At 32.3% G+C, this 71,391-nt stretch overlaps 7 protein-coding genes across 8 annotated transcripts; 5 read left to right on the top strand and 2 right to left on the bottom strand.

The window, feature by feature from the left end:
- Positions 1-9,202: 9,202 nt before the first annotated feature.
- Positions 9,203-11,317, bottom strand: LOC130935524 (uncharacterized). Its single transcript, XM_057865312.1, has one exon. The coding sequence runs from the start codon at positions 11,315-11,317 to the stop codon at positions 9,203-9,205; it is 2,115 nt and encodes a 704-aa protein (XP_057721295.1).
- An 11,651-nt stretch (positions 11,318-22,968) lies between these two features.
- Positions 22,969-28,787, top strand: LOC130937804 (WRKY transcription factor 72A-like). Its single transcript, XM_057867106.1, has 5 exons — positions 22,969-23,263; positions 24,942-25,040; positions 25,298-25,882; positions 26,264-26,377; positions 27,437-28,787. The coding sequence occupies exons 1-5, from the start codon at positions 23,108-23,110 to the stop codon at positions 28,505-28,507; spliced, it is 2,025 nt and encodes a 674-aa protein (XP_057723089.1). The 5' UTR covers positions 22,969-23,107; the 3' UTR covers positions 28,508-28,787.
- A 4,940-nt stretch (positions 28,788-33,727) lies between these two features.
- LOC130937772 (ubiquitin-conjugating enzyme E2 2) lies at positions 33,728-35,914 on the top strand. Its single transcript, XM_057867104.1, has 4 exons — positions 33,728-33,959; positions 34,562-34,695; positions 34,833-34,858; positions 35,334-35,914. Exons 2-4 carry the CDS (start codon positions 34,571-34,573, stop codon positions 35,639-35,641), a joined length of 459 nt encoding a protein of 152 aa, XP_057723087.1. The 5' UTR covers positions 33,728-33,959; positions 34,562-34,570; the 3' UTR covers positions 35,642-35,914.
- Positions 35,915-36,870: 956 nt separating this feature from the next.
- Positions 36,871-39,474, bottom strand: LOC130951140 (uncharacterized). 2 transcript variants are annotated; one of them, XM_057879872.1, is made up of 6 exons: positions 39,267-39,474; positions 39,046-39,172; positions 38,099-38,450; positions 37,469-37,937; positions 37,304-37,350; positions 36,871-37,220 (listed from the first exon to the last, which is right to left on the bottom strand). In XM_057879872.1, the coding sequence occupies exons 1-6, from the start codon at positions 39,295-39,297 to the stop codon at positions 37,173-37,175; spliced, it is 1,074 nt and encodes a 357-aa protein (XP_057735855.1). In that variant the 5' UTR covers positions 39,298-39,474; the 3' UTR covers positions 36,871-37,172. The 2 variants fall into 2 exon arrangements, with proteins under 2 accessions (XP_057735855.1, XP_057735787.1); XM_057879804.1 differs by having other exon boundaries at positions 36,872-37,220; positions 39,255-39,472.
- A 2,260-nt stretch (positions 39,475-41,734) lies between these two features.
- LOC130937756 (protein IQ-DOMAIN 31) lies at positions 41,735-47,100 on the top strand. Its single transcript, XM_057867103.1, is given in 8 exon segments — positions 41,735-41,756; positions 43,051-43,148; positions 43,376-43,633; positions 44,073-44,276; positions 44,868-44,942; positions 45,469-46,384; positions 46,387-46,554; positions 46,787-47,100. Coding segments are annotated over 7 exon segments (1,737 nt in total). The 5' UTR covers positions 41,735-41,756; positions 43,051-43,064; the 3' UTR covers positions 46,819-47,100.
- A 6,382-nt stretch (positions 47,101-53,482) lies between these two features.
- LOC130938896 (ABC transporter A family member 7-like) lies at positions 53,483-55,696 on the top strand. The gene is made up of 5 exons (XM_057867189.1): positions 53,483-53,609; positions 53,686-54,058; positions 54,913-54,992; positions 55,076-55,226; positions 55,393-55,696. Exons 1-5 carry the CDS (start codon positions 53,544-53,546, stop codon positions 55,536-55,538), a joined length of 816 nt encoding a protein of 271 aa, XP_057723172.1. The 5' UTR covers positions 53,483-53,543; the 3' UTR covers positions 55,539-55,696.
- Positions 55,459-60,987, top strand: LOC130938880 (ABC transporter A family member 7-like). Its single transcript, XM_057867188.1, has 13 exons — positions 55,459-55,717; positions 56,078-56,242; positions 56,561-56,723; positions 56,811-56,936; positions 57,052-57,135; positions 57,973-58,334; positions 58,549-58,749; positions 58,897-59,006; positions 59,107-59,191; positions 59,627-59,755; positions 60,006-60,111; positions 60,208-60,296; positions 60,581-60,987. The coding sequence occupies exons 1-13, from the start codon at positions 55,688-55,690 to the stop codon at positions 60,878-60,880; spliced, it is 1,950 nt and encodes a 649-aa protein (XP_057723171.1). The 5' UTR covers positions 55,459-55,687; the 3' UTR covers positions 60,881-60,987.
- The last annotated feature ends 10,404 nt before the right edge of the window (positions 60,988-71,391 follow it).

The following is a 71,391-nucleotide window of genomic DNA, read 5'->3' as shown; positions in this document are numbered from 1 at the left end:
CACCGTATTCCTTATGTTTTGAATAAATCAATTTTCACAAAAGAGACTACTTTGGCAGCATAATATTCAATCAATTTATTCCAAAACCAAATATTTATAAAATAGATGGATATACTGATCCAAATTGTTACTAGGTTCTTTATGTAACAATTAAATATTATCATTCAAATATTATTCGCATAAGATACATATAAATAATAATCCTTATATCCTAAAAGGATAATTAATTAATTTTACACCAAATTAATGGCACACATAATTAAATCTGAAACAATCATAGTAATACTTTATACTAATATTTCAGAACAAATCAATTATTATATCAAATAAAAAAAAATTAGATACAGTAAAATATATATACGCGCGGCCAATAATATGTATATACACCCAATAATATTTAAAGGCATACTAACGCCATAATAAAGTCATACATATATATCTACGGTAGCACACCCATAATACACGAATGTGTATAAAGAATTGCAATCGAGTGCATTGGCATTAAAATAAATTAATCCTTGTGCTCGTACTATATATGACACGCACATATACATATATATCAATCGAAAGAATAAAAAAAATTGATATTTTGATGACTAAATTATGGATGGCTCTGATACCACTTGTTGGAATAATTAATTTTCAATAACCCAGATCATCTCTATTGAATCACCAAAAATAACATAATGCGGAAGCGTACCTGAATTCATAAATATGAATCATACGATCGGAAGAGTTTGGATCTTATGGTTCTTTCGATCTTTCTCAACCAAAGCCTTATGTATTCCTAGGGGGCTGAATTGTAACTCTTTTGATGGGGAAAGAGCAACAAATGCGGCTTTGGTATATGGGGACCGAAACCCTGAAGGTCTATTTATATTTGAGCATGGCACCCATTAAACCCTTAAGCCCAAATAAAATGGTATCTAAAGCCTAAAAGATAATATATCTAAAATTCAAAAGGATAATTATCTAAGGAACAAAAGATAATATCCGGTTTTATTCTCATTTAATTCCAAATCAAAAGTAACAATGACTTATTCAATTAGCATTTATAACAATAAATGAGATCATCATTATATAAGTCATTTAATTTGAAATAGCATCATTTGTGATTATAATTGATATATGTATTGCCCACAAATAATTTCCTAACATGCTCTTCCCATTACTGGATACCGTGTTGCACTTCGCGCCATTTATTCCGATGCTTGCTCTTTCCATCGCTGGTGGCTAGGCCGTTTTTTTTGGCTCTTTTAGAGATATGCAACTTTCTCACTAAACTCCGCCAATTCTTTTTCCTTGTCTTTAAGGATGGATTCTGCCACTAGCACTTGTTCTGTAGGCTCGACAGCATCTTCGAAGCCTCATATGTCTTTGACACTTTCGACGACTACGACAAACTCGATGTACTTTAACACACTATGCTAAAAAAATCCAAAAAATTTTTCTTTGTCGGAAGTCTTGGGATTTTACTATAAGATATTTACTGTAAGATAAGGTCTAATGGATTAAGCATAATATATATAAGATGTTTGATAGAATGTCTCATAAAAAAATTTACTATAAAAGAAGTTGACAGAAAAATTAACGAGAGAGATGATGAAAGAATTAACGTGATCAGATCTATTATTTTTTGAGGATAAATTTGATTAATTTATTTTTTGGAGATCTAAAATAAAGATCAAGATATCTTTTAGTATCATTTTAACTATTAATTTTTATATAATAATAATCGAAACGTTAAATCGCAAATAAAATAAAGCAAAATTGTTTTCTTGATTTTGACAGCATTGATCCATAAATGCCTCATCGTTGATTCGTTTCTATTATTATATATCTAGAACGAAGACAACTTTTAATTTGATATACGTCAACGGAGTTGATCCCTAGATTGTCTATTTGCTATTAAACAAAAGAATGGAGAAAAAGCTGTATACATACAAAGCATAAACCTTGAGTGCCATTTGGTACATATAATTGTACATGAATATTAAATTAATGTATTATATATAACTAATATGAATTGGTTAAGTGATTAATTTATTTGTCTGTTTAAATAAATAAATAATTTTAAAATTTATTTTTTATATATAGTAATACGTATTTTGAATATTTATGATATAAAAAAGTTAAATATTATTTAAAAATTATTAATTTATTTTAATATATTTTTTATTTTTTTAATTTAATAAGAGATTATAAATACTTCTTTAATATTGTAGTCATAATATTGAATGATCAAAGATGTTAATGTACTTTTTCTGGTTTCATAAGAAAATCATGATGTAAATAAGTGAAGTTGAGTGAGTTATTCTCTTGTTGCACAGGAAATTGAGTACAAGGTTGATGAATTTCTTTAATTCAATTCTCAAACTATGATGTAGACAAGTTAGGTTGAGGGGTCCCTTTTTTATTGCAACAAGTAATTAGATAAAAAATAGAGTGTTTCTCTTTGTGTTTAATTTCAAACTATTTTTTTGTTTTTATTTCAATTTTAATTTATCTCTTATATTCAATTTCAATTTATGTCATGTTTATCCTTTTTTTTTATCATTTGGTATCAGAACTCAAGTATTAGGTTAATCCTTATTAATCTATGTCTGTTCTTTTTGTATTTTAAAAAATCAAATATCTCTCACGTCCTTCTTTATGTTCTTGTCTTTTTGTTTGTATTTCATTATTATCTTGTCGTTGATTTTATATTTAAAAAAAACATACGGTATTAAAAAAAGAAAAAATACAAAAAAATTATCTTTTTTATAGTTGTCTTTTTTCATATATTATTTTTTCAGCTATAATATTCGAGGATGAATCTTTTTTGAAGAGGAGGGGAATGATACATGCTTCAAATGTTCATGATATGAAAAGATCAAATATTACTTAAAAATTATTAGTTTTTTTATATATTTTAATTTTTATTTATTTAGTTACTAAATTGGACTTTATGTTGGTTTCAGGTTTCTTTTTTTTTAACTTAATAAGAGGTTATAAATATCTCCTTAGCAATTGTGGTGATAGTATTGAGTGATTAGAGGTGGCAAAGCACTTTTTTTAGTTTCGTGATGAAATTATGGTGTGGACAAGTGAAGTTGAGTGAGATTCTCTTTCTTGTTACACAGGGAATTGAGTAGAAGATTGAGGAGTTCTTTCGATTCTGTTCTGCCCTGTTGACACCGGAATATAGCTCGTTCTCCGAAAAAGGTCGACAAACTCCTTATGATTGAAACACGAAACACGGCAGTTGGAACCGAGGTGGTGGGTACCTGCAAATGTCCTCCGACGCTCAAGTCAATAAGAGAATTTATGAGTATAAGCTTTTATTTGGAAAAGATGGAATACCTCTTTGGCCTCTGCTCTCCGCCTTATATCTGGTTGGTCGTAAGTGACCGTTTTTTAGGTAACGTTCGAGCATTAATCCATATATCCGACGTTATAAGAAGAACATGAATGCTGATTTAATTATAATAGTCGGTTATAATTGTAAATGGTACGTTGCCGAGCTATAACTCGTAACCGACTTTTACCTGTTCATATCACAGCCCCCAAGCTTGACCTGATATGAGGAGAACAGGTTGAGCTTATTATTGATTAGCGAGTTATAGTTCGGTATACTCAGCCCCCAGGTCAACATGGCGTATCAGACTTCTACCTTGGCATATGAGAAATTTTTTTTTTGAAATAAATTCGTGGCACTTTGCTTTATTGGTCATTGTGTTAATTTAATATTTTGTCTGGTTCAACTTCCAACGTTAATCTTGGACCGTTGAAGTGACTTTAGTATATGTGGATGGGATTTAATTTTGGAACTGAAAAGTTAATTAAATTGGTACTTGAGTTTGAAGCTTTCATAAACACGGCGTTTAAGTTTGGGGGCAGAAGCTTTTAAGTGAGAATGAGTAGAAGAGGTTAGTGCAGTTTCTTCATCTACTTCTATTCTTGGTAATTTGTTTTGTCATATTTGTTAAAAATGAGTGAAAAGAAGAAAAATGTATTACCCCCAATTGAAAATGCTGAGAAATATGATTGGGTTGACAATGATGTTCATATACGCGCTTCATTATTTTCTGATGTTGAGAGTGTGAAGCGGATAAATATGGGTAGGGTAATGAGGACTGGGTTTCATATAGAGCTGCTGCCATGCAGCCGGTCGGATCGTGTTTTCCATAGACAAGATGGCTTCGAATATTTTTATGTTTATAGTTGCATGATCGAGGAATTAAGAGTTAAACTTCCATTTTCTGTTTTTGAGTGTAGTGTGATGAAACAATTGAATTGTGCTCCATCCCAAATCCATCCGAATGGGTGGGCTTTTATCAGATGTTTTGAAGCTTTGATGGATTTTCTTGAAATTAAACTAGATTTAGAGTTGTTCTTTTCTCTGTTCCAAGCTAAAGGGGTATGGAAGGGTTTATGGATTAACTTAAACAGTACCCCTGGATTTTCTATTTTCAAACTTTATAAATCGTCGTTCAAGAATTTCAAAGAAATGTTTTTGAAAGTTAAATCAGTAAATGAAGAGTTTCCGTTTTACCTTGACGAAAATTTGGGAGAAAAATTTCCGCTTTACTGGTGTTGCCATCCGCAGCATATTCTGGGTTCCGACCTTATCAATAGTCGCAATGAATGTATAATCTCATTTTTGATTGAGATGGTTGACAAAGGGGGACTGATATCTGTGTCTGACCTGCTACCGTGGGAGGAAAATAAAGCCGTAGTATTAGAGTATTTTGGTGAGAGAATTTGGAGGTTACCTTTCCTCAAAATTATTTTTAACTGTTTAGGTTTTACTGACTTCTTTCCTTATGAATGTTGCAGCTGGTAACTTCCCTGGAGTGACTGCTTCTAGTTTGAGATCCCGATTCAAAAGCAAAAATTTTGAGGGATCTTCATCAAATGCCGAGAAGGCGGATGGTGGGCCTGAGGTAGATCAGCTCCCACCGAAAAAGAAGGGTATCGTTTTCAAAAAAAGAAAGTCAGATGCAGTCGTTGAAAATGAGGGACGAGTTGAAGAGGAAAAATTGCAACTTGATGACTTGCCGAATTTTATTTTAAGGCAAGAGAAATTACATTCGTTTGAGGAGGAGGAAGAAAATTCCTCGGTATGGAGCAAGAAATTTCCCTTTAGTGTTGTTGCGGATGAAATTGTGCAGTCTGAGGTAGATAGAAGTCCGGTGGAAGCGGTCGGGGATCTGGGCGTTGATCAGTACCTACAGGTAGTGTGTTTTTTGAAATTCATGATGGTTCGTGTGTTTCTTTGTGCTGTTTCCTCTATCATGATGGTGGTTTTATGCTTTCAGGTCTTAGGATTTCGATTGGCCAGTATTGGCCGTAGTCAAGAGAAGAAACACAAGAAGGGATTATCTGAGGCTTCGAAGATTGCTAAGTTAAAGGAAGAGTTGGTGCTGAGTGATGCTAGTGCTAAGGATTCGAAGAAGAAGTTATCTGAGACTGAGACCGAACTTAAAGTTGAAAAGGAGTGTCATGAAAGAATTTCTGCATTATTGAAAGAAAAGGAAAATGATCTGTCGAGCATAAATGATCGACTCACCGAGTTATCTGCCAAGATGAAAAAAATTGAAGAAAATAAGCAAGGTGATATTTTAGATGCCTTTGCGGAAGGCTTCGAGTAAGCTGTTAATCAAGCGAAGTTCCTTGTTCCCGGCGGAGATTTCGGCGCCATGGATCCTGCTAAAGTAATTCAAGGTGGTAAGCTCGTGGACGACGAGGAAGTTGTTGAGGAAGGAGATGATAACCTTGCCGACTAATTTGTTTAGGAGTTTATTTTTTGGAAAGTTTCTGTGTATTTTGCTGGATGTATTTCCATGTTTTGATTTGTGAAGTTCAGTATTTCGGTTATAAACTGGTAGATTAGGTTTTGTTGTTGCCTAATCAATTTTTTGATGTGGCCGTTTTGAGGCTCGACGACTGTAATATTTGCGCATTCGTATGATAATGCGACTTACTGTTTTATTAGTTATTCCCTTTTATAGGAATATTACATTTGGAGAGTGGCATAAAAAATATATAATAGAAAATTAATGTTATTAAAAATGATACCTGTACAAGTTTGTTTCAGGTGAACCAGCCTCATTAAAACCCCCTATGAGGAAAAAACCCTTTTTGGGAAAAAATTCTCAAGGTGGGAAAAAGAGTACTGGTATACTGTTTATTGTTAACTGTAATATTGCTTCAAAGAATTGATGTTCCATGTGTTGGGAATTTGCGTGCCATCTAGTTGTTCCAACTTATATGCTCCTCGGCCCAGTACCTCAGAAACTCGATACGGGCCGTCCCAAGCTGCGGCGAGCTTCCCATGAGAAGGAGGTCGGCGAGCTTGTTCAGTCTTCCGAAGTACTAGGTCTCCGCTGTTGAATGCTCTTGGAACTACTTTTCGAGCATATCGTCGGCCCACCTGTTGTTGCAGGGCTCTGTGCCGAATTGCTGCTGTTTCCCTAATTTCTTCAATTAGGTCAAGCTCTGCTTGCCGAGCTTTGTCATGATCTTCGGCTAATGTACGTATAGAGCCTTGGGACACCTCCATTGGAATCATTGCTTCGGATCCGTAGACCAACCTGAACGGAGTTTCCTTGGTCGTTGAGTTGATTGTTGTGTTGTATGCCCATAAAACTTCAGGGATAAGCTCGGCCCATAAGCCTTTTGCGTTGTCGAGCTTTTTCTTTAATGCTTGCAGGATGACCTTATTTGCTGCCTCTGCCAGGCCGTTGGATTGCGGGTGTTCCACAGAAGAGAAGTGTTGCTTTATCTTTAAATTCTGTAAAAATTCCTTGAAAGTGCTGTTAGTAAACTGCCGACCATTATCAGTGACGATATGGCCTGGTATACCAAATCTACAAATTATATATTTCCACACGAAACTTATCATTTGTGATGAGGTGATTTTTGCAAGTGGCTGAGCCTCAATCCATTTAGAAAAATAATCTACTGCAACTACAAAAAATTTTACCTGTCTCGGAGCAGTGGGGAAGGGGCCAAGTATATCTATTCCCCACCTATTGAACGGCCAACTTACCACTGAGTGATGGAGTTGTTTGGCAGGCGTGTTAATGATCGGTGAGTGTTTCTGACAGTTGTCGCAGCTTCTGACTTTATGCCTACTGTCCTCCCATATTGTCGGCCAATAAAATCCTGCTCGGAGAGCTTTCTGTGCCAAGCTTCGAACTCCACAGTGTATGTCGCAGATTCCTTCATGAGCTTCAGCTAAGAGAAGATCGGCTTCTGCCCTATCTAAGCATTTCAACAATGGTCGAGAATAACCTCGCCTATACAGAGTGTTATTTATCAAGGTGAAAAAAGAAGCTTGTCTTCTGAATTTACCTTTGTTTTCAATTTCCTCCGGAACAGAGCCGTTACGGAGGTATTGAATGTAAGGTTGCTGCCAACTGTCTTTACTCAAGGTGTTTAAAATTTTCGCCGATTCAATGCTCGGTTTGTCTAAGGTTGACTGTAAAAGTGTAGCAGTGTGTCCTTGCATTGTTGCTAGTTTTGATAGAACATCTGCCCTATGGTTTTGTTCTCTAGGTATGTGGGCAATTTCTATTTTAGAAAACTTGTTTAATAAGGTCTGAACAATATTTAAATACTTCAAAAGAGTTGGATCTTTTGTTTGGAAACTTTGATTTGCTTGTTGCACGACTAGTAATGAATCACAGCAAACCTTTAAATCACGAATATCTAAATCAATGGCTAACCTGAGCCCGGCTATGAGGGCTTCGTATTCGGCTTGGTTATTGCTGGCTTTAAATGAAAACCTGAGAGCGTGTTCGACGATTATACCATCCGAGCTTTCTAGTAGTACTCCAGCTCCTGCCCCTTGAGGGTTTGAGGCTCCATCGACAAATAGTGTCCAGAGCCGACTTCTTTCATCGGATGAAGTGTTGGTAAATTCCGCCACAAAATCAGCCAGACATTGTGACTTAATGGATCCCCTTGGTTGGAATTGTATATCGAACTCAGAAAGTTCAATTGACCACTTAGTCAGTCGCCCTGCTAACTCAGGCTTAGAAAGTATTTGTCGTAGTGGATGTTCTGTTCGGACGATGACTGTATGACTTTGAAAATAAGGTCGGAGTCGTCTTACCGAGAATATGAGTGCCAGGACGAGCTTTTCAAGTTTTGGATATCTAAGCTCCGCGTTTTGTAGTGTCTTGCTTACAAAATATATTGGCTGCTGGTCTTTGCTGTTTTCTGTAACAAGAACCGAACTAATAGTCGTCTCGGTGACGGACAAGTATCGGTATAACGGGTCGCCGAGCTTTGGTTTCTGCAAAACAGGTGGCTTGGATAGGAAATGTTTCAAGCTAAAAAATGCTTCTTCACATTTCTCATCCCAGGAAAAGCTCTTTGCACTTTTCTTTAGACATTGGAAAAGTTGAAAGATTTGAAGGCCAAGCATGGTAGGAATCTTGACAATGCCGCTAACCTTCCTGTTAACCTTTGCACATCCTTTGCTGTCTTTGGACTGCGCATATCAAGTATTGCTTGACACTTCTCTGGGTTTGCTTCGATTCCCCGACTTGTCAGAATAAATCCGAGGAACTTTCCCCCTTTTACCCCGAAGGCACACTTCTCCGGATTTAGTGTCATGTTATACCGTCTGATTTGAGCAAATATTTCTTCAAGATCTTGAATGTGGGATTGGCCGATCTTGGTCTTGGCGACCATGTCGTCGACGTATACCTCAATATTTCTGCCTATTTGTTGCTCAAAAATCCTGTTCATCAGTCTTTGGTATGTTGCCCCTGCATTCTTTAAATCGAAAGGCATAACATTATAGCAGTAGTTTCCATATTCAGTTATGAAAGCTGTTTTTTTTTTGTCTGATGGATGCATAAGGATCTGATTATAACCCGAATATGCATCCATAAAACTTAAAGTGTCATACCCACAGGAGTTATCTACTAAGGTGTCTATGCAAGGTAAAGGATAAGCATCTTTTGGACATGCTTTATTTAAATCAGTAAAGTCGACGCACATGCGCCATTTACCGTTATTCTTTTTTACCATAACGACGTTGGCCAACCATGTGGTGAATCTGATTTCGCGGATGAATTTTGCTTCAAGGAGCTTGTTGACTTTTGCCATGGAGGCTGATCGCTTCTCGGCGCCGAGGTTTCTCTTTTTTTGGGAGATTGGTCGGGCCGCCGGACTAACAGCTAACTTATGTGTGATTACTGACGGACTAATCCCCCGGCATGTCTCCTGAAGTCCATGCGAAGAGGTCGGCGTTTGCATGTAAGAAATTAGTCACCTTTATCCTAGCCTCGTCGTCCATTGATGTTCCGATGAATGTGAACTTTGATGGATCGTCGGTTAAGGCGACCTTTTGAAGATCTTCATTAGGCATGGGACGTTCCTGAAAGTCGGCCCTTGGGTCTAATTCTGCCAAGATTGGTTGCTCGGATTGTATTGAGTTGATCCGAGTTTCGGTGTTTCTCTTGATAGGTTTCAGACTTATGTTGTAGCATTGCCGAGCTTCTTGGAGGTCGCCATGTATGGTTGCAACCCTATTATCCTGCACAGGAAACTTGACACAGAGGTGATATGTAGAAACAATAGCAGCAAATTTGTTTAAAAAAGGTCTCCCTAAGATAACATTATAAGGGTTGAAACAGTCTACGATGAGGTACTGAATGTCCTGTGTTCTAGATAATGGCTGTTCGCCTAGTGTAGTCTGCAACCATGCAGACCCTAGGACGGGGACTCGCTCTCCTGAGAATCCGACCAGGTCTCCTGAATATGGCTGCAAAATGTTAGTACTCAATTTCATTTTTTGAAATGTTGCAAAAAAAAGTACATCAGCACTACTCCCTGGATCAAGCAATGCTTTCCGAACAATAAGGTCTCCTAGTTGGATAGAGACGACTACAGGGTCGTCGTAGTTTGTGTGTCTGGAATTGAAGTCGGTAGGACGAAATGTCAGCTCGGGAATGTCTGGGATTGGTTCCGAGCTTTGGTCAACGTCTCCGACCGTTAACATAGCTCGGTACGTTCGTTTTCTGGCTGAGCTGGTACTTCCCCCACCGGCATAGCCTCCTGAAATACAATTGATTACTCCCCGTGGTTGAGCTGGGGCCTTATCCTTTTCTTTTGATGACTGGCCTGTTGAGGGTTGTTCTGAGTTGGATACCGTTCTTTTCTGCATATGACCTGCGATGAATTTATCGAGATGGCCTTGTCGAGCCAAGCGTTCCAGGAGGTCCTTAGCAATCACACACTCATCAGTTGTGTGACCATGCTTCTGGTGAAAGGTGCAATATTTTGATTTGTCAATGTTTTTGGGCTCGGGGTAATTTTCCGCCTTGCGGGGAGGTTTAATCAATTTTGAATTCAGAATTTCCTTAATGATATCATCCCTCTTGGTATTAAACTGGGTATATGATTCGTAACGGGGGACCGGTTTGAAACCCTTCTTGGTATCCCGAGCTCTTTCGTCATCTTTAGGGACGGACTTCTCTGACTTCCGTGCCTGGCGAAGCTCTTCGATATCTATCTGTCCCTTGGCTTTTTCGCAGAACTCGGCTAGAGTTTTTGGCTTAGCTACCGCGATAGTTTCCTGGAATTTTCCTGGACGAAGGCCACTTTTAATGGCGTGAAGATGCACTTCAGGATGGAGGTCCGGAATACTCATGGCGACCTTAGTGAACCGAGTTATATAATCCTTTAGACTTTCCTGTGGACCCTGCTTGATGGTCGTTAGGTAGTCAGAGTCGTGGAGATATATCGCCGAGGCTGCAAAATGATCCTCAAACTGTTTGGCTAGCTCCTGGAAACGTGAGATGGAATCTGCAGGCAAAGAACAAAACCAGTCAAGTGCAGGACCATCTAAAAAAGAAGGAAAACATCGGCATAAAATAGCATTAGAGGCACCGTTGACAATCATGATTGATCGGAATTTTTTAACATGTTGTTTAGGATCTCCCAGCCCGTCATATGGGGTTAATGTGGTCGGTAAAGTGAACTGTCTGGGTAGCTGGAAGTTCATTATCTCGGCTGTGAACGGTCTTACAGAGTTGTCGGGGTTTTCTCCCTCATCTTCAGGTTGGGTCTCTTCATTCTGTTGCTCTTCGTCATTCCTATACTGTGGTGTGTCAGAGACGTGAGTTGGCAGCGACTGCCGTTCATCGTTCCCGTGCTGTTCGCGGTTGTTGTTATTATGCTCCAGACGAGCATGTTCTAGTTGCGCGATTTGATTTTGCATGCACTGATTGTCCTCCGCCATCCGTTGGTTTGCTTGTTGAAGCTCGGTCACCATCCTCAGAAGCTCGGACGGGGTAGGGGGAGGAACATCTGCCATAAAGAATTTGGTGTTTACGCCGAATGATATCTCAAATCGGCCCTCTTTCTAGCGCCAAATGTTCTGCCCTGTTGACACCGGAATATAGCTCGTTCTCCGGAAAAGGTCGGCAAACTCCTTATGATCGAAACACGAAACACGGCAGTTGGAACCGAGGTGGTGGGTACCTGCAAAGGTCCTCCGACGCTCAAGTCAATAAGAGAATTTATGAGTACAAGCTTTTATTTGGAAAAGATGGAATACCTCTTTGGCCTCTGCTCTCCGCCTTATATCTGGTTGGTCGTAAGTGACTGTTTTTTAGGTAACGTTCGAGCATTAATCCATATATCCGACGTTATAAGAAGAACATGAATGCTGATTTAATTATAATAGTTGGTTATAATTGTAAATGGTACGTTGCCGAGTTAATTATAAATGGTACGTTGCCGAGCTATAACTCGTAACCGACTTTTACCTATTCATATCAGATTCAATTTTTAAACTATGATATGAACAAGTTAGGTTGAGAAATCCTTTTCTTGTTGCATCAAAAAATTGGATAAAAAATAAATTAATTTTTTTTGTATTCAATTTTAACTTATTTTTTATTTCTGTTTTAATTTTAATTTATTCAATTTCAATTCTTGTTTTTTTATTTTTTTATCATGTAGTAATTTACTGATTGATATTAAATTTTCAAATAAAATTTAGATTTATGCTGAGTTAATCTTTATCATGCTAAAAATATTATGATAAAAAAAATTAATGTATGACGTTATGCATACATATAGAAAGTAAATGGTCATGAGGGCTCCATATTATATATCAGGTGTATCGAGAACACTGGTGTTCTAGTTGTTTTAACCGTTGATCTGAATTAAAAAAATATATATAATATATATTAATTAAAATCAACGGTTAAAATAACTAGAACACCGATATTCCTGGTACACCTGATAATTTTCCTATACAATATCATGTATCATTTGCCAACCTTAGCTTCTTTCTTTCCTCGTTTTATATATGTAATATGTCTGATTATTTACGACATATACGATAGTATTATATTAACAAATTGTCATATTTAAACGTGATGCATGACACAAATCAGTATTAAATATTGTGGAGTTTGGTTGACTAAGATTATACTCTTTTAGGTCGTTTGTGTAGACTGTATCATATGCGTGTACGGTAGATCCGTATTAAGTTGGTTTTATTTTTTCGCTATAAGTCAGACAAAAATTAAAATATACGGACAAGAAGTATAGATAACATTTACATTTTCTTTTTTGTTTTACTTATAGTTACCAAACATATACTCATATCCATAGCAGACGATATCTCTGTCTTATCCGGAGGAAAAAAAAAAAAAAAAAGAGGGGGAGGGGTTAATATTGTATTATGTGTGTCATTTTTTCGAATTTCTTATATTAACTCGTTGTCCCTTTAGTATATCATTTAATAGATAGGTAGTGAATTTTCAATTTTGTCACTTTCAAAAACATAATATATCACTTCAAATTGAGATAAAATACTCTTGTATATTTATAACGAAAATTTAATTAAATTAAAGTAGTATTATCAATTTTCGAAGAAAAATATTATAAAGACAATAGTATAAAATTATCTTGTTTGATTTAATATCTATACTTTTATATATGTAAAATTTATAATTATATATTTATTACATTTAAAATTATCTATTTATTTCAACAATAATTAAAGAATATAAAATAAGAAAATAATTACATTACAAAAATAAATAAATAAATTATGATTCTCTATGATTCTAAAGTTATGACTCCCAAATATTTTTGTTTCGAATAACATTATCCTCTTCTTATTTAATATTTTTAAGTTTATAATCTTTGTGCTCGATTCCATTAATATAAACCTTTTACGTTTTAATTTATATCCTTTTATAAACTAAAAGGTTTAAAATATAGCATTATTTGTTATCAACGATTATAAGATACAAACTTTATTCAAATTCAACTCTTACAAGTCTCGCATTTTAAGAAGGATCTCGTTAGGGAGACAATGAACTATTTGTGGCTATTGAGTTATGAAATGAACATCTCCTATACTATTTAGAATAATCATCCGAGTACAAGGATAATAAACATCTTCTCGAAAAATTAAATCTTGACCTTTCGGATCTAGCACTTTAATACCATGTCATGATACCACTCATCTCAAAAGCTTCAGCTGATGGAAAAATGTAACACTAATAATTATATCTCTAATACTCTATAAACCTCCATTGTACACATTATATAAATATCTCATTGGCTCCTCATACTTTCCTTTTTAAAAATACGGCTATTAAGTAATTTATAAGCGTGAGACGTTTTTTATTTTCTTGAGCTAGTTTTTTATATTAAGTTAGGTCTATTTAATTTTGATTATAATATAGCATTAAAATTTATCTAATCTAATATTAATGAGTCACCTATTCAGTACAAAAACTTGTTGATTAATGTCGGAATTATTATCAAAATTGATATAAAAATCTGATGATAATTCTATTACCTTTGGACCAAAATTGATGCAAAAACCTTGCCAGTACATAGTTATTCTCAGAATTTCCAAATTCAATGTTAATTACCGCAAATTATTTTTTATATTGGGGTGGAAATTGTGTTTTTTAGGATCATAGATTATAAGGATGTTATTTTTAAATTTGTATTTTTTTATTTAAAATGTGAAAATCAGACCCTTCAATTTTTTGGGAATAAAAATTGGATCATCCGATTTGTTAGGAACGAAAATTGGACTCTCTAATTTATGAATTTTTTTTTAAAAAAAATCACAATAAATAAATCGGACCCTCTAATTTGATATTAAAAATATTTAAAAGATTAACTTACAAAGTAATTGAACCTACCAATTACTAATTTTTATACCAAAATGAAAACATATGGACCACCAATACAATTGAATTGCACATATTTCTCTTTTATAATAAAAATTTTTAGCCTTTAATTACCATAAAAAAAATCCGATGATAAGCATAGGGAATGAATATTGAAAATTATTACTACCAAAAGAAATTTAATAATAACCTTGACACCAGTTTGATTTTTCTAATTATTATTTTAAAATTAAATTTAAATTGTTACCCAAATTTTTTTTCTTAGTAATTCCAATAGTAATAAACAACAAATTTTTTTTGAAATGCATATATTCAATCTCCTTATTATAACTTGCTATTAGATTCAATGATTTGACAATTTATATTTATATTAGAATTAATAAAAACTAAATATTATTTTTTATTAAAACAATAAACAAAAATGTGAGATAACAAATGTAAAAAATAAATATTGTCAAACAAATAAACCTTTATACAAAGTTTGCGGACTAACCCGTTTAACCCGTTATTTTTTTGGGTTAATCGGTTCAATTCGTTTAGCCCAAAATTTAAACGGGCCTAATTTTAGAAGTAAAGCCCGTCCATTTAAATGGGTAAATGGGCTGTCCCGATAGGTTTAGTCCATTTTAATGGCCCTATAAATTAAAGTAAATTGCAAACTAAGTTTACCCTAGTTTAAAAGATTTAAGACTTTTTTTAGATTCTTCTTCTCCTTTTTCGTCCTCTTTTTCATATTTAACTAGGAATGTTTATGAGTTGAGTTAGTTCATATTAAAAGAAATAAGAACTAAATCGATTAAAATTCGAGTTAATTCGGATTTGTAATTTTTAGTGAGTGGACCTAAATCAATCCAAATCGATTAAACTCGGATTGAATCGGTTCAAAAAATTGGATATCCGATTGAAAATAAAATTAAAAAAAAACTTAGAAAAATTTAAAAAAAAAAAAAAAATAATAATAATAATAATAATAATAATACATGATCTATTCAAACTTAAATAACTATTATAATTTAAAAGATTTTAGAGTTAAAAAATAAATTTGTATATATTGTATTAGATTTTATTTATTTTTAATTAATATTAAACTAATCAGTTGGTTCTGGTTCCACGATCGTAGAATCCATATCCGAACTAATTAAGATTGAGTTTATTTAGATCTAATCTAATTATACCTGATTACCCATGTCCATAATTAATATAATCGGATCGAATCAATTTTGGACAAGTGATCGAATTATCTGTATCCATAAACACCTCTGGATATAACTTCTTCGTCATCAAATTTCTCTTATTCTTCTTCGTTTCCCTTTCATCCATTTTTCTTTTTCGTCCTCCTTTTCTAAAGGTAACATATCATCTTCTATTCGAAAGTCAATGATTTTGTCATCTAGAAAAAGTGAATTAATGGTAATTAGAACACCAATTTCAACCACTATCTTTAAAAAATTTAGGTCATCACTCAATAAAATTTTTAATTTTTTAGCCCATTACACTTTATATGACTTCTTAACTTAATCTTAATCATAATTATCTAACAAAATCTACAACTTCTCAATTATCAAAAATAGTATTATTGTCGTATATTTTAAAATAAAATAAAAAGGTCATAATATTTATATTTCTTACTACTATTTATTTTAGTGATGTTGTAATCCTTACATGGTGAACAAAAAAAAAGGGCCACAATATATATACTTCTTGCTATTTAAAGATTCTGCATGGGGTTTCTACACGAAATTTGAGAAATAGGAAGCAATTTTGCTACCACTAGACTAAACTGATTCTTGCTATATGTTATGCTTTTCTTTTTCAAATATATTATATAACCACGTATTATATTTTCTAATTAATATATATAATCTAAAACATTCAATTAAATATATATTATTTTTATATTTATTTAATTTTTTTAACTCTTTCTTAAATTAACTATTTTTATTATACAATATTAAAATAAACATTAAATTTTATTAAACATCTATCAATTAAAAAAATAATTATTTAATATGTAATTTAATATTATAAAAATATTATCGTTTAATTTTTTTATAGATAATATTGAGCGCATTTTTGGTAGTACATGTATAATTATTTAAGCTACGTTTATTTATAAAGACATGACACTAAAATAAAGAGACACAAAATTATATTTGGTAGATAAGACATAGATAAAGATATTATGTCTAGAAACACTATATAAATTAATGTATTTTGTGTCAATCCTAATAAAAAGAACACTGAGACACTAACGAGAGATACAATTTACTTTTTATTATTTTTATTAATTTTTTATAATTATATTTTTTATTATTATATTTTTCTTTCTAAATTTTTGAACAAAAACAAATGAAAATAAATAAAACTCTTATAATTTATACTAATTTATCACCAAACAAAATATAAAAATATTAATTTTTATATCTCTGTTTTTTGTGTTTTATTCTCAATATTGTCTTGTCTTGAACCAAATGCAGCTTTAGCGAATTTTTTTTTTCCAAAACATGTTTTTGATGTGGCATTTTTTGCCGATGTTGTTATTGTTTAATTTTTCCGCAAACAAATAATATAAAACCATAAGAAATTTACATAAAAATTAAATATGAAATGAGAAAATAGGGAAATGATGTAATTATGAAGTGGAAAAATAATGTTTGGAGAAGGCTAATATCACCCCTTTTTGGTCGTGTATCTCTATCCTCTGCCTCCATATGGTTGAGACAGCAATAAATAATTTCTATATATACAATTTAATTATTTTCATTAACAAATTCCAATTATTAAATTCAATTTGCAAACTAATAATAAGAAGATATCTTTTTTTTTTTCCTTTTTTTTTTTAAAAAAAGAGCTAACAATAACTATAAATTGACTCGATAAACGTAGACTTCTCCATCCCTAATAGAATTCTCTATTTAATTAATCTACTTCCATTAACTCCAATGTAATATCAACTTAAAAAATTTAACAATAACAATACTATATATATATATACTATATATACGAATGTCAAATTTTGACTGAAACCAAATAATAGAATTGGAATAGCATATTGCAATCTTGACATACAATCGATAGGTCTTCATCAAGACAAATATAATGCAGATTCAGTCTTAGAGTATACATGATATATGATATGTTATGATATTACATTTTTATTTCCATTATATTCTTGGGGAAAAAAAGACGACTATTCTTTCGATGTACCACTTATTTTCATCTTCAACTTTTCCAACTTTAGGGGCAACATGATATTAAATGAATTTTTAAAACGGTAATGCTTGGAAGTCAAAAAAAATTTATTTTATTTAATATTTATTAATTATTATAATATTTAATAAATATTAAATAAGATAAATTATAATTATTTTTTATTAATATTTTTTTATTATTAAATATTTCCGTTTAAGTTAAGCTCCTATACTAACGCGCCTCAGTAAAAAAATTTTAAAAAGAAAATCATGCTCACATGATCTTATCTTAATTGAATGTATGTATTGAATTTTCCTTTTTGTTTTTTTTTTTAAAAAAAGTCAAATCTCTTCCAAAATATTTAAATTCATTAGTTGCTTATTAGATTCATCTATGTTAAATAATCATTCATAATGATCCAAGAGTTGGCGACTACAATAATTTAAATAAATTTATGGTTCTCTGCTTGAAGAGATTAAACATATATGTAAGTCATATTTTATGAATGTTGAATTTTATGAACCTTATGCATTTTATTACGCGATGTGTAAGGTACGGAATTTTCAATTATCTTTTTTCTTAGAAAAATTAGACGCAACCAGTCGTAACTAGTTTCTTAGAAAAAAAAACGGAATAATATGCAAATGTAGCTCGCCCAAAGCTGCTTAATTAACTCACTTCCATTAGCAGAATCTCCTTTAATTTGAGTCTCCTTAATTAATGTAGTGTTAGACTCATTTAAGAATATATATATTAAAATATATTTAGAATATTAGAAAATAATATAAAGTTAAATCCCACTTTAGTTTCTGAGATTGGCGAGTAGCACTGATTTGATCCCTACTAATTTTTCAATTACTACAATTTGATCCCTCAGATTAAAAAAAATGTATCAATATAGTCCCTCTTCAACGCAATTAGTTTGATAGCTCAAATCTTGCACGTTGAACATATTAAAACGACGTTATCCACATTTTGACACTAAAAAAATATTAAACGATGTCATTTTAAGGTTTGAAGAATACTAAAAGGGAGGAGTATAACGTTTTAGTATTGTTCAAACCTTCAAACGACGTTATTTAGTGCCTTCTTTAGTGCCAAAACGCATACGACGTTGTTTTAATATGTCTAGCGTGACAAGACTTGAGCTACGTCACTAACAGTGTTGAGTTTCGGCGACGGAAGATACACAAGGGACTATATTATTGGTATACTTTTTTAAATATGGGTGATCAAATTATAACAATTAAAAAGTCAGAGACAAAATCAGTATAACTCGTCATTCTCAAAAACTAAAATAGAACTTAACTCAAATGATATATTCTAACATCCTATTTGTATTCAAATATCATCCTTTATGATGATCTATTACTTTTAATTTAAAAAAAATTAAAGTTTAGATTCAAATAAGAGATATTTAGGTTAATTACTATCAATCTTCAAAGTTGTTACTAAAAACTAGGGTCATTCTTAATTTTTTTAAAAAAACACCCTTAATTAACAATAAAATTAATTTTAAAATGATCATTTTTTTTAAAATTTTTTTGACATAATTTTTTTTATTTCATAATTTTTTGTCTTTTACTTTTTCAACATGCATGTTCACACCCTCATTTTAAAATAAATATAATTAGCAGGTGAAGAAAAAAGATCAGAAGAAAATAAAAAAAAAAACTAAAAAACATGAGCGCTAAATAAAAAATTTATTACCAATCAAAAAGCAAAAAGAAAGAGAAAGCGAGACGAAGAAAGAAAAAAATAAGAGAATGACGGAGAGATAAATTTAAACAAAAATAAAAAAAATCAACCAGAGCACAAAGAAAAAGAATAATATGAACATATAAATTACTAAATTAAAGAATAATTTAAAATTAAATTATATCATTTTTATTAAATTTATATAGTCTATTTGATATATCAGATATTTTAGAACACTTTTAGTACTGCTGTCATACTCATCATTTGATATTAGAGGCACAAACTCTTGATATCATTTGTTATTCAAGAACACATAATTGTCACCTTTTAAAACTTATGGTGAACATAAAGTACTTTCTAAATAAATGCAACCAATATTTAGTTTGATTCAAAAAAGTATATAATTCGAGCACGAATATTTTTTTAAGAAGAGGAATATGATATAAGTATGGGAGTATCGAATTAAAGAATAATTTGTGTTATTTTGATTAAATTTGTATAAACTATTTGGTGGATATTTTAGAACATTTCTCTATTCCACTACAATACTTGCTCATCAAGGAATTGAAGGAGACAGTGCGTGAAGTTGATAGAAGCACTACTGAATACTGATGTCGTTGCTTTTCTTTTTCATATCTACTTTGTTACTTTTTTTTCTTTCCCTCTTATTAGTACTATAAGAAAAATGTTAAATATTATTAAATTTATTAGCGAAATAACAAAAATAATCTGTCAATAATATATGTACTGGCAGATCTTTTATTAAAACGAATTTGACAGTATAATTTTTGTTAGTAATTAATTATCATCAAATTTTTCAATCGGCAGGTAACTAGGATTAAATTCTACAACGAATTCTTTACCTAAAAACTATTTTATTACTGACAAAAAATTTTTACCAGTAATTTTAGCGCTCTACTATTTTCTTACCATGCACCACCTGCTCTTTTTTGTTGTCGTTGTATCCACCATCGTCTGTCAAATTCTCTGTTGCTTCCACTAGGACTACTCGATAATGATAAGGGTTAACTCTGCAGATAGAATCGTTGATACTTGAGGGCTCTGCATATGACAAACCACACCGCCCAAAATTGATGTAAAGCTCATAGGACTCATGGCACCTCCAGCATAACGAAAAAGTCAAACCCAGAGAATTCAATATTTTGAAGGTAATTTGATGATCCATTCGAATTAGCAACAGTAAATTCTCTAATTTTTAGTGTTTACAGACCAATTTGGGGAGGCCATAGCAATACAAAACCAAAAACCCTAATTTCATAACTAACAATAACAAAGGGCAATTTTATCTGAAAATTAGCAAATGATCATTTTAAAGATAATTTAGTATTGATTAAGGAAGATTTAAAAAAAATTAAAAACGATTTTGATTTTTATCAACAACTTTAAAAATCATATCAATACTTAACTCAATATTTTATTATATATTGAAATTTATGTATTAAAATTAATAAAAAAATTTAAAAATAAAAATATCAATTAACGGTTGAAAAAACTGTATGCATAATATAGCTTACTTATTCATATCTAATTTTACTCATAATATCCACAAAATATGATCGAAAATTTATTTGTTAATTAATTGTGTCGCAAATTGTACTTGTGAAATAAGTATTATGCAAAATTAACATATAATACATAAAAGGTGAAAACTCAGGTGAAGTCGACTTCATGTGGAGTTAATACTTGAGAGTTGTTGGACGAATATTTAGTCAAATAAATCAAATCATTTAAGCGGCTCTCAGGTATCAACTTCATGTGAAGTCGACCACATAAAATCATAAATTTTCTATTTTCACACAAATTAAAAATTAATGGCATTTTATTCAAATAAAAAGTCCTAAATTATATTGTGACAATAAAGAAATTTTTTTGCAGAAAACGGTGCTACATGGGCAACTTGCATAGCTCATAAGCTACCCGATCTTCTGACGTCAGTGTAGCTCAGGTAAAATACAAAAAAGAAACGATCATTTCAATGGTTTGAAAAACCGAAATAAGTAGTTAAAGGGTTAATAGATATTATTGAGAGAGAAGACATCATCAATCAACGTTAACCAATGAGGAAACTTTATTCTCAGTTTCTCACAGCCCTACTTTGACCCTCTCCAGTCCCCATTCGTAATTTTCTTTGTTTATCTAGATGCGTGTAGTGGTTATTTACTGCTTTCAAAAATAATATAAATTTATTTTATATGTACGAAGATTTAAATATAAGTTGATTATATAATTCAAAATGAAAAAGTAATAAACTAAAAATTAATGACATCCCCACTCTGTTACAACTTGGTTTATCTGATCTTTTAGTTATATATTATATATATTCCCTATTCTTAGATCATTTTCGCACCTAACTAATTAACACAATTTTTAACCTCTTCATTTCTTTCGGTATTATTATTCAATTGTTATAAGAAATTAAAAAAAAAAAAGTAATATCAGCGACGAAAAATAATTTAAAGTAAAGTATAGAGAGAAAACTGTAAAAACATGTAAAACTTTTAAAATAGAATAGTGCAAATTAGCAAATCAATTGTGTTAGGAACCAAATTTTTTTAACCAATATATAATACAGTCAGTAAAAAAGTAATAAAGATGGTTAAAAAAAATTAAGGATTGAATTGTTATTGTGAAATGAAGAAAAAAAAGAAAAGAAAGAAATATTGCTGATTATTAGTTAAAAACGAGATACATATGTAGCATGGAAGTCTCACTATGTTAAATTGCTTGACTAGAACTAGAAGAGAAGAGAATAGAAGACCAAATGAATATAAAGATAGAAAGGAGAAATTAAAAAAAGAAATTAAATTAAGGAAGTCTCCGGTCACCAGTTGTGGCAAAAAGTTTGACCCTGGAAAAAAAAAAAAAAAAAAAACCCTAGCTAGTTGCAATTGGTGTTTATATATGTTAGGTGTGCAAACATGTGACTCTTCCTTAATAAAATGTAAGAAACTTCAACGATGGCACTTTTAATTGCAAGTAGGCTTAGGGTATTTGCGACCATTGCGGCTTGAACCTCTCTCTCTCTCTCTCTAAAAAAGATGACATCTCGTCTCAAACGTTGAAGTTGAATTCTTCTTCTTATTATATCAATTCTGTAGACTTATGTTATTAGTTTAACTCTCAGCTTGTGCTTTTTTTAATCAATTTTCTTCTCTTGAGTGCAATTGGATTGAGCTGTGTGTTTGACATTTTGTACGTGTGTATCCGTGTTACCAAAGCCAGCGCATCAATAATCACCAAATTTTCCTTTTTTCTCTTTTTTATTTTAATTTGTCAATACTTTTTTCAAAGACTTTTGTTGTTTGTATATGAATTTAATTTTAATGTATTTTTAGTATAAAATAATTTTATATATATTTAATTATGTAATGTTAAATTAATAAAAATAAATAATAATTATCTTTTATATTAATAGTATAAATAGTAATAATATAAAAGAATGAAGGTGATTAGATGATTATTTAAAATATTTATAATGTTGATATATTAAAATTAAATTTTCTGTATATATATAGATAATTTGGTAAAATATTTTATGATAAAAAATATAATATAATGTTGAGAGAATTAAGGTAAGAAAATTAAATTACGTATATATCTCTTCTTTATATCCTTAATTTTTAAGTAAATTAAATAAAAAGTTTAACAAATTATTTATGTTATATCCAATAAAAAAATATTTTTTATATTTTTATTATATTTATTTTATTTTTAATAATTAATTTTTAATTTCTTTATGTTTTACTAAGACATTATCAAATAAGACCATAATATATGTGTGTTTTTGTATTAAATTATACTTATTTTTTAATAGGTGATATTTAAGTCGAAGTAATTAATAGGAACAAATACTTTTTTTTTTTTTAATCCCTTTCCAAGAGTCAAATACTTCATGCAGGTCCTCTCTCTCTCCTGCTATATTATCATAAAAAGGGGGCTTTTGGTTTGAAGACCCGAACAGAAAGAAAGAATATCAGAAAGGCCAACTGAGAAGACCGAAAGAACTTATTCTTTTCTCCCCAAATATGGAGTTTGCTGCTAGATCTGGTGATGATGGAGGTGATTCACCACTCAAGGAAGAGAAGAAGAGAAGTGACGAGTATCCTGATGATGATGGTGGATGCCATGGTGATCATCATGATCATGCTCCTTCTAATAAGCAAGACACAACAATTGTCAAGGTCAAGATTATTTTATTTTATTTTAATTTCCCATCCTTGTTATTTATTCCTTCCTTATTTCTATATTTTATATAACAAGTTAAACATTTCTCTTTCTATAAATATTGATTGAACCTTGATGAATGATTTATTTGTTGAATTTCGTAGTCATCAAATTATACCGATGATCAAATTTGTTTTTCAGTTTCTGCATCTCCTGACTTCAATTCAATCCTTGTTTTGTTTAATTATAGTAATCCCATCATTTTATTCAATATTATTGTTTACACAAATATATAGCTAAAAGAAATTCAGTCATATAACTTTGTTTGTTAACATACTTTAAATAAAATTTCACATAAAATACAAATCTAGAAGACATAGAACTGTATTATGATCAGGAAATTCCTTTTTTTTTCTTAGATAGAGTATACCTTATTCTTCTCATTTTTCTCTGATCTCGTTTAATTTAAACATATTGTAAAGTTTCATGTATATCTTCAGTGAGTTCTTTCCATGTATATGTAGTAAATAATCCATCTTGTTTAGCAAGAAAGTCAATTAATTAGGTTATATTAATGGAGATTATAAGGTTTAATTTGATTTATTTTTATTACTAGCTAGGGATTTGCTAATATAAGCTTTGATGATGAGTGCATTTTTAATAACACTCTTTTCTTAAAAAAAAAAAATTATGATCAGCATCATCATCGGTTTGAAAAGTTGCCGTATTAATTACTTATTATTACTCCTTTATTATTGAATTAACAGAGTGTGGTTCTCAATTTCCTCTCACACTAATAATCTGAGGATATCTTAGTTAAAATCATAAGCTATATATATATATATATATATACCAACAAACATATAAATACTTTGTAACTATTTCATGAATTAAATTTAGTAATTGTTCTAGTATATATAAATAAATTAAGATGGCTAATATCTGTGTTTTGAAAGGGAAAAGGATGATGTATGTATCTGCAACCTCATAAATAATATTCACGTAGCGTTGAATCAGTCAACATCTGCAGAGAGATAAGATTTATATTCAAAACAAAGCCGTCGGTTGAAAGTAATACACAAGTCCAATCATTCATGTCATATGCAATCTAAACATATTATTAATTACCATTATTTATTTATTTATTTATTATATTTATTTTTTTCAATTTTATTTTAAAAATTAATCTGCACGACTTTGATAAGAGTTGACTCATGCATGTGCCCTGAGAAGAAAACTAACGATATACATATATCTAAACATGATATATATAGTTAGTAATTCACACTGATGCACATGCTAATTAATCAACTAAGAACAAAAGATTCCCACCAAGGCTAAACAATTCAATAGATTCTTCTCAGTTTCTCATTTGAACAACTACTTGTATTCATTCTCATAATCTAATTTTCTCTATTACATGCCAGCATTTAGAAGTGTGCTACATGTTTGTTATATCTATATATTATATTAGAAGCTACAAGGACGAGCCATTATTAGGGATAGATCAGATGAGTTCTTGGTCATATAACATTTTCTTTTGGTACATCTCTATTTTTTGTTTTAATTATTTTAAACATTTTTTATTAGTTTTATTATCCAACTATAACAAATATATGTACATATATATTTCTTAAACCCTACATTTTAAACCATACTAAATGTTTTCGCATACTTATCTGATATGACATACAGGAGCCGCCACACATGAATAAGACTGATAACAACACTGAAAAATCCATGGCGGAAGAAGCTTCTGGAACAAGCGCGCTATTGGCAGCCAAAAAAGAAGAGGTAATTGATAATGAATAATAAATTCATATAATTAATTAATTTCAAACATTATTTAATTAAAAATAATATTAGAGAACCAATTTTTTTTTTCCAGCTAACATTAACTAATTATTTGTTTATTCTAAATTTTAAATCTTAAATCATAATAAATTCTAAACAAAACTTAGCTAATATTGTTTATCTAAATTACAAACTCTTAATTCTGATCTCTATTTTCATCCGTCACAAGAGTGCATTAATTAATTCCTGTTGTGCAGGTTATTGATAAACAACTTGAAAGCACTAAGGCTGAAATGGGTGAGGTTCGAGAGGAGAATGAACGGTTAAAGATGTCGTTGAACAAGATCATGAGCGAGTACCGAATGCTTCAAATGCAGTTTCACAACATAGTTAACAACAAGCATGAAGATAATCAAGAAACAATAATGGAGGAAGCAGACCTAGTTTCGCTCAGCCTTGGAAGAGTTCCAGTTCCAAGAAGAAGCAATGAAGAAGATAAAAAAGTCTCTGATAGTAACAAGAGGAAGAAGGAGGATGAAGATGATGAAGAATTGAATGAGGAATTGGCACTTGGATTGGACTGCAAGTTCGAAACTTCAAAATCGGGGAGCACAACGGAAGCTACCAATTTGCCGAATAATAGTAATAACAAGGAAGAAGGTGGTGAGAGTACATGGCCACCACCAGCAAGCAAGGCCAGAGAAGGTGGTGGCGGCGGCGGCGGTGGTGGTACGGCATCTGCATCTGCATCAGTTGTAGAAGATGAAGTATCCCAACAGAATAATAATCCTGCTGCCAAGAAAGCTAGAGTTTGCGTCAGGGCAAGATGCGACACCCCGACTGTAAGTATGATGTTAGATACTATTTATTTATTTATAGATTTCGCTAGGGAGACAATGAATGTGTACAAATGAGTTATTGAGTTATACAATGAACATTTCTCATACTATCTAGAATAACCATCCGAGTACTAGGGATAATAAACATCTTCCCAAAAGATTAAACTGATTTTGGAGTTCACCAATAATCGAACTCTAATAATAATTATATCTCTAATATTTCATAAACCTCTATTGTACACGTTGCACAAATATTCCATTGGCTTCTCATACTTTTCCTTTATTTATTTATTTTTATTTAACGGTTTAAAGTTTGGGAATGAGGGATTTTAACAAGATAGTGATTGATTAATAATGTTGATGATGCATGATACATGCATGCAGATGAATGATGGGTGTCAATGGAGGAAATATGGACAAAAGATTTCCAAGGGAAACCCATGCCCTCGAGCTTACTATCGCTGCACAGTTGCACCCTCGTGTCCCGTTAGAAAACAGGTATATATGAGCGAGAATAATCCGGTCAGATGAATAATGAGAGATGCCAGTAACCTGAATAATGAACTGCGTTTCAGCTATTTAAAATAAAAATTATATTTAATTAATTTAAAATTTAATTTTTAAAATTAAAATTAATTTTTTTAATTTATTATTTATATTGTTAAAAAAATATTATTTTTCTATATTTTTTCTAATGAAAAATGCTAACAGCTTTAAAATTTATTATTTAATTATTAATTCAATTTTTTAGTATACTTTTTTTAATATAATAATATAATAACATATTTTATCTCATATTTTTAAATATTGATAACTATTTAATGATAAAAAATAATAAATTTTAATAAATTTCTAATATTTTTCTATATTAGTTATACATATTGTTAAACAAGCTAGGTTATTTTGGACCATTCATTATTCATTATTTGTTAGAGTAGAATTACGTTTGAGGAATAATTATATATGAATTATTTTTGTACTTTTTTTATTTAAAAAAATATCTAAAAAATAAGAAAAAAATATTTTTTTATATTATACAAAAGATATAGCAATTTATTTTAATAAGAGAAATGCAAGTATATAGCTCACATTCTATTTAATCAAAATTTTATCATTTCCTTATTAGTATTAGATAGAATGTGAGCTATATTTTTTAAGAGATATTTTATCATCTTTAATGATGATATTTTACCATCTTTTATGAAGTATAAAATCTTTAGAACATTATTCGACAATTATTCATTTATTTATACTATCTTCTTTTTCTAGATATTCTATCTATATCACTATTGGAATTGCCAAAGAAAACAAAAATTTTCAGGAAATTAAATATGGGATAATTATTGGATACTTTTTAAATTTTAATCTATAGATCCACCTCAAAAAAATTATAGCATGTTATATTTCCGATTCATGATTTTCTATTTCATATTATAATTTCCTAAGAGAAATGCTAAAACTTGATGATTTAAGTGCATATTTTGTAGGTTGTAACTTGTTTGATACAAATAATTTTATAATTCAGTACTAATTAAGCTCGCATATGCTAAATTTCAGGTGCAAAGGTGTGCGGAGGACATGTCGATTCTAATCACCACCTATGAAGGGAACCACAACCACCCTCTCCCTCTCACAGCCACCGCCATGGCTTCTACAACCTCCGCCGCCGCATCCATGCTACTTTCCGGCTCCTCAACCTCACACACTATGGCTCCCACAAACACGGCCACCGCGGCCGCAGCCGGCAACCTCCACGGCCTGAACCTCTACCTCCCAGACGGCTCAAAATCAAGACAAATATACGTCTCAAACCCCGCACTATCATCCACACCATCACACCCAACAATAACCCTTGACCTCACTTCTTCAAACCCTAATTTGAATAATAATAATTCCTCATCTCCATTTGTTAGGTTTTCTTCAAACTACCCTAACCAACCAATCAGATACCCTTCTTCCACAAGCCTTAGCTTCGGTACTTCCAACGATTCCAATCCACTTTCTTGGAGCAATAATGGATTCCTCAGTAGCTACAATAGTACTCATCATCAACCATTCAACAGAAGCATCAACATGCTCAGTAATAATAATGTGAACTTCGAAAGGCAACAACAACAACAAACAATGGAGAACTTCTATCAGTCTTTCATGCAAAGGAACAACAGCAAGAATGCATCATCATCATCATCATCATCAGATCCTATTGCCGCTGCAACAAAAGCAATAACAGCGGATCCCAGTTTTCAATCGGCTTTGGCTGCGGCCTTGTCTTCGTTCATTGGTGGCGGCAGCGGCATTGGAAGCACACATCATCAAGGGAATAATTATAACCAAGTTGGTGGTGGTGGTGGTGATGGAGAAAACAGTAATAATCTTATTAGTCAGAAGATGAAATTTTCAGAGCTGTTTCCAGTTTCCTCTACCTTGGCTTCGAGTTCGAAAGTCATCAATAATAGTAATAATGGCGGATGTGGTTCGAGCTTCTTGAACAAAACGCAACCAACAAAAACAACACAGAATAATGGAAGCTTCATGTTTCTTCCACCTTCTTTGCCATTTTCTTCTGCTCCGAAGAGTGCTTCTGCATCTCCCGGCGATAATGGAGGTGATGATCATAGATCATCATGATATATCAATAAAGCTAGTTAGCTTATAGCTATTTATTTGTTTGAATATATTTTTCTTTTGAGGTATGGTATTTGTATATAACAATGTTGATGACATGTGGTATATATGGATATGACTTATTACAAGGTTCAAAAAGATATTGGAGTAGTTTTAATGACTAAAACTTTCTCCGTCAAAATTATCACTATTTTGTTTCTTTGTTTCACTATAATAAGTAGGTCAGCATGTACTATATCTGGATCTTATTATATCTGAATACAATTTATTACTTGGTTTTTCATTTTCATTCCTTTTTTGGAGCCTGTATCTGCCTGCATTGATGTGATTAATTATGTTGTCAGGAAACATTTGCAGCATAACTAGACTGATAAATAATGTTCATAAAATATATGTATATAATTTGATTTTTTACACTACTGTTTATAAAAATATTTAATAATAAAATTTATTAGAATTTAATTTTGATTTACCGAGATGGTAAAATAATTTTACATGTATACCAATTATGTAACGTTATATTAAATACTAAATATTTTAATAATTATCCAAAACAATAATAGATACTATATATTAAGTAATGGTATAAAATATTTTACAATATCAGGATATCAAAATTAGTCTTAACTTATTATATCATCTTAGCTTGACAACATTTTTTATAACTGTATAAATTAATTAAATTTTTATTAAATATGAAATTATGTATAAAATAAAAGAATGGTTTTTACTGTAACATGTTTTAGATTTTCAAACCGTATTAAATGTCTTTTTATTTTTAGGAACTAAAATGCTATTATATAAAGAATAATGTTAGAGAAATAATAATTACTATATTTAATTTAATATTTATAATTTTATGTATTTAATATTAAATTTTTTTATATTCAGTAATTATTACTATAATAAATAAATAATAGTAAATATAATAAATGTATAATTATAACCATCTATGATTTTTAAACTATGACGCAGATATTTTTTAATACAAGCGGTAGAAAAAGAGGTGAGGACGAGATACAACGAGCGATCCGAGGGTGAATAATGAAAATAAGAGGGAAAATTAAAGAAAATTCTAGCTAATTAAAATATTTTTGCTATATATATCTAAGTATTTTTACCAATTAAATTCAATTAAGTTAGTCTAAATTCAATAAAAATTGCTCACATTTATATACATGAATTACACATTTTTTTACGTAAAAAATTGTATCAAAATTTATTAATTATGACACATAAATTTCTTAATTTTGATATTGAAATTTCTCAAAATTCTGAATTTGATGTTGCAGTTTTTTTTTCTCTTTCTTCTTTTTTTTATGCATAATTTCTTGTATTTTTATTTATAAAGTTACATTTTTTTCAAAATTTTTTGTGTTTGTTGTCAAAAAGATAAACAAAAAAATTATTTAATTCTTTCATTTAATTCTTTCTTTTTTTGTTTTGATTTTTTTATTTTTCTTAAATAGATGAAACAAAAAGAATTATGAGTGTAAAAAAAGAAAAACTATGAAAATAAGGAAGAGGGGGGAGAAAGAGTTGTTTGAGAAAAAATAAAACAGAAAAATAGTACTAAAATTTCTTAACTGTGACACATGAATTTCTTAACTTTGATATCAAAATTTTTTAATCGTGATATAGAAATTTTTTAACCGAAATTTCTTTTTATTTTGAACACAGATTTTTGCCAGTAAAAAATGTATTCTCGTAGTGTTTGTTTTTTGAAAAAAAGAAAGGGGGCGGTCTCAATAAGCTAGACCTATGCTTCGAGTTGTTTCATGCCACAAATAAACTCGAACACTTAAAAAAATCTGTAGGATAAGCGGATTCACACCTCTTACAACTGACACAGTCCTCCGTTCTTGGGGCGGAAGCTATTTATGGACTTGATACAGTAGTTTCTTAACAAAGATTTTTTTTTTACTTATTTGTCTTACTCTTCTTTCTTTTTCTTTTTTATTGTTCTTATTTCTTCTTTTTTGTTATGTATTTTTATTTCGTTTTTGTTCTTATTCTTTTTAAAAACAGAAAGAGATATAAAAACAAAAGAAAAACAACACAAAAGATGATGATGATGATGATGATGATGATGCGAAAGAAGAGAAAAGACGAAGCTAAGAGAAGAATGCTGGTGCACGAAGTTTAAACTCGCACAACTGAACCGGCAAGTGCACCGGGTCGTCCAAGTAATACCTCAGGTGAGTGAGGGTTGAATCCCACGAGGATTGCCGGATTGAACAAGCTATGGTTATCCTGCAGATCTTAGTCAGGCGAATAGAAAGAAGATTTGATTGTTGTAGGCGCATAAAAAAAAATAACAAAAGCGATAAATAGATAGGATAAAGACAGTAATTAGCAGTAGTTAAGGCTTCAAAGGTGCTTCTTCTTCTGAATTAACACGTCATACTCTCTACTTCAACAATGAATGATTCCTTCAATGGCAAGGCTGTAAGTGATTAAGCCATGGGTCGTGGTCATTAATCTCCTCAGGTCCAGACCAAACATCCGAATGAACTAGATCAATCTGGGAGAGGGTGAAGCGTGCACAAGTCAATCTCTTTGTTGATCCTTCTCAAAACGCCACAGACAAGGTCGGATCTTCCGGATCAGAGACTGCTGTTCTTATGGTTCTAGCCCTTAGAGTCACAGGAACCTCAATTGTCCCTGACTAACAAAGTTATATGTCACATACCCCGATTAATCCAGATAATTCTGTTGGAACCCGTGATGCATCCTCAAGCTATAGCTCAATATTATCCGGGTTAGGACTCGTAAAGAACTCATGTAGAATCGAGATTCATAAGGATGAAGAACGACAATGCATCATAGAATAGAATCACACATTCATTGGAATAGAAAAGTAATTGTATTAATTCATAGGAATCAGCAGAGCTCCTAACCTAAATCTAGGATGTTTAGTTGCTCATACTGTACAGAATAATATGAAATGTTCGAAAGTGGTAAACGAGAGATCGAAGAAGCCCTAAACAAGGATGATCTTCCCTTATTTATACTAATCTAATAATTAAAAATTACAAAAATAAAGTAAACTAAGTTGACTGATGCGAAAATCCACTTCTAGGTTCACTTGGTAAGTGTTTGGGCTGAGCTTGGCTTCTAACTTGAAGGAGTGGGCGTTGGACGCCCACTAGGGAGTGTCCATGCTGCTTCCTTCCTCCTCTTGGGGCATTGAACACTGGATTTGGGCGTTCAACACTGGCTTGAGTCCCTTTGGGGCATTGAACGCCATAGAAAGGGGGTAGTTTGGGCATTCAACGCCCAATTTGGGCAGTCCAATCTGAAGAAAAGTATAGACCATTATATATTTTTGAAAAGTTCTGGAAGTTAGCTTTCCAACGCCATTGAGAACGCATCATTTGGACCTCTATACCTTCAGAAAATGCTTGTTAGAATGCACGGAGGTCAGATTTTGACAGCATCTGCTACGCTTTCCTTGTCTCTGAATCAGACTTTTGCCAAAACTTTCCAAATTCACCTAAAATCATAAGAAAAACATAAAAGCTCAAAGTAACATCCAAAAAGTGAATTTTGCATAAAAACCTACTAAAACATAATAAAACTCAACAAAATATACTAAAAACACTAAGAAAATGACATTAAAAAGCGTATAAAATATCCGCTCATAAGAACACCAAACTTAAACTGTTACTTGTTCTCAAGCAACCAAAAACAAGTAGGACTAAAAGGAAGAGAGAGATACAATAAGTCTTAAAGTTTTTCAATGAAGCTCAGTTCCAAATGATGAACGGGACTAATAGCTCTTTACTTTTGAACAGTTTTGATATCTCACATTCTTTTGAAACTCAAAAGTATTGGCTTCTCTTGGAATTAGAATCCAAATAATATTATTAATTCTCTTAATTTAGCTCTTCTTGATTCTTGAACACAACTTCTTTAGGTGCTTTGCACCTTTTTGAGCCTAGCCGTGACTCTAAACTTTAAGGATTAAGATTTCAGGATGAAAATTGCTTAGATTAACTATTAGACTGTAAAAAAGTAGACATTAGAAAGAGTAAATTTTCATTCTTCTTTTGCAATTTTCTTTGTTCTTGTTTATCTTGTACAGTGCTTTTACCACATGTTTTTCCAGTTTCTATTCCTTCTTGTTCAAATGTGTTGGTTTAATTTCTTGCAATTCTGATCCATAAGTATATTTAGTTAAGTTAGTTATAGTTATTAAAGAAGACAAAATAAAAAGAATCCTTCAATGAGAACAGTGAGATAAATTTCAGGTTTTTTTTTTTGTTTTCTGCATCGTACGATTATGGTTTCCTAACCTTTTTTTTGCATGCAACTATGAAATGTCACTCTGCTGATGTTAATATATCGATAGCAAGGAATCATATTCTTCTCGTGAATTGAAAACGGTGAAAAGTGTGAATGAAGTTTAAGTAGTGCTACACACGCGCATCAGTTTCTCGCTGTAAACGCGTTGTGATCTAAAACTCAGCCACTATAGACCATGTTATATTATTATTCAATATGTTTTATTATTATGTTAGTGAGAATATAAAGGGGATGTAGCTCAAATGGGCGCCCGCTTTGCATGCGGGAGGTACAGGGTTCGATCCCCTGCATCTCCACCTTTAATTTTAACTACACTACTCTTCCATTTTATTCTTCTACACCTACACTTATCTGCAGATGCTTGTACTCAACTGCTCATGTATGGGTTTTTCTCTTTTCTGAGTATCCCACCCTCTCCGTAAGTTAAAGGGTCAAAATATTAAGAATTTTAGATGACAACTAGCAAATTTTAAACCCTATCTTTTTAACCATTCTACTTCTTCCCTTGCAAAATACAAATTCTTTTACCCAAGTTCATCCCACTACAAGACAAACATTCTCTCACCTTCTCCCAAAAAAAAAAAAATATTATTATTATTATTATTATTATTATTATGTAATTTGCGTTTATATTTATAGTAGAGACTTACATATATTTTGTCTTCTTATAAAATTAATAATTAAAAACAATTAAATTATAATTTAATCAAATTATTTAATAATTTTTTGTTATTAACTTTACGTAAAAATAATTATATGTAAATCTCTACTTATATTTATACATATTATTTTATATATTTTAATATTTAATTTATATAAATGATTAATTTAATAATTCATCCCTCTTCTTCTACACATAATAATATTGAGAAATAAGAACAAATACGATATTCAAAAAGAAAAATAATAAATTAAAAAAATAGTAAATTGAAAAATTAAAGCGAGTGGAGGAATAGGATGATGATTTGACCCCAAAACCAATAAACGAGCACAAATGAATGAAAACGAGAAAAGAATAAGAATAAGAATAGCTCCTCTTTCTTTCTCTCTGCCCTTGGCCGCCACTCCTTTAGATCAATCGCCGCTGCCATAAAGCTCCCGTTTCTCTCGTTTCCACTTTTTCTCAATCCTTTCTACTTCCTTTCCGGTGAGCCAATTCATATTCTTTTACCTTTTCTTTTCCGATTTCGTTCTTTTTCCTGCAATTTAATTTAAAAATCAATTTCTTTTTTAATTGTTCCGGTTGTTCCAGTTTGCGTGTTGTTTCTGTTATAAACTATGATGACGAGTGTGGCAGACGATGGATCTGTGTCTAAATTCATGATTTTATTATTTTTTTTGGTTGTTGGTTCCTTTTGGAATTTGCACTGTTTTTGTTGATTTTGGGGGTTTTGTGTTCTGTTATTGCTAATAAAGTTTTATGTATGCGATTATTCTTGGAAATTTATGATTCTACGTTTGTTGTGAAGTTGTTGCCCTGTCAAGAATCATGAAAAATTTGCCGGATTAAAGATGTGAATATTATAGCTTAGGTTGAAAGTTTTAGGTTTCAGAATGTGTTTTAAACTCCTTAATTGTCCATCTGTTATGGTCCTTTTTTTAATTGACATAAATTGTGATTTTCTTAAGGTATAAACAATATATTCAATTCTGTAATATATTGTTTTTGTTGAAATGAAGCTTTCTTTGGGTTGAAAATTGAATTCAAGCATTTATCTTCCCCTGATTTGTGGATGTTGTTTTTCCTAGGTGGTAGAAATGTCGACTCCTGCGAGGAAGAGGCTGATGAGAGATTTTAAGAGGTTGCAACAGGATCCTCCTGCAGGAATCAGTGGTGCCCCTCAGGACAACAATATTATGTTATGGAATGCTGTAATATTTGGGTGAGTTCAGTTGACGCTGGATTGAGGATCCATTATTGTGTTTACTTGTATAATGTAGTCACTATTTTATTTATTTCACTTTGTTTAAGTATGGATGGATAAGCAATTTCTGCTTTCTTGTCTGCTTTGGATTGCAGTCCAGATGATACTCCATGGGATGGAGGTGAGTCATTCTTTGTACCACAGCTCGTATGTCAAAACAAGTTTGATACATGTTTCATATAGGTTATTTTGTCATTTTGTGTTTTAGATACAATTTTAATGATTCTATAATATAAGGTGTGCTTACTTTGTAGATTTATGTTGCAAAGAGTGCCATGGTCCTTTCACCATCCTGAGTCTTGATTCTACTATATTTTGAGATGCTTTTGATGAATGTCTATGTTTATCTTAAAATTGAAAATCTTTTTACCACTGGCATCCAGATACTAGTCTTTAGTTAAACTTTTAAATCCCTAGCCTATGTAGCCTTGTTGCACTCTAGTTTGATATTATTTTTTAAAAAAGTATTGTGCAATCATAGTTTGGTTGCCTTTTCATCTGAATTGTGGATTTGGATGTCAAATTTTCTTTTGCTTGATATCATCATATCAGTTAGATATATTTAACTGCCTGTCTATATATTTTGAGCTATTCAGGCACGTTTAAATTGACACTCCAATTTACGGAGGATTATCCAAACAAGCCACCAACTGTACGATTTGTATCTCGAATGTTTCATCCAAATATTTATGCAGATGGGAGTATTTGTTTGGATATATTGCAAAACCAGTGGAGTCCTATATATGATGTAGCCGCTATACTCACTTCTATCCAGTCATTGCTTTGTGATCCCAACCCAAACTCGCCTGCAAACTCTGAAGCAGCTCGGATGTTTAGTGAGAACAAGCGTGAGTACAATCGAAGAGTGAGGGAAATAGTGGAGCAGAGCTGGACAGCCGACTAAGCCCATCCTACTCCTGTGATTCTCCAATGGCATGAATTAGGTTGCATTGCTATCTACAAGACCCATTGTGCAAACTTTACAAATTCCAAGTCTTATTCCTTGCTGTTTTGAATGCTAGCTCCATCTTTAATTGATTGTAGTTTTTGCATTGTGCATGTCAGTTATTGTAATATAAAAAATACTGTGTCAATTTGCATTTGATTGTTGGCAAGAAAATGTGTAAGTTGTAGTTTCTGAAATGGTTATGACTTATGATAATAAGGATTTATATTATGTTCGCCTTCTCAAGTTTCAACCTTCCATTCTGATAATGAGAAATTACTACTCTTGATAAGAGGTGGTCAGTCATGCCAAGGGGGATGGTTAAGATTTAGGAACTAATTATCGAAAGACGTTACATGTAAGTGCACTCAAGTAATATCATGATGCTTTACCGAATATTCATTTTCTTGTTTTCAAGTAATATATAATTAGATAGTTGTTAACTGAATTCTGAATTACCCCTTATCTGACGATCTTTAATTATATCTGTTCCTAAAAACTAAATACTCTTATTTTTTGATAAAGTATATTTTAAAAATATTTTTAAGATTTATTTTGTTTTAATTTTATATCGGAAGTTTTCAATTTAAATTAGATATCCTTGGCTACTAATTTCAAAAAGTTTAAGACTAGTTCAATAATATTTTTATAAGAACAATCTTTAACATAAGTAAATTAGATATAATTTTTAACATAAATAAATTAGATATAGTTGTCATATGTATAATTGTTATATGAAAAAATATAGGTAATCAACAATCTTTTTTAAAAATTTACTTGCAGGGTTATTATACTTAAAGCAAATTAAAAACTTTTAGGAAAAAATTTAAATTTTGAAGATAAAAAATATACTTTAAAAGATATTTGCTATTCATATTTTTCTAATTAAAAGATATACTTTAATCTGATCTTCATGCAATTTACGTTGTTAGAATATTAGCTAAACTCATTTAATGTAATAACATATTTCTACATTTTTGCTATTCATATTTTTCTAGCGTTTTAGTACTACAAAAAACACACATGCTCAAACTTTTGGATAAAAAATTTAAGAAAATTCATCTCATGTAAGAAGCTAATTTAAATATGCTATAAAGCAAATTACCGAAAATAATAAAAAAGCAATATCTCGTACTGAAAAGTCGCCAAAAAAAAAAAAAAAAGAAAGCTCAATTAAAACCCATATTTAATAATGAAAGTGAAAGAGATATTTACTTAGTTGGTCACGCATATAAAACAAATATTTCATGAAATCTATTTGCCTTAACAAAATATAATGAAATCACTATTACTACACAGCTTGGTTTGAGAACTATATTATATAGGAGACAAGCACAAAGTATGCCAACATCAAAATGAGAAGAAATATGCAACCATTGAAACACCAGAAATCCATTTCATCTGCACTTCCTACTAAAAGCAACCTCTAGAAGAGAACACTGCAGACAGACTTCAAGTTTGTGAATGACAAAGTTCAGCAGAAGCTGTGTTACACGACTTCTTCTGTCAAACTGACCCCTTCATTGGCCCCAACATCCTATGAAAGAAGAGCAACATATCAGAGCCATACTTTTTCCCACTGAAACTTTATAAGAGCACTTTATACAGCCACCTGCTTACCATGTTTTCTTTGTTTCCAAGTATATTATCTTCCGTAGCTGAAGGAACTATGAAAATCAAACATAAAAATAAGTGATAAACATGGAATGCTCAAGGGATAAAAATAAGTGTTACAAGTAACTAACCGGAATTATTGGTATAAAATAGATATTATTGCAATCTTACCTTCTTCAGCATCAGATTTCTTTCCATCTTTCTTCACATCACCCTTCTCTATTTTACCTTGGTTCTTACTTTGTTTCTCTGATTTCTGAACTGATCTACGGTTTCCGATGTTAGCAGACTTTGAATTTGCAGAGTACATTCTGAGACTCTCTCTCAACCGGGATCCTGAAGTGCCCTTTTGATTAGTTTCCTTCTTGGTTGATTCTGTTGCAGTAACAGGAGTGAGGTGAGCAGAATCAGTGTCCAAGCACTTCGGTTTCAGTTTTCTAGTGGCCATCACTTCATCATCAGATGATCTGGGTCCATCTGGCACAGACTCGGAGACCTGTGATTGTGATTGCAATTGCAATTGCTCTAGATTTTCTGCAATGTTATAGCTTCCAAACAATTCCTTCACTTCTGCTCCAAGATCAGCAAGTTGATTTCGTTGCACATAGGATTTCAGCTCATCTTGAATCCGCTGGAAAGGCTAAAAACAAATGAAAGAGACATGTTCCGTAAACTCAAGTCAACTACTCTATGACCATCTAGTGTATATAACTAGATCTCTATTTTGTCAGGTAAAAAATAAATAGGGAGAATTCAAACATGCTGTGAAAAGAATTGATGTGTGTTCTGAGCATTGCTTACTTCACATCCTGCCTCCAAGGCCAGTTTGAAGAATCCAAAGGAGAGTGAGTGCTTGGCAGCATTTTCAGAGAGCTTGATCTGATTTAACCAATATGAAGCCGAGGTCAGAAGATTGAATTTGATTCTGCTTGATGTTTTGGAGATGTCAGAAGAGGGTGTCTGGCTTCTGCTCTGAGTCTTTGTTCTCGTCTCCGATATTGGGGTGACGCTGCCAACCACCTTTGGGCCCGGAGTTGACACTGATTTCGCAGGAATAGACTGCCTTCGTGGCGGTTTGGCACTACTGGACTTTTCCTTCCCAGAGAAATCCAGAACACCAACACTTTTACTCACATTGGGAGTGATTCTCCCTCTGAAGATGAAATAAGATCTCTCTTTAAAATACATATATAGTCATATACATATCCATATACATACGTATACTATACAATAGATACATTTACATTATCACAATTCAAAATAAGACATGTACTTGTTACTTAAATATAATTTACATGAGGACAATGTGCATGTGATATGTCTATACGATAAGTATAAGGAAAAAATTCCTCAAAATTTTAAAAAAGACGGAATTGGCAATACAAATAACCAAGCAATTAATATAATAACATACTTAATGTTGGAGTTAGTACACAGAGATTTGATAATCATAATAAATTTAAAGATTAAATATAACTGATCATGAGTTAGTACACTTTTTTTTGTCCCGAAGTACAAACATGGTCCAGATAGATTATTACTATTATATTAATATATTTTATTATCCTAGCAAATGCTTCAGTAATTTCGCACAACAAAGTTCCACAAGTTCTTAATATAAGAAGTTAGATCCGTACAATCTTTGTTTCAAACACTTCGCTTCATTTTAAACACTCGAATCCCATAGTTCCAAAGGTGAAACCTAACAAAGACATAACTAAGTAAATTCAAAAAATGAAAGAAAGTACCTCTTAGTGTTAGATTCAGAAGAGTTGGAGCGATCGAGTGCATCTGGCTGCTTCTGTTCCTTGGATTTGATAGAGGAACGCAGTGCGTATCGCTGAAGCTTTGGCCTCAGAGAACCAGAGTTCCCCGCTGAACAAGAAGCACATACAGTTATTGTAATTACACACTATCTATGCATGCATATTAGAAGCAAAATTCAATTCAATTGTACCAGAAACACCACCAGAGGGTTGTTCCTTGATTGGTTCTTCCATGGAATCGAATTGAATTCGGAGCACCACTGACAAAGCCAAACGGTTATTTTGTATGAGATTGAGAGGTTGTAACTGCTCTGCTACGAGTCTTCGTGTTTGAGTTTGGTTTTTTGGATGAATAAAATACGACGAAGCGCGTTCGAAGTGGGTTTTATAAGGCTGTGTGGTCTGTGGTGTTGACAAGTGTCCTTCCGAGGCGGGAGAAACCAAAACTCAAAATTTGCCCAAACGGAAACACCACCCTCAGCGAACGGCAAACTGCTAAAGAAAACGGGGGCATCCTTGATGCTGACGTGGAAGCTCTTTTGTCAGTTGGGTCATGGTTGTGTCATTGTGTTTATTGGACAATTGGACAATAAACTAAATCAATTCTTATATTATTATTTTTTAGTGTAAATTAATTTTTTATCCTATAAAATCTTGTACCTTGTATTTAATATTTTCTTTCTTTTCTTTATATTTTTTTATTTTTTATTTTGAAAAGCAAAGTCAAGATTATTAGTGGGGACTGGGGAGCCGGAGATGGAGGGAGGGGGACCCCGTTGGGCCCGGCATCATGAGGCTCCTTTGCTGTTGGCATTTCAAATTTCAAACTGAAGTGAGCCGTTATTTCTTATAATTTCGTGTTCCGTTCCGTTTTAGGGCCCCTTTCCTTGGTAAAAAATTGCTTTACAATTTTACAGAGAGAGATAATGCAATAGTGTCACTTGGCCCATACTTCTTCGGTCCTTCCCCCTAACGGATAGCCGGATTGGATTCCAGGCTCACTCTTATGATTGATCTGAACTGTCAACTACCACAAGTCCACAACATTACATTGTGGACCCAAAACTATAAACTAAAAGAAAAGAAGGGGCCGGGGAAAAGGGGGGGGGGGGGGGGGGGGTTAAATACTTAAATATACAAGATCATTCCAATATTATTTCTTCCTTTTCGAAAGAATTCTTATCATTTTAACTTTTAGGCCCATTAAAAAATAAAAATATTTACATAAAAAATGGTTCAAATAACTTAATTTTTTAATATACTTAAAAAAAGATAATTATTTTAAAAAGGAGGAAGTAACTTATAGTATAATACATTTAATTTCTTAACTAAATCTTAATTTGTAATTTCAACTTATTTAATTAATAATTGGAAATACCTTATGAATTGACTTCTAGGTTCTAGCTGAATATGAAAATACAAAATAGACATGATACATCAATGTATTGAATGAACATGAACATGTTAATGACAGTTATATGTAGGTAAAGGTAGTTAAATAAATAAGTTGTAAATATGTAGTAATAATAATAGCAAGTAGGCGAATGGATCCTTTCAATTTTTTATTTCACTTAAAATAATAAAATATGATTTTTATTATATATTTTATAAGTGAAATAAAAAAATATTAAAAAATTAAAGATTATATTTTATTCTCTTAATTAAAAAAAAATTGAGCAAATCTATTTTAGCAAAGTTAAGTGGGGACTGGAGAGTAGGAAAGCTATAAAGTATAAACAGTACACACTACACACTACAATAGAATGGCACCACTTGATTACACATATTTACATCCTCTGCGTTTGTCTTTGTCCTGACGCAATAACGAGGGAGAGCGGTAGGAGAGACCCTCGTGCCAGCGTGGCTCCCATTGCAGGCACCACGCAAACCACTACACCAAACGCCACGCGCCCAGTGTTTGCCTCCTTGATCCTCCTCCCGAATCAACGGCTCACATTTCTCAACACTGGAAACGTGCCGCCGCGCGTGCTATCCAGATTAAGTCCCGACGGTGATGCAGTCATTTCGCAATGCTTTGGAATAAAGATTTTAAAGGAGCCGGAAGGAACACTTGCTTTTGAAGTAACTGCACCCTCGACTACCAAAAACAAACCACCCCCAAATTTTAAAATCATACCCACTCCCTCTCTTTTCACGTGCCATCGAATCTACCAATAGCTTTCCTACTCACCCTTCCATCAAACCGTGGATCTCACATCAACGTTCCAGAACCCCAATCAAGTCATCACATCGAACGGTAAGGAGCAAGATTGTCGCGTGAGCGTGAAACACACATACTCCTCCCCACAAATTATCCAATCTTTTTTATCTTCAGATTTTTTTTTTTTTTTTTACAAATTTTTTTCAGTCTTCCAGCTAGCACACTTCACAGAACAACCAAACAAAGCAACCACAAAATTGATGCAGCTTTAGGATCAACCTCTCTCCCTCACTCTCTCTCTTTCTCTCTCTCCCCAGTCGTCAGTGTATGTTAAATATTTTGCTCATACATAAAAAATTTGAGAAGAAAATAATTGAGTAATTTTTATATTTGTAATCTGATAGGTTGGTTGGTTGTGTGTGTGGTTGACAGGGATGGTAGATTTGAAGTGAAGAGGTTCCACATTGGTCAGGTAAAACACTCAGATCTAACCTCACTCTTTTTTTCTGGCCAGCTCCAACTTCACACACTGGTTTGTGAATGGATTAAGCAGTGTTCTATATATGTTAGCTCTTGCTTTCTTCAGATCTTGTTTGTTCCAATATGCTTTCTTTGTGAATTTTCAACTTTGTTTTGAGCTACCGATTTCTTTGGATGTCTGTCACCTTTCATATTTTACATTCTCCAATCTCTGTTGTTGTTGCATTCCTCGTTGAATTATCTATTTTTATTTTTATTTTATTTTTATGATTTGCTGCTTGGAAATTCCGTCAAGTTGCCGGGGGAGGTTGGGAGATTGAACCTGAATTTGACTTGCAAACTTGTTTGATAGTTTCATCATTTCATTTCCATTATGCTATGACTGTCGGTGATGGCATTTTTTTTCTTTTTTTTTTTTAAATTTGTGGTAGAGGTGTTTTCGGTGAAGGTTATTACTAGAAGAGTTAATGTGTGACGGTGCATCATGTCGAAACTTGAAAAATAAAAAAACGATGCGTTTTCTTTTTTGCTTTGCGGTGATGATGTATTATTGCATAGGATAAAAAGATGCTTGTTAGTTGTTACTAATTGTACATGATATTGTCTCTTTTTGGTGTTTTTAGCTGATTGCGCCATTATTTCCTTGTGTACATGGTCTCAAAGCCTTTACTCTTTTTTAACTCTTATTAGTAGCCTAAGTCTTCTTTTGCTTTTGAGGTGATTATCGTCTTACGTTGTTGAGATTTGTAGGATTAGCAAAAATAATTATTCTCTTGTGTTTTGATTATTCATTATTTTCCTTTGTTATGTCATTTATTAAAGACTATTTATTTATTACCAAGAGGATGAGTATCACTTAAGCCAGAAGTTACCTTCTAGTATAGAAGTTACCTTCTTAGCATTATTTTTAAATTAAATGAGATGCCATCATCAGATATACTTTGATAAATGGATGCAATCGTGCAAATAGTGTTCCTTTATAAAATTTGTCTATTTGATATTTCTCATAAGGCATTTATTAATCTTATGAATTTAATGAGCTCTACTTCTTGAAGTATAACATTTTGCAGGGTTTTTTTACATTTTGGATTTTTACCCTCCCAGTTCCTATATATGCTTCGCCACCTAAAGGGACTATCAGTTGACTGCACTTTTTAAGTGAACTAACTAAAGTCACTGAATTTGGTGATCTTGTTAAGCTGGCATCTTTCTTGATTTCTTCTGGACGAGTGTCCTTTTTTTTTTTCTGTGTTGCTTAATTTGTTTGAGTTTTAATATGATTATGTGAAGTTATAATCAGGAGGATCAATTTAAAGTCCAGGTTCACTTTTTTTGCCTCTTTACAGGCCCTGGTCTTACAATGCGGAAGTCACCAGGAAAATGGATCAAAACTGTATTGTTTGGGAAGAAGTCATCGAAATCAAATATTTCAAAAGGAAGAGAGGTAATAGTATGATAGTTAAAACTTAAAACAATAGTTAATATAGCACCTCGTCTATATTTTATGTTAGGATTATGCATAGGAATGGAAACTAGGAATCATGGCTACGGCGTATTTTTTGAAAAGTATCATTGTTTCGCTTAATTTTCTCAAGAAAAGTGATCTATTTTGCTATTAGCTTTCTCCTTTGTAATGAGACTCCTGATTTAGATTCCTATAATTTCATTCAGAAGCTTGTTAATCAAAAGGAAGGAGTGGTGACTTCCAAGGTATCAGAAACTGATTTGGCTTTAGATCCAACCCCCAATACCGTTGCCAAAAATGAGGAAGAGCTGGTGCTGGAGAATAATGAGTCAGAAACTGTTTTAAATGAAAATCAAGAAATAAACACAGTGGGATCTGTTCTCCAAGATTCACCACCTGATCCAGAGAAGATAAAGCTGGAGGAAGCAGCAACAAAGGCACAGGCTGCTTTCAGGGGTTACTTGGTAAGTGACTCATTTAGTTACTGTTAGAATCCATAGAACTTGTTAATGTCTTCGTCCTCCCTTTCATTTGGAATCTAATTGTATAACAATTGATCTGAAACACAGTCAGGTTTAGTTGTCAATTTAATGTCACTCTTACGTTTATGGTCTGTAAAATAAAAGTTATAATTACTTTCTTCATATCTCAATAATTCTTAACTGTATCTTTCATGGAGTCCAATGCTCCCTGGTTCCCATTGTTGTGACACTCGTGGCAGAATTCCATATTTCATAAAAATATTTGTTGCTGTCTTAAGTTTTTTGCTGCTTGTCTCCAATAATTGAAAAACATGTACTTGAAAGAGTTGTCATGGATCAGGGTTTGATTGTGTGAGTTCTTGTAAATTGTTGTATTTCATAGTTGATATTATGTCTTCTAACGGAAACATCTTTCATGAAGGCACGAAGGGCATTTAGGGCCCTAAAAGGCATAATAAGGTTGCAAGCACTTATTCGTGGGCACCTTGTTAGGAGACAAGCTGTGGCTACATTATGCTGTATGTATGGCATTGTCAAGTTACAAGCACTTGTTCGTGGCAGAAGAGTCAGACAGTCTCTTGTTGGGTTTGAAATTCAAGAGAAGTGCAATCTATTGAAGTCTCCGGTAATGTTCAAGAACTAAATTCTTATCATATCTTTTATATTTCTATTGGTGCTCTTCTGATTTTTTTTTCCCTGTGGTGTAAAGTGTGCAATTGTATGATTGATGAGTGAGATATTCAAACTGTTATCATGTGTTAAATCCTCTGAGGAGGACGGCACTTTGCAAGGGAACCGAGATTTGGTTTGTTAACACTTGGTCAAAGTAGAGTTAAATGGTTCCATTAAAATATGAAATTTTTGGCTGCTGAACGTCCAAATTGAGGACTCACTGGGCATATACATTGGATTATTTTGAACTATTTACTAATTCAAGAATAAAGGCTACATTTTCTTTCTTAATTAGAAGTTGGTTTATCATATACATTATTAGGGTTTGTCTTCAACAACCTAACTTTTGTAACCCGCTTACCTAAAGATCAAATATTAATGAGTGGACGAACTCTATTTATTTAATTTATCAAAGGATATGTGAAATTTGTTAGGTAGCTTCAAGTTTCTATGTATTAAATCTGTAGAGATAGAAGGGGAAGATTGCAAGTATACTATTTTATTTAACTGCTAACAATTTCCTTCTCAACTACTTGTGCATTAGGATGGCAAACCTGTCAAGCCAATTGCTGTACCTGCAAAAATTACAAATCTGTCAGCCAATGCTTTCATCCGAAAGGTAACTTACATTGTACCATGTATGATAAATTTTTTTTATTCAAAGTTTGCTTACTTATCGTGGATACACTGTATTGTAGCATGTATCTTTTATTGTAAACATGGCAAGAGTTTGATTGAAACTAGAATTCAACTGTAGGATGAATGGCCTATAATTGTATTTGGTTCTGTAATATTAATTATTGACACCAGACTGCAGGTCCTCACCTCTAATTGAATGGGAGCTACTTATTATCTACTAATTTGTTTAAGGAAAGCATTTCGCGGTACTGATTGGATGGGTAAAAGGCACTGATTACCCGTGATGTAATCACGTAGGAGCTGTAGGAATTCATAAGATAAATATGATTGCCTATCTTAAAGTGATGTGTTTCTATTTGTACCATCTCTTATTAACAATATTTCTTCATCTCAAATTTGAAAAAGGGGTCTTCTGTTGCTGCATCGTGTAACTCTAAGCTCTTGCAATTTTCTTTTTGATATGTCTGTTATGTTGAGCATGTTAAAACGTTGGTATGTTGTTTCAGCGTCTTGCTTCATCAACTACTATAATGGCCCTGCATTTGCAATATGTTCCTGGAGATCCAAATTCAGTTCTAAGCTGGTTGGAGCGCTGGTCAGCAACTAACTTTTGGAAACCAGTCCCCCAACCAAAGAAAATTCGAGACACTAAGCATCAGAGAAAGCAGGGTACTATTTCAGTGGGAGAAGCTCCATTGAGCAAGTCAAGACGTACCACCCGGAAGGTTCCTGCTGCAAGTTTTGACCCTGCCCCAGTGCAAGCAAATCCTGAACTTGAGAAGCCAAAACGAAGCTTGAGGAAAATTTCAAGCCAGCCCTCAGATACTCTGCAGGAAAACCCACAAAGTGAGCTTGAAAAGGTAAAGCGTAACTTGAGAAAGGTTCACAACCCAGTTGTTGAGAATGCTGTTGTCCCAGAAGTAGAACCCGAGGCCCCAAAGCAACATTTGGAAAAGGGGGCATTTACCCCAGTGCATGGTGTTTCGGAACAAGGGGTAACTAGTTCTGATGAGAATAATAACAAAGAACCAACTTTAACCATTTCTAATGTGCCCGATACAGAACCTGCTACAAATTATATTAGTAAGGAGGTGTCTGATATGCCAAGCCATTATCAAGTGGTTGTGCAACCAAAGCCTTTGACCGAGATTATAAGTAAAGATGAAAACATTGCTGAAGATGAAGTGAAAACAGAGCCAAAAGATTTACCAGAGACTAGTTGCAAGGTTGAAAATTCTCACATAACAAATGGAGATTTGAGTCACAAGGAAGATCCTGTGGGAACTGAAAACCAGAAGCCGAACAGAAAGGCCTCAAATGTAGTGAAGCAAGAGCGTGCTGAGAATGGTTTACAGAACAGTCCAACTTTACCAAGTTACATGGCAGCAACTGAATCTGCCAAGGCAAAGTTGAGGGCTCAAGGATCCCACGATTAGGACACGATGGAAGTGAGAGAAACAATGTTGCTCGGAGACATTCTCTGCCATCTTCAACTAACACCAAAATTAGCTCACAGTCACCTAGGACACAGAGACCAGTCCAATCAGGTGGCAAAGGAAGCAACAAACCTGTACCTTCTAGAGACGGCAATGGTATGTTATAGTTCTTACTATATGGTAATTCTAAAATGACTCTATTAACTGAATTGTCATGGAATTGACCAAATCATTCGATGCAAAAATATGTTAAGAGTTTTCTGCCATCTAGCTTATTGTATATTGCAGATTCCAAGACAGTACAGGTCCTTTTATTTCAATTGGTTATGTTTTGTTTTGGCCATTGTCTTATAATATGATACCTTTAACTAGCTTGGGCATCTTGCAGGAAAGGTAATTCAAGCAGAATGGAGGAGGTGATTTGTGGAACGACTGGTTTTCAGAGTTGAACATAGAAGAACTTGAAACTTATTTGTGAGATTTATGTATCATGAAATTTGACATTGTTAAATTTATATAGGGACTTTATAGTAGGTGTGTTTGATGAGGTTTATTTCTTCATTTGCTGCATTTTGGGCGTTTGAGGGTGATTTGTACATTATAGGTCTCTTTAGATTTTGCATGATGCAACTACAAATACCCAAATCTAAAACTTGCTTGTTATCGGCATGATTTATAAGCTGTCCATAATGTGTCTGTTGATTGTTATTTTCCATCTACAAAAGTGTGTACGTGCTTTTCGACCTGCGTATGGGCTTATGCGAAATTTAATGTTTATTTTTTTGGCCATTTAAAGTAAGAGCCTCTTCTATTGTTGACTCCCCTTTTGAAGAAAGATGGTTTTGTTTGACATAAATATACTATTTTTGAGTTAGAATCAAGTATAAATTAAGATTAAATTGGACCGATTTATTGAGTTCAAAATTTTATGTCAAGTCTGATGCCTTGATGGATCAGTTTAGCATATCTTGAATTGGGTTGAGTTGAGTTGAAAATGATTTACCAGCCCATTGCTCAGTTACTACTGTATCGAGTAAGTAGCAACAGACGTGACCCCCTCCTCCCTCATTGGATTTTGCTAAAAATGTCACATTTTTCTGACGGTATTTTTAAAAGATTTAGTTAAAAGTCTTAAAAATGTGTTTTTAAAATAATAAAAAATATATTAAGTTATTAATTAATTTTTTTGTGAAAAACATGTAATTTTAAATTTTTAGTTAAATTACTGAGAGTACTTTTAATGTTTAAAGACATTTAATATTTTAGTTAAATTGTATTTTAAATATATAAAGTTCTTATGAAAAATAAGAAGAAAGTTACAATAAGGGAGGTTAACAATAATGGACAAATTTTTTATCCCACAAAAAAATTTGGATTCTTTAAATTTTAAATTTTACTTTAGAAAGTAAAATGTAATCTCTCACCATTTATTTCATAAGTGAGACAAAGAGAAAATATGAGAAAAAAAAAGATTCAATGATAAGAGTTCATACTTTATCTTCTAAAGTGAAAATTTAAAATTTAGAAGATCTAAATTAAAAAAAAAAAACCACCACACAAAAGAAAATAAAAAAAATAGTGTGTTCTTTGTTGAGTTTGAGATAATACTTTTTGTTTTTGTTTTTATATTTTTTAACCGTCGTTTTCTACTTTACATTTCCTTACAAGATTTATAAAATAGAAGTTATTTTTTAAAGGTTTGTAAACCAATCTAGCTTTAGAGAGTTATGAGCTGTGTAATTTGCTTGGCTTCCCATTTCGGCGAGTTAAGCCCCACTTTGGTCCTTAAAATTGACAAGATGTATCGATTTAGTTCTAAGATATCAATTGTTATAATTTCGTCTTATGTACCGATTTAGTTCTAGGATATCAATTGCTATAATTTCGTCATTCAATTTTAAAAAAGTGTACCACATTAGTTTCTCGTGTATTTTTCACCACCAGAACCTAACGTCGTTAATAACGTGGCCTAACACTTGTCACGTGGGACATGTCAACAGCTATCTGAGATAGATTAAAAGTATAGCACTAATTTGGTCATTTTTTTCTTTTTATAACCTAAACCACAAAACGTTCTTTTCAATCTTCTTCTTCCTCAACTTTTTTTTACTTCTACTTCTTCTCATTGTTCTTCCTCTCAGTTGTGCATCGTTGCAGGCTTGAAAAGATGTGGTGTGAATTTTTGTATGGACTGACAATGGATAAAAAGTGGTAGATGAAAGTGAAAGTATGAATTCTACAGAAAAAGTTGACCAAGTTAGGCTAAATTTTGTCCGAAGCTGAATTGAGAACTCAAAAATTATACATTCAATTGTTACTTTTTGCTGTGTTTGTAATATCAGTGGCTGCTATGATGTTTTTGAAGGCTTAGATAGAATTTAGTGTGATAATGAAAGCTATATATGATGTATAAAAGAAAAATCATCTGGCTTCTTATTGACCATTGCCAGAGTAGGACAAACATGATGACATGGTATCCCTACAGATTGAGAGTTTAGTTAATAAACTAAACTAAGCTATTATAAACAAAATGCTATTTATGAATTAATAATAGTGAACATTGTATTAAAAAGATAATCTGTTAGCATCTAGATTTGGCAGGTACATAGCTCTTTGCCAAGTCAATCACTATATTTGTTAGGTATTCATGGACCTCAAACTTCTTATAAACATCATCTCCAGTCCAGATTGATAGCCAATTCTTTGATTCTGTTCTAATCTCATCCAACCTACTCTGAATTACAGGTGGTAGTCTCCCTGTGTGGTTGGCATGCTTAAATTTATTTTTTGCTATGGATCTCATAACAAACATTCTGACTTCTTTTAGAAGAATGATGATCGACTTGGCCCATGTTTTTTTGATTCTTACATTAAAGTCTTGGCATGCATTGTTACAAATGTTGTCTAGTTTTGCATTATAGCGGAAGGTTGACTTTGTCCAAGACTTCCTAAACCATTAGTTGAGGTAATTCCATGCATTTTCATTGAGCTTCTTTATCTTATTCATGTCAGAAAAATCTGTGTGTCGTTGACCTTGCACATTCTTGCAGCAAACCCCTCAGCTCCATTCTCATCTTTCTAAAAAACTTTTTCATGATGGAATATTATGTCCATCAATACCTCTATATGCATCATTGAAAGTTTATAGGTACCATTAGTATAACATATTAATTAATCCAGAGACATTCACACACAATTCGTAGCATATTCACAAAAAAAAAAAAAAAACAGAACCCTAAATAGACAATGCAAAAAGAATAATGTTTACCCATCATTAGGCCACACATAAATTTCCCAGAAAATATCTCATTGATTAAGAATAAAAACAGAGTCCAAATAAAAATTCTTGCACGCATCATTAGAAGAACCAAACCATACCCTAATAGAGACTCAGGTTAAAAAAAAAAATCAGAATCAAAGTGAACAAAACAAAAAAGGATCATCCAAGAACGTATATACATTGCGAAAAAAATCCCAAAAAAAAAATATTTTTTTCGTCATTAATTTCGATGAGTAAACAAAGAACCATTTCGCCTATTCTCAGCCTCCACGCTTGCCTATAAACACTTCGTGATAAACAAAACGTCACCACAAACACTCAATTTTTCGACAATCTTTACTGCATTTGACTCATGGAAGAGATTTTTTTTTTGTGATGGAAGTTCAGTGGAGTAGGAGAAGATAAAGTGATCAAAAGAATACCAAAAAAAAGTGATAAAAAGAGAGGGATATAATGTTTTAGTGTGGGGAAGATCCCAAAGGACGTGGTTTGGCTATGTCCAACTTGGCGAGAGTTAGGCCACATCGTTAACGGTGTTGAATTTTGGTGAAGAGAAATATACGAGAAACTAACATGGGTGAATTTAGGTTGCGTTTGTTTACAGAGACAGAGACGATAATGAGACAAGGACATAGAGACACAAAATTATGTTTGACAGAGGAAATATAAACAGAGACAATGTGTCCAGAGACACTGAATTAATATATTTTGTGTCCATCATGATAGGAAGGACACTGAGACACTAACAAGGAGTACAACTTATTTTTCATTTTTTTTTATTATTCTTGTTAATTTTTCATAATTATATTTTTTATTATTATATTTTTCATCTCAAATTTTTTGAATGAAAAAAATGAGAATAAATTAGATTTTCATAATTTGTTCTAGTTTATCACCAAATAGAATACAAGAACACGAAATTTTGTATCTCTACCCATGAGTGTCTTGTCCTGTCATGTTCTTAGTGTCTTGTCCTATTCTGTTATCAGAAACAAACGCAACTCTAGGCAAACTCTAACAATTGGGATCTCAAAGGCTAAATCGATACAACTTGCCAAACTAAAAAAATCGGGACAAATTTATGTATTAGGGTGTGAGGCAAATACCCTCACTACAATTTAAAAATTTCTTGAGTAGTATATAACAATAATAATTATTCAGCCCCATTAAATTAATAAATTTGGCTTACTAAACTTTTTTTTCACTCAATTTTTAATACTTGATATTCAACTTGAAAATTTCATTTTAGATATATATTTTTATGATTAATTCTCAAACTTAAATGAAATTGGTGTTCTTTATTAAAAATTGTTTGAGACTTAAAAGAATATTATTTATTCATGACTGTTTCTTTTTTTTTTTAAAGTTAGCTTTAATTTTATTGTAGCAATTACATCAGTTGAAAGAACTTTAATTTCTAAGTTATAAATATTATAAAGAGTCAATTTCATAATCGTAAGAGAGATAAATTTTTAAATAATTATTTAGTAATATATATATATATATATATATATATATATAAAGAGATATTTGATTGTATTGATAATAAAAAAATTATTTAATTTTTTTAAATATAAAATTTAGAATAACTGAATTCTAAAGTATATGTTACTATTTAAATTACTGATTTTAGTGTTTTAATTTGTTAGTTAGATAATTTAAAAATTAATCATATTTTATAATAGTAAATATAATGATAAATATTAAGTTTAATTATTCTATTAATTTTTATAATTTTATCAAATTTTTATTCAAATCCTTATAATTTAAAAATTTGTAATTATATTAGGTTACTGTATTAAATAAAAATCTACAATTAGATCTTTTTAATTTTTTTAACATTTATTTTTATATTTAATATAATGTAGGATAAATTATAAATATTTTAGAAACAAAATATTTTAGAATTAGTGTATATTTTCTAAAATATGACAACTACAAGGATCTAATTAAAATTCTTTTTATCTAATATAATGATTTAATTATAAACTTTTATACTATAGGAATTTAACTAAAAAATTAGTAAAGTATAAAAATTAATAAAATACTTAAATAAAAAAGTTATTATTATTTTATATATTGTGTCTCTACTATTAAAATTTTTAAATTCGTCACTGTATGAGATTAAAGTAGGATTTAACTCCATTTCGTAAGAATTCTTCCATGAAAAAATATCTTGAGATAACCATCAAACTGCTATTTAAATTTCAGGAGGTGAAAGTCTAACACATATCTTGGAATGACAATAATAGAGCAGATGCCCTATCAAAGTTGCCAAGCACTAAATCCGGGAACAGCTACAGAAGCCTGATACAGGAGATGCTTTAAGAGCCATCAATCTCAAAAATGGACGTCAACTCGGAGGTACTTGTAGTCGTGGGGCACGACCTGGAATGGATGACATCATACATCGATTTTCTTAATATTGATATAGTTCCAAGTGATCCGAAAGAAGTTAGGAAGCTCATCAGAGAAGCGCTACACTCTACATGCCCATCTCACTTAATGTCCAACATACATGCTACATTTGAAATTAAGCCTGCCAAGATCGGCCCAATAACCCTAAAATTGCTATAAAAAAAACCTAGCTTAGATATGAATCTCCGAAACCTTTATCCTATCTAATTTGGGGAGCAAATTAAGTGTTCCCCTACTTCGGTTACCACATCTAAGTGGTAACCACCTTGAACATGAGAATGATATCCCACATTATAAAGGAAATAATCATCCATAATCTTTAAGAGTCATCTCCAAGAAATGTTTTTACTCTATAAATACTCTATCAAACAAGTTTTTTTTTTTATAATTTAATCTCATTGAAGTCTACTAAAAACTCTTGTTAATTTAAACATTAGAATTTCATGCAAATATTTTTATCATCGTCTAGACGAGAATGAACAACGTAAAAAAAAAAAGAAACATAAAAAAAAAAGAAAAGGAAGAGGAGAAAGAGAAAAAAGAGGACAACCCAAAATATAAACGTTGAAAAAAAAATGACGTAATTTGACGTACGCATTATGTAAATGAATTTTGTTAGATTAGAATTAATTTGTATGAATTTATTTACCAAAAAAATTTATATATATAACAAGACTATCATTTTTAATTATATATTATAATATATCAAAAATAAAAATAAATAGAATTAAATTAGGTCTAAACCCGCCATCAATGCTATCCGCAACTTAATCTGTTCAGCTTTCAACCTGAAGCGCTATAAATTAGATTTCCAACCCTATAAATGAGATTGGATTCCATACCCCAGTTAAGGTTAGTATTGCCTCATGTAATAAACAAAAGAAGGAAACATATATCCATACATTTATATGTTCTTTCTTAGTGGAGAAGCATTGTGTGCACCCTAAATTGGATCGAAAATCCTTTGGCTTTATATTTTTTGTTTGCATTGTACACTGCATTCCTTTGGCTTTATCTGAACCCCCGGGGGTTTGTAAAATACTTTAAAATGATGTAAATATATTTTTAAAATTTAAAAAGTATCCTCGTTTAATATTTTAATATTATTTTAAGCAAATATTAACCTATTTTTAATATATATTTTAAAAATTAACTTATTTTTAAATAAAAAATAAAAATATTATTTAAATATTAAAATTAATATGTAATTATATATAATTTAATTTATTTTTAATATATATTTTTTATTTTTTAATATATATTCTATATCAATAATTAATTTTAATATTATAATATGGTTGAATAAAAAAATCCTGGAAAAACATACTACAAGAAGAAAAAGAAACTGTAGTAGTGCAGTGTACATTAGTAGTAAGTAGTACCTGATATAACAAGGTTACGTTCACGCGGAGACACTGAAACACTTTGCATTCAACAGAAAACAACAATGTTCAACCCAGCTAGCTTCTGGACACAGGCTAACGCTCTTCTCCGCAAGAACTTAACTTACCAGGTTACCTACCTTCCAATTCCAACCATCTCATCTTCTTCTTTTCTTGCTTCGTTAATTCTTCCTCACTTTCTTACAGAAACGCGATGTCAAGACCAACGTGAGGCTGGTGCTGTTCCCGGTGATCCTCGTCGTACTGCTCTACGCGCTCCAAACGGCGGTCGACATCGTGCAGAGCGCGTCGCTTCAAGACGAGAAGAAGACGAAGGCCGCCGCCTGCAAAGGCTGCGTCTGCGTTCACGACATCGGGCGCCATGCCAAGTGCCCGGACTCAGAGAAGGTGTGTGGGCCCCGATTCTTGGGCCCCGAGGATGCCAACACGTGTCCCGTACCCTACCCGCCGGAGTGGCCTCCCCTTTTGCAACTTGAAGTCGGCGACGGACTCTTCAGCAATGATGCCGACCGCAATGTCACCATGCTCTTCACTGGCACTGACCAATTTTTTGGAGAAAGTAAGTTTTTTCTATGGTCAATTTTTTGGTGCCTTCTATTTTGGTGTCGAAATTCTAAAATTTATATTTTAAAGTAAATATTAAATATTTAAAAATTATTTATTTTTATATTTTTTAAATTGCATATCAATTTTTAATTTTTTTTAATAAATTAGACACTAAATTTTAGTCACTGTAATAACTAATATTTTTTATATGTTCTAAAAATTTATTTTATTGTTAAACTTTTATATCAACCATCTTTTTTGATATATAGTTTTGAGTCCTTACAGAGGTAAATCAAAGGATGAGGTGCACGAAATCAGTGTACTGGGTTTGAATTTCACCGACTTATGAAAAAATTTTACAGTTATAAGTTAGTTATTTAGAAGAGACACACAAATAATTTTGTCTAAAATTTCTTTTTCTTGACTGAAAAAAATGGCATTTCATATGTTCTTATAATTTTGTTGAAAAATATTAGTTTTTAGCTTTTTTAAATACTTTTAAGAGGAATCTTTAAGAGAAATCTTTTTTTTTTTGGTTCAATCGGATAGAAAATTTAATTTGTGGAATCACTTTTATTTTTTTTTCATAGTATAAAATTATATTTTTTGCACATGCAATCTTATGTAAATTCAAGTTTAAGTTTAAGTCGCTGGTTTTGTATTTATCAGGAATTCAGTTATCACAAAAGTTAAGCTTTTAGATGAAGCACGAGTGTATGATGAATAATTCTAAAAGAATGCCATGCAGAAAAGTATAGACGTCACCTGAAATGGAGTGATATGTTGTGGAAACTACATTTTGAGAAAAATGTAGTTGATTAACCTTTTTTATTTTGTTTATTTTCTCTTTCAAATTTATTTGTGCAGGTTTATTTGGAACTATGTTCCCAACTGAGTTGAGTATAAATGAGTCTGATATCATGGCTAGTTTGGCATCAGTTGTTCTGGTGAGTCAATATTATTTACTGCTTCTTCCGTTTGTCTTCTGTTTCAAAACCTGTTGTTGGTGTAACCATCAGAAACTGTGCAGGGAACTGAATTTGGGTTGGATTTAACCGTTTTTGTGGACCCTGCGTTAAGTATTAGCTCTCGTATCCTTTATCGTCTACAACAAGATCAGTGTAAGGTGAACTCTAGTTTCTCCTTTAACTTCAACGAGGGAGACTCCAAAATGATCCCAGGTATTGAACTACAGAACATGACATGTTTCTTGTGATAATGACATTATTTGAGCATGTTGCATTGAAAACTTTGATAAACACTCTCTTTTCTGACTCTGTTAGATATGCATGGCTTGAATCAGATGCCTTGAGCTTTTATCACTAATTAAAAGTTTAATTTCTTTAGATGTTAAGGTGAATTGTACTCAGGCTTTTACCTTATGGTGCAAGAGTTTTTCTGATATATGGGATGAGCTTCAACTTGAAGATCGTGATGATGATAAGATAGGTTATTACAAGTTACACAAGAATCCTATTAGTGGAGGTACTTAGTATACCATTATGTTTAAATTTATTTAATCTGTGGAAAACAATACTAATTTAATGTTGTTTTTGCAGCTTTTGACTTTCTAAATTCGAATAAGAATATTTTTAATGTTAGCTTTTTAATTTACAAACATGACAATAGAGATAAGATCAACATGAACCGCACTCCTCGTTCTGTAAATATGGTATGTGTCTAAATCTTGTTATTGCTTGTCTCTAATTGTTTTCTTTGGACATCATATCCCGTTTTCTAATAATAATGTATATGACATAATGAAGCAGAAAATTCTTTCCAACATTTTGTTTTATCACGCAAAGTAAACTTTAGAGTCCAAACACGTACTTCATTTATTGGTACTCTAGTAGATTTGAACAACAGAAACTTGCTTTAGTCATTACCATTTGAAAACTAACTGCATCAGTAAATTTTACAAAGTTGGTATAGAAATAGCAATTCCTCTATACATATATTATTAGCAATTTTGTGTTGGTAACATATTTCAATAGGGACTGACTTCTAGTATATCTATTATGCATGCATGCAGATATCAAATGCCTTCTTGAAGTTTTTGCTGGGAAATGGTACCAAGATGTTATTTGACTTTATAGGGGAAATGCCAAAACCTGCATCCTCAGACACAACAATGATTGATATAACTTCTCTCCTGGGTGGTTTGTTCTATACATGGGTCATCCTTCAACTGTTTCCTGTAAGAGCAGAAATATCTGAACAAATTGATCAACTATGAATATATATGAACAGTAGTTAACAGAAATGAGTGAGCTGTGTTGCCATTATGTTGAAAAAATGTTTTTCTTTTAACTAGTTTTGATTTTTTGAAATATGCCTCACATTCCTACTTTTCTCTATGTTGTGTTTTTTTGTGTATAGCCATGTTAGCCTTCTTCTTTTTAATGTTTCTTGCACACTGAACAATATATAATGTGAACACAATAGAATTTATTTTGTTGTATATTTAGCTGTTCAACAGGAATAAACTTTTTTTTCTCTAAAATTTTTTATGCAGGTTATTCTGATATCGTTGGTGTATGAGAAGCAGCACAAAATAAGAATGATGATGAAAATGCATGGTCTTGGAGATGGACCATACTGGTTGATTTCCTATGCTTATTTTCTTGCCATTTCCATGGCCTACATGCTGTGCTTTGTGTTAATGGGTTCATTCTTTGGTATGAATACAACCATTTGAACTGTATAGCATTGTTGGTGTTTTCCGATTCTCTTTAATACTGACGATATTTAATTTTCCTTTTCAGGATTCCATTTCTTCAGAGAGAATAACTATGGAATCCAGTTCGTGTTTTATTTTATCTATGTAAACTTACAAATTGCCTCCGCGTTTCTGGTGGCTGCCCTGTTTTCGAATGTTAAGCCTGCTACAGGTTTGATCAAATTCGTTTCTGAAATTGTACAGTCTATAATTATTTATACACGCTTTCAAAATTTAATTTCTTTTATTCATATCTGATTGATGGCCTGTGTTTTTCATAATTGCAGTTACAGCATATATAGTTGTCTTTGGAACTGGACTGGTAGCTGCCTTTCTTTTCCCAGATTTGCTGAAGAATGATCTATTTCCAAGTAAGTTAAATGGCTGAAAATCAGGATATTGTAGTAAAGAATCTTTCTTTGAGTGGCAAATTGAGATGCTGTGGCTAATTTATCTTTGACGTTGATAAACATGGTTGATTAATAACAACAATAACAATTCATTAGAGTTACTGACTTACCTTTCTTTTCTCATGAATAAATCTTACTAATGGTGGAAAATGTTGTTCAATGGTTAGACTTAGATACCCTGCTTTGGATCTAATCCTGTGGGAACAGGGAAATTTTGGTTTCCCAAGATAGATATTCTTCTCCACTTTTGTCATGTTGTTAGCTCATTAACAATGTGATTTTCCAACGAATTGTAAATATGGATGAAAAGTATAAGCTATAGGCTTATAGTTTGTAATAAGTATGAAATTATTCAGTGGCTTTTTGATCTCAGCAATCCATTATCACTTTGTTTCACAAAAAAGTGGGATCTTCTACCATGATTACTCACTTGAGATTTATGAATCATCTATGGGAACCACTGGGGGAGTGTTGGTTAATGAGAGCACCCTTTTAATGAGCATAAGTGAGATAATTGGATATAAAGATAGAATTGCAGAGAAGAATATGCATATAGAAGAGAGAAATCAGAGGGGGAATGTTATCTCACATTTTGCAAAATTCCTCTTGCAGTTCATAGTATTCCTATTTATGCTCTTCTTTCCTATAACTAACAACTCTACTAATTGAGTTTTTCGGCCTATTATACATGTTGCAAAGTTAAAGTTGCATGGTTAAATTGAATGAAAGTGTACCACTAACAAGTGAAGAAGTTATTTCATTCTCATATTAACCTACTATCCTGTGGTATTTCTCCAGAAAAATGGATCATTGTTATCGAGTTTTATCCTGGGTTTGCTTTATTTCGCGGGCTAAATGAGTTTGCAGAATATGTCAGTGTTGGAAATAGTTCAGGGACCCTTGGCATGAGGTGGCAGGATCTGAATGATAGCACAAATGGCATGAAACAGATCTTAATCATCATGTCAATTGAGTGGATAGTTTTTCTTTTTGTTGCTTACTACCTTGATCAAGTTTCCTCATCAGCAAGTGGGAGAAGTCCATTTTTTTTCTTGAAAGGATTCCAGAAGAAGACACCTTTGTCTTCCCAAAACGACAATATGCCAATGCAGGGGTCAAGAGCCTTGGCTCAGATGGATAAACCTGATGTAATCCAAGAGGTGAATTCTTACTTGCTTCCATTAAATTTCATGTTGATCTACCGGTGAATGTGAACTTCATTTTCATATTGTTTTCTCTCTTTCTTTAACAAAATTCTGAAAACAGAATACGCTGAAGATAAAACAGAAATAAAAACGCAAACCAAATCTACTCTAAGGAGTTGTGTTACATGCATACTGCATCTTCATGCTTTCTTTTATTTTTTCTCTCCAGAGGGAGAAAGTGGAGGAGCTGCTACTTGAACCGGCCGGCAATCACAGAATAGTTTGCAACGAGCTGAGAAAAGTCTATCAGGGAAGGGACGGAAACCCGGATAAAGTAGCAGTGAGAGGGTTGTTCCTTGCTGTTCCTCAAGGGGAATGCTTTGGCATGCTTGGTCCCAATGGTGCTGGAAAGACTTCTTTTATTAGTATGGTTAGTTATTTGTACTCTCAATTGCATTTCTTTCCACTACTCACAAAAAATTAATACAAATATTTCTACCATGATTCCATGATGCATTGTTTCTTTCTTTTTGGCAATTCAGAAATCTAATCAACTTATATATGTATATGTTTATAGATGATTGGTCTGACAAAGCCAACCTCTGGTACTGCATTTGTTCAAGGCATGGACATAAGAACTGATATGAATGGACTATACACAAGCATGGGTGTATGCCCCCAACATAAGTAATAGAATTCCTCCAACTTTATTTATTTATTTACTATCTAACTCTTTTTTTCTTTTTTCTTTTTTTTTTTAATATACAAATTTTCTTGTTATATTTAGCTTGCTGTGGGAAAGGTTGACAGGAAGAGAGCACCTACTTTTCTATGGCAGACTTAAAAACCTCAAAGGTTCAGCCTTAACACAGGTAAGTTGACTTGACAGAAAATATTAAGACTTTAGACACTATTATCTTCTTTTCTTTTTTTTTTTTTACTATTTTAAAAAAAAATAATATATCAATTCAGAGACTGAATATTATCACCGATTAAGGATCTCCACTATTAAAGAGATATATATTAATAAAAAATGATGAAAGGAAAAAGAGTCCAACATTACAAATGAAAATACTTGGCAGCATTAAGATTAAAAAAAGTGAATATTGTATATGACATAATACTCTTTTAGTTCAACAAAAAGTTAATGTGTTGTGCATGTTTGTGAACTAATATTTATGGCTTGATTTTTGGTTGAGTTTGGAGCTGGAGAAGGCAAAAATTGTCCAGTATAGATGCATTTTGAACAATACTAGCATTAGCATTTATTCGGAATGCATGAGTATTGAGTACTATTTTTGCTGCAGGCAGTAGAAGAATCTTTGAAGAGTTTAAACCTTTTCAATGGAGGAGTTGCTGATAAACAAGCTGGAAAATACAGTGGAGGGATGAAGAGGAGGCTTAGCGTTGCAATTTCTTTGATTGGGAATCCCAATGTATGTTCTTTTAATCTAAGTTTAATCCTACAGAATCATTTAAGTGTGTTAGCTTTTTGTGACGCTTTAAATTTTTAGGAAAAATACTTTATAACATTTATGATCAGGGTCTATCAGACTAAAAAATTTATAACGTAATTCCTGCTGTCCCATTCTACTAAATAAAGATAAAATTTAATAGTTTATGACAATTATATTAGAATATCAAGTTTATGTTTGCTCACAATGTAATTTCTTTTTTCTTTATAAGGTTGTTTATATGGATGAGCCAAGCACCGGATTGGACCCTGCATCAAGAAAACGCTTATGGGATGTTATTAAGACTGCCAAAAAGGATCGTGCAATTATTCTCACTAGTGTGTCTGGCGCTCTCTGATTTCCATCATCTATGTTTTTTCCTTCTTGTATATTTTACTGATATATACTAATCTTGCTTTATATTATTGTTTCAGCTCATTCCATGGAAGAGGCAGAGGCCTTGTGTGATCGATTAGGAATCTTTGTTGATGGTAGCTTGCAGTGCATAGGAAATTCAAAGGAGGTAAAGCTAAAATTGCTCAATAACTTCTGAATGATTCTTCACACTTGCTTGCATTATTCTTGTTTCAATCACTATTAAAAAATTATTGGAATAGCAACCAACTAGAATGGCTTTCGTGGTGGTTGCTAAATCGGTAGCGAAATTAGAAATTAGCAACCTATTTAGTGACCAATCTTGTTTTGGTAATAACAAAACCCGATCAGTCGCTATTCCAGATATTTCTTGTACTGGATTTGAGTTCTTTTATGATGGTAGCTGCATCTGTTGGTTTATCATTTATATAGTTGAAAGCAAGATATGGAGGAACTTATGTGTTGACAATGACAACACCTTGGGAGCATGAAAAGGAAGTGGAGAACATGGTACGGCTGCTATGTCCTAATGCTAACAAGATATACCATATTTCTGGGACTCAGAAGTTTGAGCTGCCTAAAGGGGAGGTTAGAATAGCTGATGTATTTGGAGCTGTTGATTTTGCAAAGAGAAACTTCACTGTTTCTGCATGGGGTTTAACTGACACCACAATGGAAGATGTCTTCATTAAGGTTGCTCGTGGCGACCCCCATTCTCAAAACCTGTCATAATATATAATTGTCATACATGTTTATGGCATATCAGTATATGGATGTTAAAACTTTAATCTTGTTAGTTCCGATGGGATTTAAATTAGAAAACTTTGACATATATATAAACTTTACGCTAAAATATACTTTTGGTAATTGCTACGATTCTTTATAAACAGTGTCTAATTTTTTAAATAGATAACTAGTTAATATTTAATAAATTATAAATATTTAATTTTTATTTTAAAAAATAATTTAGACAATTTAAATACCAAAATAGAAAACATCATAAAATTTACCTATATTTTTTTACTCTAATGGTATCGGAAAAGTTTTAAAAGTATTCTAATATTTAATTTGTTTTAATTTTAATATTTAAGTTTGAGTTTTATTCTAATAGTTAATTTTTTAAAAATTAATATTTCATCAACAATTTTGTTAGTTTTAAATTCCATAATTGATTTGTCCATAATTTCATTCATATAAATATCTCTCAACAATAATTAATCACTAAAGAACATAAAATTGCTCTCGTAGAATTGTCGGAATTTGGGAAGACCCTTGACAATCTACAATCTTAAAGAGATTTGTAAAAATTATTCACTCGAAGTTGGTTTTATCTGTGAAACAAAAAATCAATCTCGACAAGTCGAAGGAAAATTAAGATCTTGTGGTTTCAAGGAATGGTTTATTGTAGATCCGGATGGATTATCTAAAAATTTGGCAATGACATGGAGGGATGATTGAAGTGTCCAAATTTTACAGTATGGTAGATTCTTTATTGCAGCATTAGTTTTAATAGCTAGTTCTAATGATTCATATGGTGTTTTAGGTGTTTATCTCAATTCAAATGATCAACATAGAATGACTCATGTTGCTAAATTAACTACAGGAGATGTTCGAGACTAGTCTTAAGATGAGGTCTGCAAACTTGTGCCTCGACGGTGGAAAGAATGTAGGATAGATGGTCTTTATTCCTCGGACTTTTCTTTCCTTCATTTTTTTAGCATTTTTGAGGGGTAGGACTTGATATTTTCTTTTCGTTTGTTAGTCTGGGTACCATCTTAGGATTTTCTATATGAACTAGGTATCTAGGAAGTTGTCAGTTGTATATAAGTCTATATGTGTATATGTGTATATATATATATATAAGCATGTCAAGTTTGTATGAACTAACCTGAGGTGTATATGTGTATAAAAGTTTTCGGTAATCTTGTTCCTATTTGACTTTACTGTTAGATTGGTATTTAATTTGAGGATGTGTTTGGTTGTTACTAATGGGTTTACTAAGAAAAGCATATGATAAAAATAAGCTAATATACGCAATTCCGTTAGTACAAAAGGCTCATATGTAGTAAATATCATTGAGTTTAGAGTTTTATAGGATTTCTGCGAAGTAACACCTGACGACTGGCAGTGATCCAGACCTGCCAGAAATCGGGTCGTTACATTTATAGTCATCCAGAATAAAATTGAGTCTAAAACAAACTACAATTATCCCAAAAGATAAATATCCAAATAACAGAGATCATCAGTTAGAGACATCCTCAAGCATCCGAACCATCCTCCTTAGAAACAAGTGGTTCCTCTTGGTTAGTGGTCATTGTTTCATCCTCATTAATGTTGTCAACATACTTCATAAGGACAACCACTCTGTCTCTTGACTTTCTGAGGGCATTCTCATGTTTGACTGTCAGTTTCCTCTCTTGTTTGCTTGTAGAGATTAGATGGTTGGATAGGTTCACAAACTCTTGCAGAACATCCTTCACAACTCCAAAAAGGAGTGATTTGTGACCAGTTGAGGCTGAGATTCTTGAGGTAGAGGGAGGATGAGTGTCATCGAGTTCATCATCATCATCGTCATCAAGAACTACCCTTTCAGCTCTTTTAGGCCCCTTCTTATGCTGTTTTGCTGAACCACCTCCTTTTAGATATGAGTGTTTATTTTCATATGATTTATTTGACAGGTCAACACCAAAATTTTCAAATGTTCAAGTTAAAAACATGCCATAAGGAAGAGCCACATTTTTTGTCACTCTTTCTGCGGTCAAACATATGCCTCACCATTAAATATGCAAAAGAGATTTCAGTTTTAGTGACGATAGCATATAAAACTAATGTATCACATAAAGACACCCTCTGATATGAGCCGCTTTGAGGTAAAATAATGTGGTTCACTATACGATACAACTGCGCATGAAGAAGGCCGAGGGCTTTGTGAGTAGGAAGGCCATCAATCAAAGAAATATTCTCACACACATACATGAACCAAAGCATCTTTATATGAAATACCCAATCCCTCATCCCATTTACCCGCAGTATAAGCGCAGACACTAACATCAGAGTATTCTAAGGAGTCACTAATGGATTCACTATTCAAGACAATTTCACGACCTTTAACATACGAGTGAATACTTTCCTCATGGTAGGTTAGATTGGTATAAAACTCTCGAACTAAAACTAGGTAAACAGGCTTTTTAATTTTGAAAAATTGATTCCACTCCAAAAATTCTAGATTTTCAACAAATGTAAGACCTTTTTTTTTTTCTTCAGATTTGGTAAATTAGCCAAAAAAGTGGGACATATGGGACGATGAACAACAACACCTTCATAAAAGTCATGGTTAATGGCTGAGCAAAAATAGTGAGGGTTGTAGTTGGAGTGGGAGGTCATAAACTGAGATTTGTGTTCAAAATGATCAATAATGTGTGGCTCCTTAACCGATTTAAGAGGGATATGAGGATTACCTCTTTTTGGACACTGAGGGACTGACCTAGGCTTAAGTCTCGAGGGTTTAGGAGCGGGTTCCTCTGCAACAGGACACTTCCCCTTCGGTTGAGAAGGAGCACTGAGTGAAGCCATTAGGTTGGACGATAAGGGGTAAGGAGAGAGGAAAAGAGAAAGAGAAAAAAAGGAAAAGAGAGAGAGAGAGAGAGAGAGAGAGAGAGAGAGAGAGAGAGAGAGAGAGAGAGAGAGAGAGAGGGAGATGGGAGAGAAAGAGGAGAAAAAGAAAAGAGAGAGGGGGGAGAGAGAAAGGAGAGAGAGAGAAGGGGAAATTTAATTTGGTTTTAGTTTTGGTTAACTGGATAAAAATCGGTTTTTTTAATTTGGTTTTGGTTAACCAATTCTAAAAAATATGGATATGATTTTTAAAATTGTTTTATTAAACTGGTTAACCAAAATGTGGTTATGGTTTTTTAACCGGTTAACCACATTTTGGTTTTTTTATGAACACCCCTAGTGGGATCTATGGAACTGGTATTCCCAGAGATTTCACCAGTTTCAGGAGATAAAACAAGCTTGCAGAATCCTCTGTAGTAGCAGGTACAGTATCAGGTTGCCCAGAATTTTTTTTCTTGACTTTGGTATTCATTAGCGTTATTCTCCACCTGATTTCCTGCATCACATTTTTCCAAAACACTTTGAACTATGTTATTATCATAAAAAGTAATATGTATGGACTTCTCAATAACTCTAGCATCTTGATGGTAAACTCTATAAGTTTTACTAATTATGGTATAACCAACAAACAAATACTCATATGCTTTTGGATCAAATTTTTTCAAATTATCTTTGTTATTTAAAACAAAACACATGCATCCAAAAATATGAAGATAATTCAAATTTTGTGGGTGTCCTTTCCAAAGCTCATAAGGATTTTTCTTTAAAAACTTTCTAATGATAGTTCTGTTTAAAATGTAGCAAGCGGTATTAACAGCTTCAGCCCAAAGGAATTTTGGAACATCACTTTCACATAACATAGCTCTTGTCATTTCTTGTATGTCCCTATTTCTTCTTTTCACAACACCATTTTGTTGTGGTGTTCTTGGACAAGAGAAATTTTGTGATATTCTAAATTCCTCACAAAATGATTCAAAAGATTGATTTTCAAATTCTTTACCATGATCACTTCTAATAGAAACAATCTTTAAATTTTTTTCATTTTGAATCCTCTTGCTAAAAGCTTTAAATGCCGCAAAGGCATCATTTTTATGAGCAAGGAACAAAATTCAACCAAATCTTGTGTAGTCATCCATAATCACCAAACCACAATGCTTACCACCTAAGTTTTAAGTTCTTGTTGGACCAAATAGATCAATATGTAGCATTTCAAGTGGTCTTTTAGTAGAAATATCTTCCTTTAATTTAAAAGAACTTTTCGTTTGTTTTTCCATTTGACATGCATCACAAGTGATATCTTTGTCAAATTTTATCGAAGAAAGACCTCTTACAAAACCCTTTTTAACAAGTTTGTTGATTTGAAACATGCTTGCATGGCCTAATCTTTTGTGCCATAGCCACTTTTCAAATTCTTTAGAATAGAAACAAGCTACATTTTGATTATTTAGTTCATTAAAAGTGAGGTCATACACATTATCACAATGATTTGCAACAAACAATACCTCATTAGACTTTTCACTCACTACACGGTATTTCAATCTTTTGAATATCACCAAGTAACCCAAATCACATAATTGACTAATACTCAAAAGATTATGCCTTAATCCATCAACCAAAAAGACATCATCAATAAAGGTAAACTGATTTTTACCTACTTTTTCAATAGTTATGATTTTACCTTTACCATCATCTCTAAAGGTCACAAATCCTCCATCATACTTTTTGAGTTTGATGAAGAATGTTGACCTTCCCGTCATGTGCCTAGAGCATCCGCTATCCAAGTATCACATATCTTTTTTTTTCTTGGATGCTAGGCAAATCTGCATACACTCTTAAGTAACCTTAGCTATTCAAATTAATTTGGATTCTTTAAATTTAATCCATCTTGATTTTCCAACTGCATTAAAATCACAAATAATATTGTGAATTTGGTTTCTTACTCTCCTTTTGTCAATAAAGCATTGGGAGTAAGAATGACCAGGTTTCTTACGATTAAAACAATGAATTTTGTCTCCATGATGCTGAAATTGATTGGAGCTTTGATGTTGATTATGATTAAGAAGGTGAAATTTTCTGGTTCTTGAAAAAGGTGCATTTCTTTTTGATAAATTCATTTTTATGTTAGCATCCCTTTTTTCAAAATATCTCAAAGTAAAATTATTGAAAGCATATGGGCTTCTTGAATAAGAGGCTCTTTTGTAAGAGTGTGGTTGTTTAAAAGCAACCTCATTATTTGAGAAGCGCCCCTGACCAGAATTGTTTGGAACCGATTTGGTTGTAGAGGATGATGCATTTTTATCAAAATATGGCTGTTCAAAAGAGGCACCATTGTTGGAAAAATATCCAAGACCAGATTTCTCAAAAGAGGTTTTTATTTTTGAAGAAGAGGCCATGATGTTAGCAATTGATTTTTCAAAAAATGCATCTTCTTTTGTCACATAGCCTAAACCTAATTTTTCAAACAATGGTTTTTGATTTGCAAGCAATTCGTCCAAATTACTTGAACTATGAACAAACTTTGCTAAATCACTATTCAACCTTTTAATCATTTCATTTAATCTTTTATTTTTAGCAACAAGTTCTTGTGAAAGATCAATAATGTACTTTCCTTTAAATTTTTTGATTTCATATTTCAAAAATTGATTTTCTTCAAGGAGATCAATAGCACATTCAATCTCCTTCACTTTTTCTTTCAAGGAATCATTTTTAATTTTGCATTTATTATACTTATTCAGCCGTTTCTCAGAGTGGTGGGTGAGATCATCAACAATAACATGTAAATCATCCATGGATAGGTCATGGTAATTTACCTCATCCAATTGATCTTCACCAGTCATGAAGCAAACTTGAGCTTCGTATTCGGAGTCATCTTCCTCATTTGAATCATTCTTAAGATCCTCCCAAGAGACCATGAGCACTCTCTTCTTTTCTTTCTTCCCTTTTTCTTTCTTCTTGAGCTTTGAGCAATTGTATTTAAAATGTCCAACTTCCTTGCAGTTGTGGCATATCACTTTGCTCAAATCCTTCTCGTATTCTTTTGAGCTCGAGTCCTTGTACTTGACTTTGTTCCTCATTAGACTCTTTAGCCTCTTAGCAAAAAATATAAGTTCATCATCTGAAAAACTATCACTAGACTCACTCTCATGGTTCTAGTTTTGATTTTAGGGCTATTCCCTTTTTCTTTGAGTCTTGGCTTGTGTGTGTGGTTTCATAAGTAAGAAGTTTTTGTTTTCCTTTTTCCATCATACTATTCCCTTTTTTTATAGGACTTAGGCTGTTACTCTCGGCTAGGATAGTGACTTTTGTTTCCCATTCTTTTGTGAGGCTTCTAAGGAATTTTCTCACTAGAATTTGTTCAGTGTGTGTTAAGCCTATAGCATCAAGGCTGTTGATGATGATTGAGAATCTCTCAAACATCTCATCAATGCTTTCTCCATCCTTTATGATAAACATCTCATACTCTTTTTGCAGCATATCAATCCTTGTTTCTTTGACTTGTTTGGTGCCTTCGTGTGTGAACTGGAGTTTCTCCCAGATTTCTTTGGTAGTCTTGCATCTCGACACCTTTCGATACTCCTCGAAGATGATAGCATAATGCAGCAGGTTTATAGCTTTAGCAATCAGTTTCACCTTCTTTTTGTCATCATCATTCCATTCGACTTTCTCCTTTGGAGTCACCACTCCATCAGCACTAGTCTTTGTTGGGATTTTGGGACCATTCACCACTATCTTTCATATGTTGTAGTCTATTGATTGAATGAAGATTCCCATCCTCTCTTTTCAGTAAGCATAGTTCTTTCCATTGAAGAAAGGAGGCCTGTTGTTTGATTGACCCTCTGTTAGTGTGTAAGCCACAGTAGTTGAGCCCAAGTGATTCGCCATTGGACCTTTGCTCCAAGCTGTTAAGCTTGATACCAATTGAAGATTTCAGAAGGCTTAGAAAAAGGGGGTTGAATCTATGGCCCTTTTTAACTTTGAATAATTAAGCCTTAAACACAGAACTTTAAACTTGATTTTTGTTTGGTTTGCGCAGTAGATAATTCAGGAGACAATTCCATTTTGTCTCATAAAAAACAGAAAACAAAACTAAAGCAGAGAGGAAGAAGATGACACAGCCATATATCCTAGTTCGGTTTCTTTGTGCAATGCAATCTACATCCAGTCTCCACCACAACATTGGTGAAATTTTCACTATGATCCAAGTATTACATACACCAATTTCCTACGACTCAACGTAATTCTATCTGGGCACACAAACTTCAACATGAACTTGACTTGGTTATGCTAATACCTAAACTCACCACACTAAGTGTTTACCCAACTTAGCAAGGATACCTCTCAGGTACATGACACAAGACAGAAAATACAACCAAAAGAAATCTGAAATCACTCTTGACTTTTCTCTTGAGTGTATTTCTCAGTCTTTCTCATTCTATGGCTTTTTCTCAATGCCCTTCTTTTTTGTCTTTTACCTGTAAAAGAAAACTAAAAAGATATACATTGAAACTAAAATACAAGCATTAAAACATGAAGGAGATGATCAATAACACTCTTGACTCTAATGAACTGAACCCAGTATCTGAACTCATCACTTTGTTCTTCATCTTAACAGAGTGCTCCCTTTATTGTAGGTGCAATGCTTCCAAGACTTCAAACTCAGTAGTAAGGATTCACTCTTTGCTCTCTTTCTCTCGGATTCTCTCTCCTTGTTCACTACTCATATTCAATTTTCCTTTTGTACCTTGCTTTAAGCCAAGATTAGGGTTTCTCCCAAGTCAACTTCTTGGACCTTGAGCTTTCAAAATTTATCCCTTCTCTTTCTTCATTCAACCCATAAATTAGGGATTTTAAATCTAATTCATTTGTTTGATCAAGGGCAATAGAGCAACAGAAATGAGCTTACTCAGTGATAATCTCAAATCCACACCCTTGAGAGTATGCTTTGGCCCCAAATAACAATCTAAGCTTTTGATTTATAGCAGTGAAGATCAATCACCATCTTCTTCAACTTTTTCAAAAATGGCATTGCAAAGAGTAGGAGAAGTGAAGAAATCAATTTGCATGCAAATAGAAATAAATCACCTTTAACCTCTGACTTAGCTTAACATGTCTTTGATTAGTGTGATTGGACATTGCTTTTTTTCGATTGACTTTTCTTTTTTTTCTTTTTTGGTGAGTGAACTCGAAGATGAAGCTTTCTCTCTCTCTTTCTCTCTCTCTTTCTCTTGTGTTTGTCCGAAGTGAGCATCTGAAGCTTTGCCTAATTTTTTTTGTCAAGAAGCTTTGCCTAGGTTTGCTTCTCTATTGCTCGGTTAGGATTGGACTTGGGAAGTTGATCAATTTCCCTTCATCACCTTTGAGCACATTTGATTCATTGGTTTGGGCTGCTGCACAATTATTTGGGCTTGCATCACTAAGTAAAACAATCAAACCCAATTGGGTGTTTAACTCAATAACTTAATGTTTATCATCATCATTAAATTAATTTTGTTCTCAACTTAACATTTTATATTACAAAATTTGTCAATGTTAAATTATTATAGAAAAATTGTATAATTAAAACTAAAATCTTAAAAAATATTTTATAAAAACACTTATATTTAAAGGACATGTGAAAAAATAGAATTAAAATTAGTTTATCCAAAAATATTGAAAATTTTAAATTAAAAAAATGGTGAATGACTAATTTGATGCACGACATTCAATTTTAAAAACTAAAATGAGTCATTTAATGCAAGGTCATGATCCAATTTGGTGCATCTACAATGATAACCTAGTAGATGATATGTGAATGAATAATATTGTGACACGTGGCATAAGCTAGCACTTGGGTAAATAATATTGTGACATGTGGCACACCCATTCACATCAACATACTTAATATCATAAATCAACTTGTCATCATATTATTACACATAGCCAAATCATGAAGTGACACGTGTCACTAATGATCCATATTATCAAGCTAATCAGCATGCCATTAACAAAAAATGAGTCAATGACTAATGTGGTGTAATTTTATTAATTTCAAAGATATAATTAATACAATTAAAATCTCAAAAATAATTTTGATGTACAACATTAATTTCAAAGACCATTTTAAAATTTAACTCTAATCTTGGAACTGCTGGAATAAGAAGTCCCTATGATAATATAATTGTGATAAATTTTAGTAGAAATTTTTCACTTTAAATATTAAATCATACTTGATAAATTGTATTCAACTTTAGACTCTTCTTGACTATTAATTTATTTAGTAGATATCACTTATTTACGTTGACAACTTATAATATCATCTTTGAATGTCTTAAATACCCTAAACTTGTTAATAAAATGATAAACTTACCCGTTCTAACTCTTAGCCCTCATCCCACTACTACCAACCTACCCCACTGCCCACCTTTTACTGCGCCGCCACATCACCCCACCACACCACCCTCATTCTCAGTTTCTCACTACTGCCATTCCATCCCATCCCTCATCTCACCAATGCACCACAACAACTCACCATTGCATCTGCCTCCCGAATATACTACTCTGTATCATAATTGTCACCAACATCAACAACATTAACAACTACCACACCACTCTACGGGAATTCCTCATTGTTACCGCTGTATTTTGGAAGTTTATTTATCTGTTTAAATCTTTTGAAATTATTTTTTTAACGGTTTGAATTTTAAACAGAGGAGTGTTAAGAGGTCAGAAAATTTTGTGAGTTGTAGCTATCAATTAGCTATCAAGAGTATTTTTAATGATGTGAGATTTTATTTAATGATAAAGAATCCCTCATTTTTTTTTGCTGACTAAATACGGACTAAATTTTAATAAATTTACTGACCCCTTAGATTTTTTTTTTAAATATTAGTTTAATAGTTTACAAATGAATGATTTTTGACACCAAAAATCAAAAGATCAGAGGTAGAATTTGCAAAATCTCCCCTCTCTCTCTCTTACTAACGCAAATTACAGCCAATCACTCACCTACTTAATTTACTAAAAATTTCTGAATATTTGAAATTTAAATTACATAGTATTTAAAATTTTGAAATATTTCTCGTTTATCCAAACAAGTATTATCATGCATATCTTGTTATTTAGGGATAAATACAAAGAGGAGTGCTACACATACAAGTCTTTTTGACTTACAAGTCTTACAAGTTACTAGGCCTTTTAATACGTTATTCAATGTTTCCTGTTTTCAAAGCGCTACACTCAGAACGGTTCTTCTTCTTCTTCTTCTTTTTCTTCTTCTTCGTTTTTTTTTTTATTTTCATGATTTCTGAAATCAAGCTTTGAAATCGTTTTGAAGAAGAAGAAGCAGCAGAAGATGAGGAGAAAGAGAAAGAGTTCTGAATTATGTAACGAATTTTGGGTGTATTTCTTAAATACTTTGGGTATATTTTTCGTAATCCTTTGGGTGTATTTCTGTAATCCTTTTGAAGATAATGGAACTTCAGAAATACACCCAAACGATTACAGAAGTACACCCAAAATAATTACAGAAATACACCCAAAAGATTACAGAAATACACCCAAACGGTTACAGGAATTCACCCAAACGATTATAGAAAATACACCCAAAGGATTACAGAAAATACACCCAAAATTCGTTAAAATACATCTTATGC

Source organism: Arachis stenosperma, chromosome 1, assembly GCF_014773155.1.
Source record: "Arachis stenosperma cultivar V10309 chromosome 1, arast.V10309.gnm1.PFL2, whole genome shotgun sequence".
In the NCBI taxonomy this organism is placed as follows: domain Eukaryota; kingdom Viridiplantae; phylum Streptophyta; class Magnoliopsida; order Fabales; family Fabaceae; genus Arachis; species Arachis stenosperma.
This window is presented reverse-complemented; position numbering and strand designations above follow the sequence as displayed.

What these genes read in the sequence shown, in the direction of transcription:
- LOC130935524 (XM_057865312.1), bottom strand. Translation starts at nt 11,317, where the DNA reads ATGGCAGATGTTCCTCCCCCTACCCCGTCCGAGCTTCTGAGGATGGTG.
- LOC130937772 (XM_057867104.1), top strand. Translation starts at nt 34,571, where the DNA reads ATGTCGACTCCTGCGAGGAAGAGGCTGATGAGAGATTTTAAGAGGTTG. An exon ending in TGGAATGCTGTAATATTTGG is followed by an intron (nt 34,696 to 34,832) that starts GTGAGTTCAGTT and finishes TTTGGATTGCAG; the next exon opens with TCCAGATGATACTCCATGGG. An exon ending in TGATACTCCATGGGATGGAG is followed by an intron (nt 34,859 to 35,333) that starts GTGAGTCATTCT and finishes TGAGCTATTCAG; the next exon opens with GCACGTTTAAATTGACACTC.
- LOC130938880 (XM_057867188.1), top strand. Translation starts at nt 55,688, where the DNA reads ATGAACCGCACTCCTCGTTCTGTAAATATG. An exon ending in AGACTTCTTTTATTAGTATG is followed by an intron (nt 58,750 to 58,896) that starts GTTAGTTATTTG and finishes ATATGTTTATAG; the next exon opens with ATGATTGGTCTGACAAAGCC. An exon ending in CTTTGATTGGGAATCCCAAT is followed by an intron (nt 59,756 to 60,005) that starts GTATGTTCTTTT and finishes TTTCTTTATAAG; the next exon opens with GTTGTTTATATGGATGAGCC.
- LOC130937804 (XM_057867106.1), top strand. Translation starts at nt 23,108, where the DNA reads ATGGAGTTTGCTGCTAGATCTGGTGATGATGGAGGTGATTCACCACTC. An exon ending in CAAGATGCGACACCCCGACT is followed by an intron (nt 25,883 to 26,263) that starts GTAAGTATGATG and finishes ACATGCATGCAG; the next exon opens with ATGAATGATGGGTGTCAATG. An exon ending in CGTGTCCCGTTAGAAAACAG is followed by an intron (nt 26,378 to 27,436) that starts GTATATATGAGC and finishes GCTAAATTTCAG; the next exon opens with GTGCAAAGGTGTGCGGAGGA.
- LOC130951140 (XM_057879804.1), bottom strand. Translation starts at nt 39,297, where the DNA reads ATGGAAGAACCAATCAAGGAACAACCCTCTGGTGGTGTTTCTG. An exon ending in TCTGAATCTAACACTAAGAG is followed by an intron (nt 38,451 to 39,045) that starts GTACTTTCTTTC and finishes TTTCATCTTCAG; the next exon opens with AGGGAGAATCACTCCCAATG. An exon ending in GAAATCTGATGCTGAAGAAG is followed by an intron (nt 37,351 to 37,468) that starts GTAAGATTGCAA and finishes TGATTTTCATAG; the next exon opens with TTCCTTCAGCTACGGAAGAT.
- LOC130938896 (XM_057867189.1), top strand. Translation starts at nt 53,544, where the DNA reads ATGTTCAACCCAGCTAGCTTCTGGACACAGGCTAACGCTCTTCTCCGC. An exon ending in GCAAGAACTTAACTTACCAG is followed by an intron (nt 53,610 to 53,685) that starts GTTACCTACCTT and finishes ACTTTCTTACAG; the next exon opens with AAACGCGATGTCAAGACCAA. An exon ending in AGACTCCAAAATGATCCCAG is followed by an intron (nt 55,227 to 55,392) that starts GTATTGAACTAC and finishes TAATTTCTTTAG; the next exon opens with ATGTTAAGGTGAATTGTACT.